Source organism: Heteronotia binoei, chromosome 1 (genome assembly GCF_032191835.1).
Source record: "Heteronotia binoei isolate CCM8104 ecotype False Entrance Well chromosome 1, APGP_CSIRO_Hbin_v1, whole genome shotgun sequence".
In the NCBI taxonomy this organism is placed as follows: domain Eukaryota; kingdom Metazoa; phylum Chordata; class Lepidosauria; order Squamata; family Gekkonidae; genus Heteronotia; species Heteronotia binoei.
In genome coordinates this window covers 222,685,947-222,746,894 of record NC_083223.1, presented here as the reverse complement: position 1 = coordinate 222,746,894, position 60,948 = coordinate 222,685,947, and the positions used below count along the sequence as shown (strand labels likewise).

The 60,948-nt window shown below is 42.9% G+C and overlaps 1 protein-coding gene across 1 annotated transcript; it reads left to right on the top strand.

The window, feature by feature from the left end:
- The first annotated feature begins 3,047 nt into the window (after positions 1-3,047).
- On the top strand, positions 3,048-50,670 carry FBLN7 (fibulin 7). The gene is made up of 8 exons (XM_060248245.1): positions 3,048-3,269; positions 11,321-11,480; positions 20,072-20,242; positions 32,679-32,804; positions 33,339-33,476; positions 37,854-37,991; positions 46,035-46,173; positions 49,924-50,670. Exons 1-8 carry the CDS (start codon positions 3,195-3,197, stop codon positions 50,294-50,296), a joined length of 1,320 nt encoding a protein of 439 aa, XP_060104228.1. The 5' UTR covers positions 3,048-3,194; the 3' UTR covers positions 50,297-50,670.
- The last annotated feature ends 10,278 nt before the right edge of the window (positions 50,671-60,948 follow it).

Sequence of the window (60,948 nt, the reverse complement as noted above, 5' to 3'; positions counted from 1 at the left end):
ACAGTTTAAGTGTTTATGACATGGAGCCTTTTTTAAAAGAAACGGACATTTTTACTCCAAGCAGAACATAAGAAGATCCTGCTGCATCAAACCAGTGGCCCTTAGTCCATCATAAGGGGCATTGTAATATTAGCCATTTTATTTTCAGTCCCTTTCTTAATAACTCATAGCAAGGAGTTTATCTTTTTCACCGCTGCCACAGGCAACTCCAGGTTTTATCCATTGGCTTCTGGGTGAATTCAGGGACTTGAATAGGATTGCCTGCTACAGCTGGGAGGATTTTGAGGGCAGGGAGAACCACACCGATATCACACCAGCACACAATGTCATTGATGGTGAAAACCAGAAGTGACATCATGAAGTTGCAGGTGATGCTCTAAGCACTGCACAAAACTCTATGGTCTTTAGGCTTGGGGTGGCTGTGTGTAATGGATAAAAGACAGACAGTGATATCCAATGGGTTTTAACTGATGTAACTCTGCATCTGACCAGGATAGCCTAGGATAGCCCAATCTCATCAGATCTCAGAAGCTAAGTGTCATGAGCCCTGACAAGGAGGAGCTGGAAGGGTTAGCAGACCTGGAAGAGTTGCCAGCCAGTTCCTCAGCTGGACAAACAGCAGCTGGCCCATCAATCACTCTCCAGGCACCAGTGTCAGCTACTGATGATCAATCTCCTCCAAGCTCTCCTCCTCCCATCTCAAGAGTTCGAAGCAGGTTCCAGAAAGAACTTTCAGAGCAAAGACATGAGGCACGCCGATGCTTCAGATCTCTCAGCCCTGAGTTCTAGCAGAGTCACTGCCACCCAGGGAGCAAGCTGATTGAGACTTCCATATAGCTCCCACCCGGGACCTGGTAACCTTGTGTAAGCAACAAGTCTGTTCTCTGGCTTGCATCCATGCTCCTTCCTGATTCCTGATCCTGACTTGCTTGATTTCCTTGGCACCCTGACCTTTTGGCTTTTGGATATTGACTTCTGATTCCAGTTTGTGATTCTGCATTGGTGACTTGGCTGCTGCTTGACTTTCTGGACTTTGACCTTGGACTGGCTTTGGACTCCTGCCTGCCTGCACCCTGAGAACGTGACACTAAGCAGGGTTGGCTCTGGCCAGTATTTGGATAGGAGACCCCCAAGGAAGCTCACAGTCACTATGCAAGGCAGGCAGGGGCAAACCTTCTCTGAACATCTCTCGACTTTTAAAAACTATGAGGTCACCATATAAGACAGCTGTGACTTGACAGCACTTTCCACCACCAACAACTCTGTGTCGGATTGCACTGTGATCCATGAACGAGAAAGCACCTCTTTCAAATCTTACCTCCAACATAAGGTCTTTAAGAGGCTTTAAGCAAGCTGCTCACACTCTACCATCTGCAAAATGGGGATAACACTTAATTAGCATTTATATACCACTATTATGTGTTCAAGATATGTCATATACATTATCATGGTACTCCCCACAACATCCCTACAGAGATTCATAGTGCCATCCTAAAAATACCTTCCTCAGGATAAACCTCATTGAATAGACATGCTTAGAATTCTGAGTAAGACCTGGTTAGTATTTCTCTCTTAGTAAGGTGAAGATGGCAACCAGCAGGAGACCTATCAAAACAGAGTAGGGCTTGTGGCAACAATGTGACCATTCAGTTTGGGGTGAATGCTAAAGTATCACCACTATATGATGATGTCACTTCTGACATCACCATGTTTCTGGCAATTCCCCCTCCCATTTCCCCCCAGCTGACCCACTGTGTGTTGGCAGGACAAAAGGACTGTCAGCATGATGTCTCCCACCAATCCAGGAGAATTGGGAGCCCTATCTCTTAGGGGCCCCCTAACGCCCCAGGCTACTGGCAGTACAACCCTAAGCAGATTTATTCAGAAGCCTACTGAAGTCTTCTCAATGGGGCTTACTCACAGGAAAGGGTATTTAGGATTGCACACCAAAGAAGAGGTACAAGGACTCCTTGAAGAAATCCCTTGGCACCTGTCGCATCAACCATCACCAGTGGTCTGACCTAGCCTCAGATCGCAAAGCATGGAGGCACACCATCCACCAGGCTGTCTCTTCTTTTGAGAACGCACGCATAGCTGGTCTTGAGGACAAAAGGAGATTGAGGAAGAATCGCACTGCTACAGCACCAACCCTAAATCAGACTTTTCCCTGCAGCCACTGTGGCCGGACCTGCCTGTCCCGCATTGGTCTTGTCAGCCACCAGCGAGCCTGCAGCAGACGTGGACTATTGCACCCTTCTTAAATCTTCGTTCGTGAAGCCAAGCCGAGAGAGAGAGAGAGAGCTAATGAATTAACAAACATTGCTATGCGGGACTCTGTGGTTCAGGAGTTAGTCCTTGCAACCATAACAGTCACTTGTTATGGCCAGCCTTACTAGGTTGTTGTACAGATTATTCAGCTCAAGGCTTTTTTCCTGGGGGAACATGCTATGACAGTTTCAGAACCTCTTTGTGGAAGCAAAATCCTCAAAAATGTTTAAATTTATGAGGGGCATCTGTGTATTTCTCCATTTCCCTCTTGAGAGTTCCAGCACCTCTTTTTCCAGAAAAAACCCCTGACTCATCTAATATATGTGAAGCACTTTGAACCCACTTGAGTGGTATACAAATTGTGTCTTTCACCTTCTGACTTTCCCAAAACAAACAAAAGTAGGAGACTCAAATGTATCATCCATCTTTACATAACAGTTATGATTACTACAAGCTCTTTGGTTGGGACAGGCTATAAATCAAAATTAATTTCCATAATTATTGGCTGCTCTGCACCAGGAAATATTCATATTTTTTTCCACTCGACATGCTGCTTCTTAAAGTGGAAAAAAAATCAACATTGGCAGAAACGACATGTCATTTGCTTACTAGGAGCCAAAAACTGTTAGGTGTTACTGTGTAAAATCTCCAGGGGTGGAAGGGGGAGCTCCTATATGGTAGCAGACTTGCAGCAAAGGCAGTCCACCAATAAGGAGTTGAAGCTGAGTGTTTAGCTCTACAAAAAAAACCCTTCTGGGGGGATGCTGCAGTCACTCCTGAGCTCAGGAAGGAAAAGCTTGGCAACGTCACCCACCCCCCACCCCCCAGTGATTTGCAGTCACTGAAACTTGACTGTTGAAGCAACTACTCCGTGAAGCTCTTCAAAGCCATCCGAGGAGGCATTTCTAGCTGGAAATAACAGAACCATGATTTCTGGATTCCAATGCAGCCTTTTCCTCTCCTTCTGCCTAGCGGTATGTCAGGAATCTCAGGCTTCCCAGGTAAGTTCCCATCTAGCACTGATCTCTCCAAATCAACATGTGGTCTTATTTTATTTGCATAATATTTTTTCCACTTAATAATACACATGAGCATGCATGTTGCAACAACTTGATTTAGGGGAAAACATACATTACAGTAACTGCTGCAAACTGAGAGGAAGGTGTCTCAGATTCCTGCATATTGCTAATAGACTTTCCTCAGTGCATTCAAATTCCTTCATTATTGATACTTTTGTACTGACAGTTTTTACTTTCATTGGGAAATATATATGTATCTCCTGTCAAGATCTGATATTTTTTTGCCCTTCATTTTGCTCTTTTCTGTCTCGTCTTGCAAATGCAGTGGGATAGCACAATGGTTAATGCTGGTGACTTCTGGTTTTTATAGAAATTCTTTGAATTCCCAACAGACAAAATGTCATGCTATGTATAGGGAAATCAAAAAGAACAAACAGTGTAAGCAAGGTATTAAGAAGGCAATAATTTCAGCTGATGGAAGGGATATCAGTCCTTGTAGTGGGACTTCCCTGTCCCTTCCCCACTCAAAATCTCCCATGAAATGCTGCTCCTGAGGTACAGAGGGACCCCTCCCCCAAAAGAGCATGAGAGAGTAGGTAGAGGTCTGCAACACAAAGGGAAATCAGTAAAAATTCCCCTCCCTTTCCACCCACAAAAATCCTCTGGTAGATCCAAGCCATTCATAAATGCAAACTGCTAGACATGGACTAAAACATTATTAATCTTTATATCCATATATAAGCCTTATAAATTCAGCAGGAGCTCACAGGAGCACACTCCTGACCTTTCAGAGGGTTCCCCCTCTTTCTCCCCACCTACCTTGTCCATTGAATAGGAGGTGCAGCTGCATAACAATCCCTGGATTAGGAGAGTGGGCAGCCAGCCAGCCACCAAGAATTTTGCCACACCCCCAGCAGCCCTCATTAACTTCTAGAGAAGCCCACTTCTTATGTGATTTTTTGGCGGGGGGTGGCTTGCTGACCTTTTGGCTGGGGGGGCAGCCAAGGAGAGACGCAGGTGAGCGAGGCCTGCTTGGGCTGGCTGGATCTATAGCCAGCCCAAGCAGGTTTACATAAGAACATAAGAGAAGCCATGCTGGATAAGGCCAATGGCCCATCCAGTCCAACCCTCTGTGTCACACGGTGGCCAAAAAAAAATTATATATATATATACACACACACACACATACACACAAACACTGTGGCTAATAGCCACTGATGCACCTCTGCTCCATATTTTTATCTAACTCCCTCTTGAAGCTATGCTTGTAGCCGCCACCACCTCCTGTGTCAGTGAATTCCACATGTTAATCACCCTTTGGGTGAAGAAGTACTTTCTTTTATCCATTTTAACCTGACTGCTCAGCAATTTCATTGAATGCCCACAAGTTTTCAATTCGCTTCCTAATAATTCCCAGCATGGCGTTGGCCTTTTTTATTGCAATCGCACACTTTCTTGTCATTGCAGTGAGTTATCTACCATGACACCAAGATCTCTCTCTTGGTCAGTCTCTGCCAGTTCACACCCCCATCAACTTGTATTTGTAGCTGGGATTCTTGGCCCCAATGTGCATTACTTTGCACTTGGCCACACTGAACTGCATCTGCCACATTGACACCCACTCACCCAGCCTCAACAGGTCCCTTTGGAGTTCCTCACAATCCTCTCTGGTTCTCACTACCCTGAACAATTTAGTGTCATCTGCAAACTTGGCCACTTCACTGCTCACTCCCAACTCCAAATCATTTATGAACAAGTTAAAGAGCATGGGACCCAGTACCGAGCCCTGCGGCACCCCACTGCTTACCGTCCTCCACTGCGAAGACTGCCCATTTATACTCACTCTCTGCTTCCTATTAATTAGCCAGTTTTTGATCCACAAGAGGATCCACAACTTAAACCCTTCCTCCTTACACCATCGTCTCATCCACACATTGAGACTTCTGATTTGTGCTTGTCTCTCCTGCCCTGCGCGTGGAACAGGTAGCACTTCTGAGAAGGCTACCTTGGAGGTCCTGGCCTTAAGTCTCCCACCTAGCAGCCTAAATTTTTCCTCCAGGACCTCACGACTGCATTTCCCCACAGTCTTGGTGCCAACAGGCACCACGACCACTGTCTCCTCCCCAGCACTGTCTATCAGCCTATCTACTACACACGTAATGTCCACTACCTTCGCACCAGGTAGGCAAGTCACCATATGGTCAGTACGCAGTTTTGCCACCCAGGTGTCTACTTGCCTAAGGATCGAATCACCAACTACCAAGACCCCTCCTCTGTCCCTGCCCAGGGATGGTTCCTTGGCGCGATAGGATTCCCGCTCACCAACTGAAGAAGAGGTCCCTTCTGAGGGTGCATTCCCCTTATCCTCAGCACAGTGCCCTGTTCCCTCTCAACCCTCATGCTCCCTGGCATCAACGGGGCTTCCACGTTCAGAGCGGGGCTCATCTAATACGCCCCCAAGAGTCTTCCCCGAGTGCCTAACTGACTGTCTCTGCTTCTCCAGGTCAGTCACCTCGGCCTCAAGGGTACGAACTCGTTCCTTGAGGACCAGGAGCTCCTTGCATCGAGCACACACCCAAGACCTCTGTCCTATGGGCAGATAGTCATACATGCGACTCTCAGTGCAAAACACTGGAAAGCCTCCACCCCCTGCTGGCATTCTACCTTCATGATAGTTTTTTTTTAATATACAGTCCCCTTTAAATCCTGTTTGTTTATGTGGCTCCCCTTCTGGAGGGTCAACTTACCTTATTGGGAGCACAAAGAAATTCAGGATCTGGGTTCCTGGTCCTTACAGGGCCTCCAGGCTAAGAGCCACAGGCCAAGAGCCCTTTAGCTCTCTGGCAAGGTGCAGCTTAACTATGCAAAGAGGGTGGGGAACACAGCCACTCCTAATCAATCAGCAACAATCACCTTCAGTCACCTTCACCTTCAGCCCACTCAACCAAACAAACAGCAGTTCCCCAGCAACCACAAACTCAGAATTTTCAGCAGTCACACAAATTCTCAGCAACTTTCCCAGCTGCTCACCCTTATATCAGTTATTCTCTGCTCTATCTCAGAGCTTCTCTGCTCTCTCTCAGAACTCTCTGAAATGTGCTCAGCCTGGCAAGGCGTAGCTTAACAATGCAAAGATGGTGGGGAACACAGCCACTCCTAATCAGTCAGCAACAATCACCTTCAATCACCTTCACCTTCAGCCCACTCAACCAAACTTTGAGTTTGCTTGCTTGGGGCTCCCCTTTCTTGCGTCGGGTTGCTTTAGGCAGATGGGGGGGGGGACATATGCTAATGAGTTAAGCTAATGAGCTCCACCACCTATTTTTCTACAAAAGGACCCCTGCTTATAATCAGGATTTCCCCAAACCTCTGATTGCTAGAACACATTTTTTATGAATTAAAAAAGAGAGGTAGAGTTCTTCTATTATAATGCCTGAAAACTCAAATCATCATAAAACCTTGACAATTTTTGTTATCAATCTGAGGTTTGGCACATAGAATCTATATAGAGATGGGTACAGTTCCGCTAAATTTAAGAAAACTGTAAAGCAGCTGAGCTCTAGACATTTTAAAAGAGTCCCTTTATCTTAAAACAGTAGAAAAGAGTAAGAATCCAGTGGCACCTTAATGACTAGCAAAATTTGTGGTAGGGTATGAGCTTTTGTAAGTCATTGCTCACTTTTTCATTTCATGAAAGCTCATACCTACCACAGATTTTTAAAAAATCTTTAATAGGGATGCAATCCTCCAGGTTTCCAGGCTCCTGCCCACTGTCATCCAGCTGTACGAAAGCCCACCCCCAAATGTGACGTGTTAAGAACATAAGAGAAGCCATGTTGGATCAGGCCAATGGCCCATCCAGTCCAACACTGTGTCACACAGTGGCCCAAAAATTTTACATATATATACACACTATGTCTAATAGCCATTGATGGACCTCTGCTCCATATTTTTATCTAACCCCCTCTTGAAGATGGCTATGCTTGTAGCTGCTATCACCTCCTGTGGCAGTGAATTCCACATGTTAATCACCCTTTGGGTGAAGAAGTATCTCCTTTTATCTGTTCTAACCCGACTGCTCAGCAATTTCATCGAATGCCCACAAGTTCTTGTATTGTGAGAAAGGGAGAAAAGTACTTATTTCTCTACCTTCTCCATCCCATGCATAATCTTGTAAACCGCTATCATGTCACCCCGCAGTCGACGTTTCTCCAAACTAAAGAGCCCCAAGTGTTGATGTCACACAGAAATGATGTCATGTCAGAGACATCACACAGTGATACTCTGGGTTTTTTGTCAAAACTCTATGGTTTGAGAGCAATTTTACCATAGAGTTTGCCCAAAAAGCAGAGCATCACCGTACAATGTTGCCAATATGATGACATCACTTCCATGTGATATCAGCACATTGCAGCACTCCACACACACCCCTCCTCCAGAAAATCCCTTCCCCTCTCTTGCTGATGCAAACATTGGCCCTGGCAACCCTAGTCTTTAAGGTGCTCCTAGACTCTTATTGTTTTCTGCTGCCACAGACGGACTAACGCAGCTCTCTATCTTGATCTTAAAACTTCATATGTTTGTGATCAATGTTTGGTACTCCCCTAATATACCTTTAAAAATTCCATTTTTCACTTCAAAATCTGTCAAAGATTCAGAAATATTGTAGTAGCCACATCTTAACTAGTTGGTCAAAATTGTTTTGAGTACCAATGAAGTTAAGAGATGGATATCTTCTAGTTACAACATTTATTGAAGTAAGAGCAATTTATCCATACATGCATGGTTAATGAAGTAAGCATTTCTTTGTAGAATGTTCTCTCAAATACAAAGGCTTGCAGCCAGGAATACAGAGGAGTCAGCTTGGCCTGCAACAGCAACACTGGTTAGGGTTGTCAGCCCCCTTGGGAGGGCTGGGAATTCTCAGAGCAGTAGGAGGAGGACTATATATATAAATGATTGGTGGCCAACAATGTGACATCACTTCCTGGAAAATCCAGAAGTTATGTCATACCAGTCTAGGAGTTGGTTGGAACTCTGGCAAACTAGAGTTTTTGGCAATCCCTAGAGAGACATCACTTCTAGGATAACCTGGAAGCAACATCATACCAATGGCCAACAGCAATCCCTCCACATCTCTACCCCTGGTCTCCCACTGGTTTCTAGGTTGGGCCTGGCAGCCCTACTACTGGGTTAGCTGGTGAAGGGAACTGGGAAGGCAGTTACAAATGATTAGTTGTATACAAGCAAGGAGACCTGCAAGGATTTGCAGTGGACATCTCATTCCCTCCCCCCCACTATTTCCTCTTTCCCTTCTATGACCAATTTTGCACTAGAGCTTTAATCCTGGTTTAACTCTGTCCCCAAACTGACTTTCTACACTAAAACCATAGAATCATAGAGTCATAAAGTTGGTTTCTCTGATTCTCTGATTCTAGTGTAGCCTTCATAGCTTCTCCCCTTTACCTGCTTCTTTCTCTCCTTCCTACCCACCAGCAAACCAACTTTTATTTGCTCACTTCAGCTTTTCTTCCTTCTTTCTCCTGGCCCCCTATTCCCAGTAAAACTATGGTTCAGCTGTGTGTTGCTGACTACTGAGCCAGCTTAGTTGCACAGCACTGGCTGCTGGTCTGAGGATAGTTTCCCTACTCCCGGCTACATCCACGCCATTCCTTGCTTCCAAACTTTCTTCCCAGACAAAAACCAACCTATATTTTATTTTCCCCATCTTCAGTTATATTCATTGTTCCTTTGCTTTATTTATAGCATGTTTTTCTCAACAATAGAGACCCAAAGTAGTTTACATCATTCTCTGTTCCATTTTATTCCCACAACAACCCTGTGAGGTAAATTAGGCTGATTGGGTGTGACTGGCCCAAGATCATGAGCTTCCACTGCTGAGGGGAAATTTGAACGTGAGTCTCACAGATCCTAGTCTGATACTCTTACCACTACACCACACTGGCTTTCATGTGGTGGTTTCTGTTCAGTGGTAACAAGCAGCCAGCCCTGAGTGAGTCATACTAGTCAAGTGTATCAAGTTGCCTGGTAGTTGCTGCCAGGCCTGGACCTGAAAAATCCTCCTTCAAAGGCCAAAAATAGCCCCAGAAATGGACCTGCCCCTCCCCCTGGTTTTTACTGACAGAAACCAAGGCTTGAAGATTGGGAATAGTGTTGTGTTTGCCTAGCAACTGCTACTGAGGGCATTTCTTATGTTATTATTGGGGATGCTGAACCCCCAACTTTTTTGTTTGTTTAAAGATTTCAGATTTTTTTCTGCAAACCTGAGAGTTTTCTTAGGTTTGTGGACAGATCTGTCTTGTCTGTTCATAGCTCCAGTCTCTGAATTTAAGTATCCACAGATTTGTCCATGTTGAGTAGTAGATATATCAACATGCCTTCTCTATAGTTTTGAGGGCTCGGGGTTCCTCTCTGTCTCTTCATTCACACTACAGTGTGATCATGTTCTTTCATAAATAAATTCATAATAGCATGATTGCAAAGCAGCAAGACTAATGATGGATAGCTGGTTTCATTGGTTTAAATGAGAAACATAATTACAGTTGTAGCATTTTCAATTTCATATAATTTGGATGAAATATTCAGGTGCTATGTCCTTCTTCCAAGGAATAAAGCTTGCCAAATATCAGACAGGAGAAAGGGGCCCATTTATAAACAATTAAAGGCAAAACACATACCAGAAATAAAATCTCTCTTTGATGAATGATTGAATGCTTCCGCGATGTCAGTTTCATATCTCTTGATCTCTCCTTATGCTCTCTCCTCCTTCCTTTGACCACACATACAGAATTAAAATATCTGTTACTTTGATGTTTGATTGAAAGCTTTGTGTTTACTTTGATGCCTATTTTTGTGAGAATCCCCTTGGGGGTACAAATGTTCTCTCACATTTCATCATAATTTGATAAGTAGTTTTCTAGATGCTACAGCATCCATTTTTTTCTAGGTTAATGAGTATTTATTCTAATTGTATACAAAACTGGGACCTTGAATGTCTGGTACTTGGTGGGGTTGATCCCTTGCATGAGGTGCACAGTTCCTGAAAATTTCATCCAAATTATATTTAAAAAAATAAGAAATTACAGCTGGAAATTTTTCCCTTGAAATCAAAGAATGTTATTCTGCAATCTTGCTATTTTTATAACAATGCTACTGCGTATTTGTTATATTGTGAAAAAGTGTGAACACCAGTCCGGAATGTCACAATGGCACAAGTCTACAGTAATGAGGCAGAGGAACTCCTCTCCAAATGCGCTTGCTCTTCTGAATAGTGCCCCTTGGGTGAGGATACAATTCCTGCAAATTGCTTCCAAATTGGATGGAAAACAAAGGCAAAAAATGTGCTACAAATTGTGACTCATTGCTATACCTTAATCACATATCATGCCAATGGAACAGATATTATATAGTCTTGTCATTTTGAGGCAACCTTTATATTTCCTCAAAAAGGGCAAATAGCAGCTATAGGGGAGGAGAATGCAAACAGAATAGGGGGAACAGTCAACCCCTTCTTCCCTGTGCCACTGTCCCATCTGAACCAAGGCCCACATAATCCAGAATAAAAATACATTAGCAATGTGTTTGTGGGCCTTCTTGTCTAGGTTGTTGTTGTTGTTTTAAAGGAAGTGCAGGATATAAATCCAGAAAACATTAAGATAGTTGCTTTCTAATTATACTTTACCAACGTCATAGATGTAGACCACTGATGGGTACAGATGTTTAAAAAAACAAATACAGATTCCTAGAAGTCCTTGATTATGATCCAGCCACTTCTCATTGTTGGTTTCTGGGTGAAGAGTCACTTTATGGGGTCATTCTGGAGACTGTCCATTCTTGTCTAGCTAGTGTCCTTTGCTTAGATGAGTTCCAGTTGCCCAGTTGGGGCTGGAGATTTCTGGAACTACTTTGATTCAGTTTGATGCACAACAGGGATGGTAGCAATGGCCTCAGCACCAGCATTAGCATTTAGGGCAACAACGATCTAGTTTCTCTTTTCATCCTTTCCTTCTCAGAACTGCATGAACAAACAACAACTTCTGGCTGCCATCCGCCAAATGCAGCAATTGCTGAAAGGGCAGGAAACACGATTTGCAGAGGGAATCCGCATCATGAAGCACCGACTGACCGCTCTCCAAAACACAGTGACTAAAGCTACCCCAGGCCTACCAACAGGTAAAAAAACCCCTCATTGTGTTAAATCTACAATCAGAAGGGGGCAGGGAGATCAGCTGGTACCTGACTGATACATGACTCACTGTAAACAGCCCAGGAAGAGTCTACCCATGCTTAGGCTAACTTCAGTTGGTGCAAAATATGGTGGCTAGACTGTTGATTGGCATCACTTATAGAGAAAACATTATGCTAGTCTTAAAACAACTGCTCTGCCAGCCTGTAATAACAGAGATTGGAAATCCAGATTTGCAAAATAGTTTTTTAAGTTCACCTTGTGTTCTAAGGCAATAAATAGGTATCACTAAAAAGTATTAAAAATTAAACTGGGGCTCCAGAAGAGATTGCAAGGAGGAGGGGGGACAATGTGGAATCCCATCCTTACTTTTAAGATCCTCTAAGTCTCAGCAGTTTAAGCAGGTTGAATTCTCTCTCCCCTTCCCACCGTTCTCCTTTAACATATTCAGTGACTCTTGATATTCTATCACTTCAGAGGCATTTGTAGTCCTCCTTAGGGTGGTTTTTGAGTTTTCCCTTTTTCAGTTAATTTACAAAGTCATATTTTTCTACATTCCTCAGACCTTGGCATGTGGAGCAATACGGCTGCCAATGCCAGGTTGGAAAACTCCTGGATATTTAATAATAATAATAATTTTTAATTTATACCCAGCCCTCCCTGCCGAAGCAGGCTCAGGCGGCTTGGGGTGGAGCCTGAGAAGAGTGTACTTTGGGCAGGGTTGGAAGCTCAGTACAGCAGGGATGTGATCCATAGAGCCCACTCTCCAAAACAGCCATTTTCTCTAGGGGAACTGATCTCTGTAGTCTTGATGTTGGCAACTTGAAGCTTTACCTTGTGTGCGCTGGCCCTGCTCAATGGCTTTCATTATTTTTATTTATTTATATCCTGCCCTCCCCACCAAAGGCAGGCTCAGGGCGGCTCACATGTTAGGATCACACAATTACATTAGTGTGACTGAATAACATAAGACAACAATAAAAACATAAAACATAAAAACAATTCCTAAAACATTTACATGTGCTAATATCATGGTTTCAGACTGTAATAAAATTCTAATAGTGGTTAGTTGTTCTAAGAGGTCCCAGGATCACCACAGCATGATGAGGTGAACCGTTGGTAGTATTTTTATGGGCCAGTCCCATTGCTGCAGGTGTTACAATCGTGAAAATGAATGGTGGAAGAGTACCGTTTTGCGGCCCTGTGGAACTGTGAAGCTCTCGCAGGGCCCTGACCTCCTCCTGCAACTCATTCCACCAGTTAGGAGCAGCAGTGGAAAAGGCCCTAGCTCTCGTTGATTTGAGCCTCACTTCTCTGATGCTGGGAACTGCTAGCAGGTTTTGAGACCCGGACTGAAGTGCTCGCTGGGGCATGTGCAGGGAAAGGCAGGGTCCCTAAGGTATGCAGGATCCTGGCATATAGGGCTTTAAAGGTAATGACCAGCACCTTGAAGCAAATCCGGTACACTATCGGCAGCCAGTGCAAGGCTTTCAGCACAGGCTGAATGTGTTAAGAACATAAGAAGATAAGAGAAGCCATGTTGGATCAGGCCAATGGCCCATCTAGTCCAACACTCTGTGTCACACAGTGGCCAAAAAATTTTAATATGTATATATGTATACACACACAAACTGTGGCTAATAGCCACTGATGGACCTCTGCTCCATATTTTTATCTAAACCCCTCTTGAAGGTGGCCATGCTTGTGGCCGCCACCACCTCCTGTGGCAGTGAATTCCACATGTTAATCACCCTTTGGGTGAAGAAGTACTTCCTTTTATCCGTTTTAACCTGTCTGCTCAGCAATTTCATTGAATGCCCACGAGTTCTTGTATTGTGAGAAAGGGAGAAAAGTACCTCTTTCTCTACTTTCTCCATCCCATGCATTATCTTGTAAACCTCTATCATGTCACCCCGCAGTCGACGTTTCTCCAAGCTAAAGAGTCCCAAGCGTTTCAACCTTTCTTCATAGGGAAAGTGTTCCAGCCCTTTAATCATTCTAGTTGCCCTTTTCTGGACTTTCTCCAATGCTATAATATCCTTTTTGAGGTGCACGACCAGAACTGCACACAGTACTCCAAATGAGACTGCACCATCGATTTATACAGGGGCATTATGATACTGGCTGATTTGTTTTCAATTCCCTTCCTAATAATTCCCAGCATGGTGTTGGCCTTTTTTATTGCAAACGCACACTGTCTTGACATTTTCAGTGAGTTATCTACCACGACCCCAAGATCTCTCTCTTGGTCAGTCTCTGCCAGTTCACATCCCATCAACTTGTATTTGTAGCTGGGATTCTTGGCCCCAATGTGCATTACTTTGCACTTGGCCACACTGAACTGCATCTGCCACGTTGAAGCCCACTCACCCAGCCTCAACAGATCCCTTTGGAGTTCCTCAAAATCCTCTCTGGTTCTCACCACCCTGAACAATTTAGTGTCATCTGCAAACTTGGCCACTTCACTGCTCACTCCCAACTCTAAATCATTTATGAACAAGTTAAAGAGCATGGGACCCAGTACCGAGCCCTGCGGCACCCCACTGCTTACCATCCTCCACTGCGAAGACTGCCCATTTATACTCACTCTCTGCTTCCTATTACTCAGCCAGTTTTTGATCCACAAGAGGACCTGTCCTTTTACTCCATGACTCTCAAGCTTTCTAAGGAGCCTTTGATGAGGAACTTTATCAAAAGCTTTCTGGAAGTCAAGGTAAACAAGATCTATCGTGTCTCCTTTGTCCACATGTTTGTTCACCCTCTCAAAGAAATGTAACAGGTTAGTGAGGCAAGATCTTTCCTTACAGAACCCATGCTGAGTCTTCCTCAATAACCCGTGTTCATCAATGTGCCTTCTCATTCTGTCCTTGATAATGGTTTCTAGCAACTTTCCCGGTATTGAAGTCAGACTGACTAGCCTGTAATTTCCCGGATCTCCTCTGGAACCCTTTTTAAAGATGGGGGTGACATTTGCTACCTTCCAGTCCTCAGGAACGGAGGCAGATTTCAATGAAAGATTACAGATTTTTGTCAGAAGATCCACAAGTTCAACTTTGAGTTCTTTCAGAACTCTCGGATGTATGCCATCCAGACCCGGTGACTTATTAGTTTTTAATTTGTCTATCAGTTGTAGGACCTCCTCTTTTGTCACCTCAATCTGACTCAGGTCTTTCAACACCCCTTCCAAAATTAGTGGTTCTGGGGCGGGCAAAAAGTTCTCGTCTTCCACAGTGAAGACGGAGGCAAAAAATTCATTTAGCTTCTCAGCCATTTCCCTGTCCTCCTTCAGTAATCCTTTTACCCCATGGTCATCCAAGGGCCCCACTGCCTCCCTGGCTGGTTTTCTACTTCTAATATATTTGAAGAAAGTTTTATTGTTGGTCTTTATGTTTTTGCAATATGCTCCTCATAGTCCCTTTTTGCCTGCCTGATCACAGTCTTGCATTTGATTTGCCACAGCCTGTGTTCCCTTTTACTAATTTATTTATTTATATTTTGACTTATATCCCGCCCTTCCCACCGAAGTGGCTCACTTGGACTGGTTTTCCACCGCTTAAAGGAGTCTTTCTTACCTTTTACAGCTTCCATTACTTTTTTTGTTAACCATGCAGGCCTTTTTTTATGCCTGTTTGTGCCTTTCCTAACTTGTGGTATGTATTTTATCTGAGCTTCTAGGATTATAGTTTTAAATAGTCTCCAAGCTTCCCCAAGGGTTTTGACCGTATTTACCTTTCCTTTCAGTTTCCTCCTCACATGCCTCCTCATCTCAGGGAATTTACCCCTATTAAAGTTAAACGTGGTTGTGGCGGTCTTTTTGGGCAACTCCCTATTTATACAAACGGTGAAATCAATAACATTATGGTCACTGCTCCCAAGCGGCGCAATCACTTTTACATCTCTCACCAAGTCTTGGGCATTACTTAAGACCAAATCCAGGATCGCCCCACCCCTGGTAGGTTCTGAGACCATCTGCTCCATAGCACAGTCATTGAGAGCATCAAGAAACTCAATCTCTTTCTCTCGACCAGAACACATATTGACCCAATCAATCTGTGGGTAGTTAAAATCACCTATTACGACACAGTTTTTATGTTTAGCCGCTATCTTTAAGACTTCCATCATATTATAATCGTCCTCTTTCTTTTGATTTGGTGGGCGATAACAAACTCCCATAGTTAAATTTCCTTTTGGGCCTTCTATTTCAACCCAAAGCATTTCTAAAAGGGAATCTAATTCTCTGACCTCAGTCTTACTGGATTGTATATCCTCTCTGACATACACAGCCACCCCACTTCTAACCCTTCCCTCCCTGTCCTTCCGATATAACTTATATCCAGGAATCACCGTGTCCCACTGATTCTCCTCATTCCACCAAGTTTCTGAAATTCCCACAATGTCTATGTTTTCTCCCAACACTAAGCATTCCAATTCACCAATTTTACTTCGAACACTTCTAGCATTTGCATACAAACATCTATAATTTCCCAGGCAAGCTAGGCCCGCCACCTTCCTCCTGCCGCCTCGAGACTCTGGCAGACAGTCCATACTTCTTGTCACCATCACAGTGGACAACTCTGATCCGTTACCCGGTAGAAAAATAGCAGCCAACCCTTCATCTCTTTGAAACAAGTCCTTCCGAACCGGAGACATTTCATCTCCTGTTGGCTTTCCCCCAAGATTTAGTTTAAAAACTGCTCTGCCACCTTTTTGATTTTAAGCGCCAGCAGCCTGGTTCCATCTGGGGACAAGTGGACACCGTCTCTTTTGTACAGCTCCCGCTTGTTCCAGAAAGCATCCCAGTGCCTAACAAACTTAAACCCTTCCTCCTTACACCATCGTCTCATCCACACATTGAGACTTTTAATTTGTGCCTGTCTCTCCTGCCCTGCGCGTGGAACAGGTAGGACTTCCGAGAAGGCTACCTTGGAGATCCTGGCCTTAAGTCTCCTGCCTAGCAGCCTAAATTTTTCCTCCAGAACCTCACGACTGCATTTCCCCACATCGTTGGTGCCAACATGCACCACGACCACAGGCTCCTCCCCAGCACTGTCTATCAGCCTATCTACTACACGCATAATGTCCACTACCTTCGCACCAGGCAGGCAAGTCACCATACGGTCAGTACGTGGTTTCGCCACCCAGCTGTCTACTTGCCTAAGGATCGAATCACCAACTACCAAAACCTCCCCTCTCCCCCTGCCCAGGGATGGTTCCTTGGTGCGAAAGGATTCCCGCTCACCAACCGAAGAAGAGGTCCCTTCTGAGGGCGCATTCCCCTTATCCTCAGCACAGTGCCCTGTTCCCTCTCGACCCTCACGCTCTCTGGCAGCAACGGGGCTGCTACGTTCAGAGCGGGGCTCATCTAATACGCCCCGAGAGTCTTCCCCAAGTGCCTAACTGACCGTCTCTGCTTCTCCAGGGCAGTCACCTCAGCCTCAAGGGTACGAACTCATTCCCTGAGGACCAGGAGCTTTTTGCATCGAGCACACACCCAAGACCTCTGTCCTTTGGGCAGATAGTCATACATGTGACACTCAATGCAAAACACTGGAAAGCCCCCACCCCCCTGCTGGCATTCTATCTTCATGGGAGAACAGGGAAATCAGGGATCTGGGTTCCTGGTCCTTAGTGAGCCCCTAGGCAAAGAGCCACAGGCCAAGAGCCCTTTAGCTCTCTGGGAAGGCGCAGCTTAAAATGCAAAGAGGGTGGAGCAGAGGCACTCCTAAGCAATCAGCAGCAATCACTCTCAATCTCTTTCACCTTTACCGCACTCAACCAAACAAAGAGCAGTTCCCCAGCTATCACAACTCAGAATTTTAGGCAGTCCCACAAACCTCAGAATGAAGTCTTTCAAAACTCAAGTTCTCAGCAACTTCTCCAGCTGTCTCAGCTATGAGAGCTGCTCTGCTCTGTTCTGCTCCTCTCAGACCTCTGTGAGATGTAACAGGTTTCCATAAAGGAATTCCCATTAGCAGCCTGGCTGCAGCATTCTGCACTAGCTGAAGTTGCCAGATTTGGGACAAGGGCAGCCCCATGTAGAGGGCATTATAGTAATTCAATCTTGAAGTGACCGTTGCATAAATCACTGTTGCCAAGTTGTCGCATTCGAGAAAGGGAACCAACTGCCTTGCCATCCGCAGATGGTAAAAGGCTGACTTGGCAGTGGCCGCTACTTGGGCCTCCATTGTTAGAGAGGGATCCAAGAGCACCCCTAAGCTTTTAACTTTGGGCACCAGCATGAGCTGTGTTCCATCCAAGGTTGGTAAACCGACCTCCTGTCCTGAACCGTGGCGACTCAGATACAGGACCTCAGTCTTCGTTGGATTTAATTTCAGTCTATTCAGCCTGAGCCATTCTGCCAAAGCTTGCAATGCCGTGGACAGATCTTCTGGGGTGGTCGGACTGGCTGCCCATCAACAGATAGACCTAGGTGTCATCTGCATACTGGTGACAAGGTGGGGTGTAAATTCAATTTCCTCCTCCTCCTCCTCTTCTTCTAATATGAATATTTGCAAATATATTACAGAGATATTAAAATGCAAGAAAATTAAACCTTATCAGTAAGTAAACTAAGAGCAGGTTTCAGAATTATCAGTTTTCATAATGGTATTCTAGATTTTCAATAAGTGTGTAATATCTACTTTATTTCTGGAAGAAGGGTTTTCTAAAACAATAACTGTTCTGTTTCTTTTTTCTATATTTTAAAAATGGAAGATGATTTTGCATCCCCTAAAGGGTAGTGCCTCACTAAGCAGCCCCAATTTTATACTCCAGTATGCTTTTTAAAAAATCTCAGAGAGACTTTGTGAGTACACATCAGTCATAACACTGACAGCCTCCATGAAGAAAGGACTATTATCTCTGGGATAGGTAAGACACCTGTATTAGAAGGATTTTCAGCACAGACACAGAATGCCTTCAATACGGAATGTAAATTAATTAGTTCTGTTGAATTCCTTAGATGGCCCATCCAAAAAAAAAGCATATGGCTCTCATTCAATAGCAAAAGATATAGCTGCTTGTGGGATTTGTGAAACAAGCCTCACAGGCAGACACCAAGCAGTTCACAGCCAAAATTAAAATGGAATCTAATTGACAACAATGGGGGTGGGGATCAAAAAAATTCAAAACAAAAACCAGCCACCAAACAGAAAGGCAAAATCACTCATATAAGCAGCAACAGCAAAACAATTAAGACATACAACTATAAAACAGCAATCAGTGAACACACTCATCAGTAACACCAGCAGTATTAAAAACAACCATATAAATCCAAGCAAATTAAAATAGCATTGTCAGGGAGCAAAAATGCCTAGCACCCTCAGGAATAACATGGTTTTAGTGAACCTGTGGAAGGTCAACAGAAAGGTGGTATAACAAACAACTGACATGGTGGGCAGTTCCTGAGTCTGATAGCCACAACTGAAAAAGCCCTGGTTGACATTTGAAAACTTTGGCCAGTCCAGAGAAAGATAGTACTATTTGATCTATCTAGTTTGATCAGACAAGTCAGTGATGACTAGAAATGCAATCCTATGCAGAATTACACCCTTCTAAGCCCATTGACTTCAATGATCGTAGAAGCATGTAACTCTGCTTAGGACTGTATTGTACTGTCAACAAGACTTAAGTATGACTAACATGTTTGGACTGGGGCTCTGTTATACTTGGCACTCATGAGGCACACAGGGTGCAGCTTGTAACAAGCCTTGGCAAGCACAAGTTTTCCAGAACTTGCCAAAATTTGCTGGTAAATGCATAGAACCAGCTGTCCAGTTCATTTCCATGCGCAGGCTTTTCAAAACCAAGAACTAGTGGATTCGAGAAAAAGAATTTTTTTATCTAAAATTTAAGTAACTGTCTCAGGTTCTTGACCCATTTCCTGATGTCTTTGGGAGTCACCAGCATAGAGAAATTATGCACCTCTATAAACTAGAGTTGGGTTTCATATCTCCATAACTGGGTCATTTGTAAAAGTTCCAATGGAGCAGGGAACAATCTGAGGATCAGATATAAAAGAGATACATTTGGAGCAGCTACTACAAAAACATATTTTGTGCATGCTGAAGTAGCCTGCTTTCAGAAGGATTCTTTTGAGTGGGCCTTTGATACCTAATTTTTGTCTTTTTTGGAGGGGTCGCTGTTGTTTCGTAGTATAGGCAAGCAAATGACATCTTCAGCATGAATTCAGTTAGTTCACTATGGAGCCTCCTGGCGCAGAGTGATAAAGCTGACGTACTGCAGCCCTAAGCTCTGCTCACGGCCTGAGTTCAATCCTGGCAGAAGCTGGGTTCAGGTAGCCGGCTCCAGGTTGACTCAGCCTTCCATCCTTCTGAGGTCAGTAAAATGAGTACCCAGCTTGCTGTGGGGGGAGTGTAGATGACTGGGGAAGGCAATGGTAAACCACCCTGTTAAAAGTCTGCTGTGAAAACGTCACCAAAGAGTTGGAAATGACTGGTGCTTGCACAGGGGACTACTTTTTTAATGGACATAGTAATCCATACCACAGCACACCAGAGTATTATGTGAAGTTTTGTCTGGTAGCTGCTAACCTCTATGAATCCAACTGTATTTGTAGTGTTCTGCCCTGCACAAGAAGCCCCTCCAAATGGCAAAAGATTTGGCAGCAAGAACATGGTAGACCATGAAGTTCATTTCACCTGTGATCCTGGATTTCAGCTTGTTGGTTCCAGCTCTCGAGTGTGTCAGCTAAATGGTAGCTGGACTGGAGAGCTTCCTCAATGCAAAGGTAATTTGTCCTTTTGTTTCTTTGTCCTAGATGCCCTCTATCAGGTTAGCAAACACGCCTGTGCATGGTATGGTTAGAAAAATGCCAGCAAGGTAATGATGCCTATGTAAAATGTTATTCCTGTTTAGTGTGTAGGATTACTCTGCAAGAATAACTAATCAAAAGTGCACCCCCCCCCCTCTTTGGTTTATTAAATCAGTTAATAGCACAAAAATAACAGCCTTCTTCAAAGGATACATGAAGAGTTCTTGAACCTTTGTGAGTTCATACATAGTAAATGCAAGGTCAGCTCAGTCCAACTGGCAATATAGACAGTACAGTGTATGGGGCATCAAATTTCAGGGGCAAGGGGAACAGGCTATTAATGAAAATTCTCAGAGGAGAACACAGTTGCCCCACTTGCTCCAATATTTTTGAATGACTGAGGGTAGGTAGCCTATTTTCCATAATTTCCCAGCTACAGCTCTTTGCCATCACTGTGTTCATTCTGTAAACTCTAATGGTCCCGAGCAAGCAACACTTCATCCCCCTTTTCCCCTTCTCATTCATAGCTAGAGGCTCTGGTGGAGCAGACAGGAGGAGTTTTTCTTGGATAGAGTCAAGGGATGGTGTTGCAGTTATGGTGGGTGAGAGAGGGTGGAGGATTCTGAGGCCACTACCTACTGGACTGAAAAAGTTCAATCCCCCACTCTGATGTCTCCTATGAATTCTTTATACCCAACTACCCACAATCTGATAACACAAACTTTGAGTAAAGAGTTGGTAGTTTGTAAGCTATGTGCTCCCTAAAGGGTTTCTTATCTGGTAAACTGCTAGACTGAAGGTTGTAATTAAAAACATAAGAATACAAAAAAAAAAACCCAGGCTAGATAAGACCAGTGGCCCATCTAGTCCAGCATCCTGTCTCACACAGTGGCCAACCAGTTCCTTAGGAAGGCCAGCTATAGGGCATAGAGTCTGAGACCTTCCCCTGCTCTTGCCTCCTGACTCTGGGATTCAGAAAATCAGTGACTCTGAAAGTGGAGGTTTCTCTCAGTCACCATAGCTAGTAGCCATTGATAGACTTATCCTCCATGAATCTATCTACTTTTAAAACTGTTTATTCCTGTGGCCATCACTGGCAGCAAATCCCACATTTTAATCACAGTCTGTATGAAGGAGTATTTCCTTACCCCTCCTGAACCTGCTGCCCATCAGTTTCATTGGATGCCCTCAAGTTCTAGTATTTTGGGAGAGGGAGAAAAATTCCCCTTTTTCAGCTCTCTCCGTGCCATGCATCATTTTATAAACCCCTATCATGCCCCACCAGTCATCTCTTTTCTAAACTGAAAAATCCCAGACTCTTCAGCCTTTCCTCATAGGGAAGGTGGTCCAGTCCCCTAATCATCTTGGTTACCCTCCTCTGCAATTTTTCCAGCTCTGCAATATTCTTTTGGAGATATGGTGACCAGAACCAGGGCTTTTTTTCTTCTTCCTTTTTTTCAAACAGGAACATACAAGAATGCATTTCCGGCTGGCTTGGCACCAGGGTGTGTGACTTAATATGCAAATGAGTTCCTGCTGGGCTTTTTTCTACAAAAGAAACCCTGAACAGAATTGTACACAGTAGCCCAAAAGAGGTCACAGCATAGATCTATACAATATTGGCTTTTATTCTCAATCCTATTCTTAGTAATCTCTAACATAGAGTTTGCCTTTTTCACCACTGAAGCACACTGGGTTAACACTTTCATTGAGCTACTCACTACAACCCCAAGATCTTTTTCTCTCTAAAGATGCAATTACATGAGCGATTTGACCAGCCATGGGCATCTATTCCCCATGCCACTCCCACCCCTACCACATCTTACAACACCTCCTGCACATGCAGGAGCGTTCTGAAAGCTCCTCTAAGTGCATGTGCAACCAGGGCCTGTGTCAGGCGCAGTTCATTGCTGCAGCATATCTCTTTCTGGGGCAACTTTTTTAAAGCCAAGAGACCACTGTAGCAAATTCCTAGTGTGATCCTACCCTAAGTCTCAGCAACTTTTATCACTATTTGACTATATTTTATATTTGAGGGCTTTCCCCCATTGACAGAGGGTTGGTTCTGGCCCCATACTGTCTTGTTTTATCTCCCTCATTTCACATACATTTTCCTGCCTTCTGTTTTTGCTTCTTTTTGGTTTTCCTCTGTTTTTTTCTGGTTCTTTCAAGACCAGTTTTACCGCAATCTTTTTCTGGATGCCAATTTCTGATTAATCTTTTCCCTTGTGTGTAATGTTTTTGTCAGTTTTCTTTGTCCTTTCCACTCCCACCCACCTCCATTCCACTTTTCAATTATTAGACTGTCATAATTGTCAAACCTCTTCTTCTCCTTCTCCCACCCCACCCTGAACCTGACGATTTTTTTTTAAATAAAGAGTTAAAATATTAATATATCAACATGTTATTGTAATGGTAGGTTTAGCTGGTTCTTTGAATTCCAGTTTTTGTGTTTTTAAAACAAGTGTCTAATTTCTTCCTTTGCAGAGATATGCCTTTTCCCATATATTTCTGCTAAGGAGGGGATTGAAACCTTACTAAAAAAAACAACTCACTTTTAAAAAATGGAATTTAGAAAATAAGAAAGTCTGCTGAACTTGTAATTACAACAGTATATTGATATATCAGTATTTTAGTCCTGTTTTTTAAAAACGCAGTCATGATATTGATAGAAACATCCAGACAAAATAAAAAGGGTGGTGCTGTGACACCACCAATGACAATACCAATGATGACAGCACCTCTGCTACCTTTTTAAAAAAAAAATTGTTATGCCAATAAAGGTTTTTGGAATTGGATGACAGCACCCTCCCTTTAAAATCCAGATTATTAAAGACACATGTGGAAGAAAATAAACTGGCTCCACAACTGTGAAAATGCAGTGGGAGGGCAGACGTGTGGCAAACCCACATCCAAACCAATTCCACTGCTTCTGAATCAACTGCCAAGAAATTCACAAGTAAGTCTAGTGTGTGGGAAAGCCCTTTGACTAGACAGACAAGAAACAAATGGAGATGAACAACAAATATTTAACAGAAAATAAAGTATTTGACATGGTAAGGATCTTGTGTGAAAATGCTTCAGTATATAAATTAAACTGCTTCTCCACTTCACCCCCATAAGCTAAAAGTTTTCCCCAATCAGAATAACCATGTTGTAGCTGAGCCTCAGTTAATATAAATTCTGAGGGGTGATTTGATTCCCCTTTTTCCAAACATGTTATCTCAGCTGACTAGGTTTCCCAGGAACCAAACAGACCAGATCCTCTCCAGATTCAAGGCTGCTCTTCTAACACACAAAGCTCCTGTTCACAGAACCTGTACATGTAATTAGGAATATCAAGTCTTTAACAGGATGCTTATTTGTCTCACTAAAACAAATTTTCTTGCCTAAGCCAACTCTAAACTCTAACTAAAAGCAGCAACAACAACAACCCTAAACCCTGACTGAAGTGATGCTGTTATACATAGTCACAAATTTCTCTGAGGAAAAAATTTTCCTCTCACTTCTTAAATGGAGGTTGACTCACCCCCATCCATCCAGTGGAGTTCCATGGGCTCTGATGGCTGACAATCAGTTGGATTTTCTAGAAGCCAAAATCACAAGGATTTGGAGATAATTGCCATAGTGGGAATAGTTTATCAGTGTGAGTTGCATTAGCCTAAATAATTTTGATATGTACATAATGGCAAGTAATCAACATCCTCTCGCAATATAATTTTACCCCTGAAGGGGATTCTATCATTCTTCTACCATCCATTTAAAATAGTAAAATAATGCTTATTGGTGCAAATATGATATTAATCAGAGCAATTGATTTTGAACCAGTGTGGCAGTCATTCTAAACAAATTAATCCAGATTTCACGGAATGATGTTATAGATGCACAAGTGTTATGTGTCCAAATGCTGCTGATTATTTCAAATCCATGCAACTGTTATTTGTTGTGGTTAAGGCTAAAGAACCAAGTATAAATCACATCCTGCAGCTGTTTATTTCTAATAACAGATGCCAGCATCGGAAAATGATACTGGTATGGCACAAACATAGTAATTACTCTAACATGCTTATTTGGAATTATGCCCTTTTGTCAATGTGTAATTGATCCAGATTTGGCAAACAAGGAAATTATACATAATTACCCTGTTAAAAATTATTTACTGGGCAAAATGTTCCATGGTGATGAACAGGCATTTGGATTTGTGTATATATTTTAACTTATGAAACAGCTATTCTGTTAGTCTGCAGTCAGCACACATTACAAGATGTCCCCACATTTACAAGAGTTTTGTGAGTTTGCTATTGTATTATCATAGAATGGGTTGATCATGAGTGTTAGGGTTCAAAAGACATCTTATGGGAGTCGGGATCTTTGACAAAGGAATATTAATATTTCTTTATGACTGTGGATATTTAACAAGGGTTAATCATTTGGAGCTTGTATCTGAAAAGTTCCAGTTAAGTATTCGGAAAATCTTATAGAAGGTAACCCTTCCCAGCCAAGTTCCTCTGTGTGTGTATGTGTGTGTGTGTGAGAGAGAGAGTTTATCTTGAAGAAGGCAGAGAAGCAGATAAAGAACACATTGTGAGCTAGAAGAAGGTGAAACCCACTGGTATGCAGAGTCTCCTGAGGGGGGGTGGGGATGTCTGCTGAAGAGCAGCAGATCTACTGTGTTTTAGGGATGCTGCTTTGCTTCCACCTCTGTTCTAGTTGCATATTTATAAATAAAACAAATATTACAAAGACATCATAAGACTCCAATTTCTAATTCCTCAGGGACATGGAGCCAGTGTAACACCAATAAGCATTCTAAATCAAATCAAGTCTGAACTCTTGCTAGGAGCTAATATGACCAAACTGAGGCTATTGAATTTTGGTCACATTATGAGAAGACAAGAGTCACTGGAAAAGTCAATAATGCTAGGAAAATTTGAAGGCAGCAGGAAAAGAGAAAGATCCAACATGTGATTGATTGACTTAATAAAGAAAGCCATGGCCCTTAGTTGCAAGACCTGAGCAAGGCTGTTAAAAATAGGATATTTTGGAGGTAATTAATTCAGAGAGTCACCATAAGTCAGAAATCACTTGACAGTACTTAACACACACTCACCATAAGCATTTATTTTAGAGTGTTCAGAAAGTGGTACATAGCTTACTGCAACAATTCAGTACTTTGGGGGTTGATTACTGGATGCAGTCAGAGAGACTAGACTGCAAAGGTCTTCCAGTCCATGTACACAAGATGTGTTAATGAATGAATTAATTATCATATGGCGTTGTGTGAAGAACAACCAGGAGATCTGGAGATTGTCTGGCAGCCAGCCACAGGCAGGTTCTAGTTCTTGGGAAGAAATTTCCCTGCAGTGGCTCAATAAGTATGGATGGCATTCCACTGTTCTCTCTCCCAGAAGTATTTGGCAGAATACTTGACAGCTAAGTGTAAAATCCTTGAAGCTTACATGAAACTTTCTCCAACAGTTGAAATGGATTTTTTGGTTAGCTAAAGTTAGCCCTATCTTGGCAGATTTTTGAAGCTAAGCAGGGTCAGTCCTGGTTAGTACTTGGACTGGAGACCACAAAGGAAGTCCAGGGTTGCTTTGCAGTGGCAGTCAGTGGCAAAACTCTTGACCTTTAAAACATATGAATGTCTCTTGACCTTTAAAACATATGGGGCCATTGTAAGTCTCCTGCAACTTGAGGACACTTTCTGTCATCAAAAGCCTCACAAATTGGCCTTTCTTATGCCTAACCAGCAACAGGATATCCATTCATTACAATACCTATGACAATGATACTAAAGTGTATTTTTGCATTCTTTAACATGTATTTTCCATTGGGCAGAATGTATGCTTTTTAAATAGCTTACTATTATTCGTTAATAACAGTCATATGACTTTGTGAGAGAATGCCTGAGTACCTAGAAGCCCCCAGATTCAGCCTTTGGCATGTCCAATTCAAATTACCTCAGCGCTGAAATCACTCATTACTCTTCAAAATAAATGAGTGATAGGTGAACCAATAATCTGACAGGAACCAATAATCCCTATAAATCATGCATATGAAACAAAGAACAGGAGAAAATCTTAGCCTGTCAGGTAAACCTTTTATGGACTGCAGCACTGAAAAGTTATTTTATACCAGTAATACCAGTAGAGGTGTGTTTATTTCTCTTCTTTCCTATATCTTGTTACCCCATTAATTATAAACCCTTTGCGGGATAGGGCGGGGTATAAATTGCAAATTAAAATTTAAAATTAAAAGATTAAAGAGTTCCATCACTGACTTCACATACTATAGGTCAGTGAGGAACTAAGCAAGTTAACTCTGGAGCATCCCACATTCTGTGAAATGATTGCTGCTATTTCTTCTTGTATACCTTGAAGAGTTCTGGGTTTGGGGCAGGCAGTTCTGAGGAAGGCCAGACTGGCAGACACCTGGAGGGAGCTAGCACTCCAATAAGGTTGGGATCTGACATCCAGGATGAGGCAAATGGAAGTTTGTTTATTCTATATGTGGAAGTAGTAGAGCTCACCTAGAGTAGAAGGGTCATACAACAGGAGCTATGCAGGGAGGCAAATTGTGCTGCATAGTGGATGCAAATGGCCTTCATTCCTGAACTGCTTCTGACATGCTACAAGCTTTGCAAATACCATCAAATTTATTGTGTATATGCACACTGCAACTCTAAAAGGTACAAGGAGACTAGACCTTCTGTAATTGATGTTCCTGTGGTGCTATTAGACTTGACGTTCAACCAGGTAATAAAAATGTGTGATTTCCCCCCCAAAAAAGTTGCAGGGTACATCAATTACAGGTGGTGACATTTTTTTGGATTACTCATTAGCAGCATTTTCCACAAAACATGCTCAAAGTCACATATAAAAAGCAGCATAAAAGATATTGTCATACCATATACTATATAATCAATTAATAGTACAACTAAAAGATCAGGACTGGCCCAGAGTTTTTTGATGTCCTGGGCAAACTATGAATTTGACACTCCCATTCAATTGAGAGAAAAGGGGGGAGTCTAGAATGAACATTTGACTTACCTGGCATTCACAATGAACAATGCAAAAATAAAAGTAGAAACTCTTTAAAAGCCCTTCATGTTCTCTCATGGCAGCTACAAAAGACCAGAGTGAATAGATATAGAGATTCTAGAAGCCAGTTAATACCAAGCTTCCCTTTAGGCCACTAGAGGATATTCCTCTCACCTTTTTGACTCCCTTCAAAATCTGGTGTCCTAGACTATCACCTAGGTCTGCCTAGTGGTGGTATGAAAAAGTGTATAAAATGCTGGAAGTGAAGAACCTTGTGCTGAGCCTCAGACTTCAGAGGGGGTCTATAAGAGAATGATAGAAAGGTCAGGACATTGATCAACCTTCCCTTCTACTGCTCTGATGCTAATCCTGTTATGTGTAGATCGCTACTCTTGGGCCGTGGTCAGACATTTAACCTGTCAGCAAAGTGCTCCTGTTTTTGTCCATCCTTACTTGAAATACAGTTGCCCAATCAGACATTCTGACTGTAATCCACCTTGCCAAGTGCCTGTCCCATCACTGACTGATCAGACAGCCTGGCCTTTGTGCATGCACATAAACAATACCAGTGATTGGCTTGCCCACATAGGGACTATTTTCTAGGAGCATGGACTAAACAATGGTTATGTTACTCACATATCTCAGCCTAAAAAAACTTGAAAAAAGTGTTTGCAGTTGCTCAGAATGTGTATTTTGAGGTGTTTAAGGCACCCACAGGCTCCTTCCATCTTTCACCAATTATGCGGTTAAGGTCATATCACTGAGCTTTTAAAAACTGGCGCCGAACCAAGATTGATGGAGACAGAAGTTGCAATGGCTTGATGACACTGGAGCAATCAGACAGGGAAATCCATTCATGGCCTATCATCAAACGTTTAGGACTCAACTTTACGTGCTGTCAAATAAGTCCAGAACTGAGTCAGGGCAGAACAGTTTGCCCTTGACTCACAGACCATTCCCAGATGTTGCTGTCTGGACATGGACTTTAAATCCAACAGGCATCCATGGCTATGTTGGATATAAATGCATGTTTGACCATGGCCTCAGGGAATCTTCCTTCCTGCCAGCCTGACACCTTCTCTCCATACTATGTTACTCTTCTCCATCTTGGCACCATGAGGACAGGACATGCATCTCTATCCATCCTAGCTAGCTAGACTAGATTAGAATCCTATCTCTACTCTGTCCTGTCTATAATTTATTTGTTATATTCAGTTTATTGCTATTTATTGCAATAGAGCTCTAAGTGATGTACAATACAATAGACCATTAAAATTACAGAATAGAGATAAAATAATAGTAAAATAACAATCTAAAGGACATCAAGTGATGTAAATTACAGCTTTCTCCCCATTCTGGACTGTGATTACCTTGCAGGTGGGTGGGTGGAGAGACAGGTAATCTAATAGAACGAGGAGGAGGATGCCTTACAATACAATACAAAACAATACAGGAGGAGGGTGCCTTACAATAAAGTTCCTTACAATAAATAACTCATATTAGTTTTGCAAAAATAAAGAGGCTCCATGTGTAAATTTGTTTCTAGTCAGCACACACAAACCCAGATAGACTCTGCTGCATCATGTGCCTTAAGCACTCTTCTAGCCCAAACAATCCTTTATAAAATACTGACATATCCAATGCAGATTCATCCTGTTTGGTACTAGCAGGAGTGATGGTTTGTTTAGGATAAGCTATTCTAGCTAGGAATGGGATGTGTTCATTATCTGAATCATGTACTACTATTTGAAAAGAACAGGAAAGAATATGTAGTATAGAAATAAAATTATTTCCATTTAATATTTGTTCTTTCTCAAGCATTGCCATTTTATGGCAGAATTCTTAAGCACTGACATTCAAGTGTGTATTTCAGAGGAATGGTGTGTAAGACAATCTCTTCTCCCATTTGCATTCACATTGTCAACTAAAAAACCTGTTAGTATAAAGAATCTTGCTACAGTCTGTGTGGTCAAACTGTCGCATGCCCCTCCTTGGGGCATTTGCACTGTCCAGTCCCCTCTGCACAATGAGTGCACTGCTCATTTAAAAGAAGATTCCCACCTCATGGTGAAAAATGCTAATGAGTTATCTGAGCCATGTAGTTACATCTCTCAGCATTGATGCCAAGGCAAAGGGCTACCACTCTTCAGGGGATGGATGATTCTAAAGAGGTTAGGCTACATCATCCTAGCCGAACAGACATTGTTGATTCTAGTGAGCAGCAGCCAGCCATCTAATCTACCAGGGGTCTTTTTTCACAGTGTCTCCATTAAGCTGAAAAGGTTTTGGCAACTGTCCTCTGGTCAGGAAAAATGGCACTTGTTCCTCTTAGAACACCTGGGCAGTGATTGTTGCTGCAGCTTGCATTCCAGCTTCTGCACATGTTTACCTCCTCCCGTTGCCTAGCCCAGGTGTTGGTAAGGCCCAATGCACATTGCTCACCACAGCCACCCAGATGAGAATCTCCACTCAATCGAAAGTTGTGGTGGGGGGGGGGAATGAAAGCTCCTTGGCTGCTTGTTCAGTCTTTTCATGGTCTGGTGACATCCAATTATTTAGAATATTCTATTGATGAGCAGGAGAGCTTGGCTGCTGCCAGATGCCATTGTAACCCACAAGGTATTCACCGCCTGCTTCTTCAAGGACATTCCACTGAACTAATTATCTTGGCACATAATACACCAGTGAGAAGTGGAAGTCTGGACTGCCTTGGGATGGACCACTGCTGCTATTCTCTGTTGTGTTCTGCTCCAACTGTTGTGGTTTTAGATTTATTTTGATTCATGGACATTTTATAAAGACTGATCTTAATCAAAAGGCAGGATTGTCAGTGCTTTAATAATAAAATTAGGTGAAAAGAAACTGAGGTTCAATCTAGCCTTTCCTTTGTAACAAAGGAATTCAATGGGCTTCTTTTTCTTCTATTCAGTTTCCTTTCATACTTCGACATTTCCAAAGTCTGAGGAAACTGCCTGACTGTGTGGGAAGTTCCCATGTAGTAAATAGATTCCTGAGAGTGAAGGTACAGCCTGATCTTGTCTGATCTCAGAAACTAAGCAGAGTCAGTTTTTGGATAGGAGACTGCCAAGGAAGACTCTGCAGAGGGCAATCACCTCTGCTTCTCACTTACCTTGAAAACCACTTGCTAGGGTCACCATGTCTGAGTCCAGACCAGCAACCTGGAATGCATGGGAAGCATCCCAAATGGGGCCAGCAAAAAATGGAGTGGCAGAAGCCCATCCACACGCTCCCCCACAAAGCACCCATATCCCACACCAGATGCATTTCAGCATAGTCAGATGGCTGTCACGCACCATCCTCGTAGCTTGGTTTGGGTTTCTTTTTTCACCATTCATTTATTGGTCAAGTGCATTAGCACCCATGTGCCTATGTGCTTGGAAGCAATGTATTTTTTTTTTTTAAGCCAGAAGTGGCTTGGGGAAGCCTGGTGGGTTCACACGGCCAATGCACCTCACATATATGCTCCAGCATTCAGACACCTGGGGAGGCAGATGCTGTGTGGCACAAAAAATTGCTACCACTTTGGAAGTGGTAGCTTTTTGAGCCACGGCAGAGATGCCTAAGGACCGGGTGAGTACAGGAGCAGGACGAGAGGCAGATGTGCATGTTTGAATTTGATTTTTTTATCGGTCTGTGAGCTGTCCCTGGTCTGGACCCAGCCCATGTGACTTGATGGCACTTACTAGATAAATATATTCCTGGTGGCTAATACAGCAAATGCTACTTGGTTCAGTGCTGAAGAGTACAGCTCTGTAAAACAGGGCATTGTACATTGCTCTGAACTTCCTCAAAGAACGGCAGGTTAAAAAGTTAAATATTATTCCAGTGATACCTTAGAGAGTGATGGCGCACCTTTTAGAGACTGAGTGGCCAAACTGCAACCCAAAACCCACTTATTTATCGCAAAGTGCCAACACGGCAATTTAACCTGAATACTGAGGTTTTAGGTTTAGAAAAAACAACTCATAGTAGAATTAACAAACTGAAAGAACATTTGGTCTGGATAGCATTTTTTTAGGAAACCAACAAAATAGTAACATGTCAGAATAGGAGAATGATGGCGAGAGTGTCATAAGGCAATATATGGAGGCTGTTCGTTGTTCTGTTGCTTGCAGGTCTGGGTTAAACTGAGAACATGCCTTTCCCAGAGGTGTTCCTGTCCAGCTAATTTACTTTTGAACATATACACTATAAACATTCTTTAACAGTAAGAGTTGTTCAACAGTCCAATTAACCCCCTCACTGGCAGTCTTTAAGCAGCGGCTGGACAAACACTTGTCAGGGATGCTCTGGAGAACCAGAACAGCAGTGCAGCAGTTCAAAAACAGCTTATCAACAATTTGCCTTACGGTCCCTGTAGCTTGAAAGAGCTCTGCTCAGATACTGCTATCAGAAGCATCGTATTTGAAAGCAAGGAAGCCTGCAGTTAATCCCTTTCCACTCCTAAACCAGAGGAGATCCCGGCTGCTGTTTCTGCCAGATTAGTGGGATCCAACATTGTCTGTAATAAACCCACATCCCTTTAAAAAACCGTGCTTGATTCAAGGTCCTGGTCTCTCCTCCCCCCCATCCCCACACACCCATGCTCTCTTCTTCCCTTCGGCTTGGACCATGCCACAACAGTTTTGAAATATGAAACGCAACCAGGTCTTGGCCACATGAAAATGTGAAGCTGCCTTATACCCATCTCTCTAGTGCAGGGGTGGCCAAACTGTGGCTTGGGAGCCACATGTGGCTCTTTCACACGCATCGTGTGGGTTTTGAAGCCCCCACCAAAGAAGGCATTTCTCTCTTTAAACCACTTCTTCAAGCCAAGCCAGCCAATGACTTAGAGAATGCATTTAAAGTTCAATTGCTTTTTTTCCACCTCTCGCTCTCTCCTTCCGCACCTATTTTCCTTCCTTCCTTCCTTCCTGTGCCATAGGTTTGCCACCACTCTCTTAGAGTATCAAATGTATTCCAGTTTAAGCTTTCCTGAATCACAGCCCACTTCATCAGATACACTAACATAAGTATTCCAGCATAAATTTTCATGAATCAAAGCACACTTCATCAAATGCATCTGATGAAGTGCCCTCTGATTCATGAACATTTAAGCTGGAATACTTTTGTTGGTGCATCTGATGAAGTGGACTCTGACTCAGGGCCCTTCAATTCATGTGTAGTTTTCTGCAAGTGGCTAATGCAGCTATCTCTAGAATAAAACTGTAATAGCTCCACATTTTACAGTCCCAAAGTTTTCTGGCCAAATGCTAATGAATTTTCATGAAGAACTTCAAAAGCCACTCAAGGATTTTTTAAAAACAACAATGAAGTTCATAACCCTTTGTGTTTTAATTGCTTCTTAGGTATCAGTGAATGTGTAAGTCATCTATGCCAGAATGGTGGGACATGTGTAGATGGAGCTGACCAGTACAAATGCATTTGTCCACAGGAGTGGACTGGTACCAACTGCCAATATCAAACACAGACAGGTATGTTATTTGCTTAGGTAGGCATTAGAGGCAGAACAAAAACATTTAAGCCCCACAACCCTTTCAAACAAATAAAATAAGTTAGACATGTACCTGCTCTGTGGATATAATTATGATTTGTTATTTGTGCCACATCATGGCCTTGTTTAAATAAGTTGCAAAGGAGATCCCTGTACTATTTGGTTCCCCTGCCCCTCATTTTGCCATCAGTTGCAGTGATCCTGAAAGGTCCAAGAGGTTATTTCTTCTTCTTGTCTGTCCAGCCTTTGGTCTTCTTCCATTTCATCTCAGTTAGTTTGCTGCTCTTGTGTATTATTTCTATCCTCCTTTTCTTGCAAATGGGAATTTGTACACAAGTGGATTGTGAAATCTTCTAGGGCTGCCTTAGCTCAAAAGCAGCATTACACACCTAAGCACCTAACTGGTATTGCCACATTTTGGTTGGCTCTTCCTTCCAGAAAGACACAAGCTTAGAGTAGGAGACAATCTCTGTTGTTGTTTTTAATGGTTTCCGTTTTCTCCCTTATCTGTTAGTGCCACCAGCATGGAGTGTAACAAATGATCCAGCATTTAGTCGCAAGCCACGTTGTGCCAAATTTGACCGGATGCAACATTGCAGCTGTGAACCAGGATTCCATATGAGTGGCACTGCAGAAAACAGCATCTGCCAGGGTAAGCAATTGATAGAACGATACCTCTCAAGAATCAGCACTGGACACCAGAGCTGCCAGATCAGAAACTGAAAGCTGCAGGAGACCATTTTCTGGAGCTGCAGGTGCTGCTCCTTATGAGTCACCCTTGTTCAACATTCTTCTGCCATTACAATGCCTGAAAATTCTATTCCTCATAAAATCTAGACTATCCCATCAGTCTAAAATCTGGCACAGAGAATCAGCTCGGTTGGGGGTATACTTTCAGTCAGTTTTCAAAGAAATCCAGGGTAAAAAGGTCAAACTGCAACAGTTTAAAAACACATTACATTTATCTTGCAGGAATTCATGTATGCAACTGATATTTTCCACAAGGATTGTTGTAGTTTTTTATTCATACAACATCATCATTATTATGTATAATGCTTTAAAGAGAAGGACAGCCCCGTGGCGCAGAGTGGTAAAGCTGCAGTACTGTGGTCTGAACTCTCTGCTCACAACCTGAGTTTGATTCTTACAGAAGCTGGATTCAGGTAGCCGGCCCAAGGTTGACTCAGCCTTCCATCCTTCCGAGGTTGGTAAAATGAGTACCCAGCTTGCTGGGGGGGGGGGAAGTGTAAAAGAATGGGGAAGGCAATGGCAAACCACCCCATAAAAAGGTCTGCCGTGAAAACGTTATGAAAGCAACATCACCCCAGAGTCGGAAATGACTGGTGCTTGCACAGGGGACCTTTCCTTTCCTTAAAGAGAAGGAAGAGCAAAAAGATGGATCAAATATATATAAATTTAAATCATCTGCCCCTATTAACTGAAGCAAGGTGAATCTTCTCAATTGTGGTGTCCTCATGGCATGTAGGAGTAGGCGAGGTACGCAGCTGCCTGGGGCACCTACAGGGTTCCTTTGGGTGCTCCCTCCCCCCTGCTCTCAGCATCCTGGGTTGCAGACCCAGGAAGCTGAGAGCAGCAGGATGGCATGCCAGTGTGTGCTCTCCTCCAAGCCCAGCTTCCCAGCTGAGCTTGGAGGAGAGCGACCTCGCTCCAAGGCTGCCTCCTCTTGCAGGGGCGGCAGCCTCAGAGCCAGATAGAGCTGCCCTGCCATCCCTTTCATCCTCCTGGGACCTGGGTGGGTGAAAGAGGTGGCATAGCCTCGCTCCCAGCTGCCTCCCCTGCAAAAGCAGGCAGCCTTGGGGTGAAGTAGAGCAGCCCCACTGCTCCTTTCATCCACTCAGGATCCAGATAGGTGAAAGAAGTGGTGCAGACTTGCTCCCAACTGCCTCCTCTTGCAGGGGAGGCAGCCTTGGAGTGAGGCAGAGCAGCCCTGCCACTCCTTTTGCCTGCCTGGGATCCTGGTGAAAGAGGCGGTGTGACCTCTCTCCGACCCCCATGGCAAAAGTCCTGGAGTATCCTGACTTTGGTGCACCCTCCTGGTATCCATTCATCTGGTGCTCTCTGTTGAACCTTTGGTGCCAGGTTAAAACACCTTGTCCCTAGGCATTTGGTTCATTAGGGTTTTTTACCCAATCCTCTCTACTGTGGATCTTTAATTGATACTGCACATTAAAGATACATGTCTATTGCTCTTTGCTGGGGTTTTGGTATTGATCAATTCAGTTGGCTTTAGCAATATTATATTCCTGCCCTTAGATTATCTGCTAAAACTATAATTGACAACACATAAATAGTTAGAAAACCACCAGCAACATAATCTTTAAAACACCAGACTACAACAAAACTAAGAAAGGTGTGTTAGTTTATAATTTATTATTGTTTTATACTTCATTTATATCTGTGGTTTTCAGTTGCCTTATTCTTTTTATTGCAAGCTGCCTGGTGAATCAAGTTTGGTTAAGAGTGGAGGGTAAAGATGCATAAAATAAATAGCAGAGACATGACAGATGAGAGGGAAGGAAGAAGAAAACTAGGGATAGATGTGAGACAATGCCTTAGGCTTATGCATGCTTAGGGTTACAATTCTGCGTATACTTGGAACTTGGAAGGAAGTATCCAGGCCTCAGGTTCAGCAGGAGCTCACAGGAGCACAGCTCCTAAACCTTTCTGAGGGTTCCCCCTCCTCCTTCTGACCTACCTACCTTGTCCATTGAATAGTAGGTGTAGCTGCATAACAATCCCTGGATTAGGAGAGCAGGCAGCCAGCCAGCCACCAGGAGCTTTGCCATGCCCCCACCAGCCTTCATTAACCCCTGGAGAAGCCCAAGTCACCCTTTCTCCACTTCTTATGTGATTTTGGGCAGTAGGTGGCTTGCTGGTCTTTTGACTGGGGGGGCAGCCCAGGAGAACCCCAGGTGCGCGAGCCCTGCTTGGGCTTACCTCGCTCACCTGGGGCTCTCCTTTCTTGCATTAAGGTTTTTTTCTGGGATGGTGGTGGCATATGCTAATGAGTTATGCTAACAAGTTCCATCACCTGTTTTTCTACAAAATGACCCCTGGAAGTATCAAAATGTTCAATTAGTTTTTCTCCCAAAGTGCATGAACATACAATTGCACCTTTTGTTTTCAGAGGACTGGGTGGTGGGACTAATGAGTTAAGCCATAGGTTCCACATAAAGTTAGGTTTTGAAGATAGTAACTGCTGATGGTAGAAGCCACATTCCATGTTTGTTGTCCCAGAGCTGCTATGATATGTGGAGAAAACCATGTTAGACTAACAAAGAATTCCAGGGTGTTTCAATGCCATCTTGGGTCATTCTCAGATGAATGTGTTTTATGGAACTCCAGCCACCAGAGGTAACAACTCTCCTGTTATTTACAGAATTACCCACAGATGAAAGAAAGCAAAGATTCATTTGTCTTGCCAGGAAAATTAAACAGAAGTCCAGTGACACCTCAGCAATTAACAATGTTTATAGCAACATGACCTTTTGTGAGTCACTTTATCCGAGGCACAGAGCATGCATCCACAGGAGATATGTTTATGCTCAAAGTTACATTGACAGAAAGAAGTTCTTGTCAGGAGCAGCTAGTTTTGTGTCAGCCTGCTGCAGCATCTTATTGATTCCTTGATTCTATAAACCAATATGAGTCTGAATTTAGGAACTGTTATTCCAAAGAGACTGATCATTGAAATGTGTTTAGAACTTTTTTAGTTGAGCAAATGTCATTTTTAAATGGGCACATTTGCACTGTAGAACAATGAATTCCCCTCAGGTTTGAACAGGAATAAATGTAGTTCAGTTGAGTATATTGGCAGCTAGAGATCAGCCTTGAGTTAGCTTGAAACACACTGGAATCAGGTAGCGACTAAAGCTTTCTTGTCAAGCCCTACCTGGCAGACTGTTGTAGATTATTAGCTCAAAAAGGTAACAAAGCCTGGTCCTTTGAAGCTTCACAGATGCCAGTGCCATCCCAGAAGACACATACAGCAGTGTAATAAGGGGGCTGAGAAGGAAAGCATCTATGAATGTGTTTATGCATCACATACAATCTATATGTCCTTGATAAATGTTAATATTTCATATAATTTCATTAATTTTTCCCATTTTCCTCTTTTCTTTCTGTATCCTTGTTATTTTTTTAAAAAAAATATTTTACAAAGATACATGTAGCAGCTTGCTGGACATGGTACTTCAGCATGGACCGCTGATGTCAGTGCACCATAGAGCTTTCTGGACATGTGCCAATCTATTTGTAGAGTCTAGAATAAGAACAGCCTATGTCCAAAGTGAATCAGATAGACTCATATATCAGTGTCCAGCAATCTTTTCTTATCCTTCTTCTCTACATCCGAAATTGGTGCTTTAGCCTCTGCCCCCTTCTGCTTTATTGAGCATTCAAGATGGTGCCTATACCTAGAGCAGTCACTTTCTCTCCTCTAGGGCAGCACCCTCATTTTCCAGATGGCATTACCCTAGGGGCAGGCACACAAGGTAGTTTCATTTCCAAAGTCAAGGGATGTCAACTGGGGCACAGTGGCCTTAGTTTACAGGAAAATGTCCCAGAGGGCCACAGCTCTAGAGGGCTGCTGGTTGTGAGGAACCAGCATAGCAAAGCTCTAATAAGTAATAACTGTGTCAGATCTTCAGGAGTTTCTTGGCTCAGACCATTCATTGGCAATAATAGTTGGTGCTAGTTGACCAACTGTCTTTTCCCACAGGAGGAGGAAGCAACTGGTGAGTTAGCATTCATTGACCTGAGTGAGCCCTACAGCACTTGCTTGTAGCACCACAGGGATCACTCAGCTAGGCTTGTTTCAGGGGCTCTGTGAGCAGAGGTAACCATTTATGGCTGGAGAACAGAAAGAGTCTAGCATCTGGGCAACTTAGCTCACATCTTACAGAGGAATGAGGCTATCCCAGTTATTTCTTTCTTTCAATCCATGGAATGAGCTATTTGTCCAGAGTCTACAGCATAATGGGACTGTATCACTTTCCCCCCCTTGCAGATGTGAATGAATGTGAAGTTTACAAGCTGGAGGGAGCCCCTCTTCTCTGTATGCACACCTGCATCAACATTCCAGGCTCATACCACTGTTCCTGCCCCAGTGGATACAGGGTCTTCAGTGATGGGAAAAGCTGTGAAGGTAACACATCACTTTACAATTGCTAAGTGTATAGCAGATGGTGCTTTGCAGGAATGAAAGAAGCATGACAGTGTTGTTAGTTTCATGTTTCTTTCAAATACAACCAAGTACAACCAAAGAGTTAAAAAGGTATTGCAAAGAAAATTAAGTAGAGGCAACATGGTAAAGGCAATTAACATGTGGGCAGTCCCAGTTCTAAGATATGCAGCTGGCATTATCAATTGGAAACAAGCAGAATTAGAAGCAAGAGATCACAAAACTCACAAGATAATGATGCATCACTCATTGCACTCTAGAAGTGATGTTAATTGTCTTTACTTAACCAAGAAAATCAGGTGGAAGAGTGCTCCTGAAAGTTAAGCAAGCAGTTGAAGAAGAAAAATGAACACTGAATGAGTACATCAAGAAAAGCAAATAAAAGCTTCTAGTTGAAGTATATAAGGCAAACTTATTTAAGGCTTTTGAGAATTCTTGGAGAACAGGAGAGGTGCCGGAAGATTGGAGGTGGGCAAATGTTGCCCCCATCTTCAAGAAGGGGAACAATGAGGATCTGGGTAACTACCAACCCGTCAGCTTGACATCTATACCCAGAAAAGTTTTAAAACAAATCATCAAACAGTCGGTCCTGGAACATTTAGAAAGAATGGATGTGATTACTAAGAGCCAGCATGGGTTTCTCAAGAACAAGTCATGTCAAACTAACCTGATCTCTTTTTTTGAGAAAGTGACTACCTTGCTAAATCAGGGGAATGCTGTAGACATCGTTTATCTTGATTTCAGTAAGGCTTTTGATAAGGTTCCACATACTATCCTTGTTGACGAGTTGGTAAAATGTGGTTTGGATTTTGTTACCGTTAGGTAGATCTGTAACTGGTTGACAGATCGCACCCAAAGAGTGCTTGTGAATGGTTCCTCATCCTCTTGGAGAGGAGTGACAAGTGGAGTGCCTCAACGATCTGTCCTGGGACCTGTTTTGTTCAACATCTTTATAATGATTTGGAAGAAGGAATAGAGGAAGTGCTTATTAAATTTGCCAATGATACAAAATTGGGAGGGGTTGCAAACACAGAAGAAGACAAAAACAGAATACAGGATGATCTTGACAAACTGGAAAACTGGGCTAAAATCAATAAAATGAATTTTAACAGGGATAAGTGTAAAGTTCTGCATTTAGGTAGGAAAAATCCAATGCATGGTTATAGGATGGGGGAGACTTGTCTTAGCAGTAGTATGTGCAAAAAGGATCTAGGGGTCTTAGTGGATCATACGCTGAACATGAATCAATAGTGTGATGTGGTGGCTAAAAAGGCAAATGCAATTTTGGGCTGTATCAACAGTAGTGTCCAGATCACGTGATGTGATGGTATCGCTTTACTCTGCTCTGGTAAGACCTCACTTGGAGTATTGTGTTCAGTTTTGGGCACCACATTTTAAGAAGGAATGGGTGCAGAGGAGGGCGATGAAGATGGTGAGGGGTCTGGAGACCAAGCCTTATGAGGAAAGGTTGAAGGAGCTGGGGATGTTTAGCCTGGAGAAGAGGCGGCTGAGAGGTGATATGATTACCATCTTCAAGTACTTGAAGGGCTGTCATATAGAGGATGGTGTGGAATTGTTTTCTGTGGCCCCAGAAGGTAGGACCAGAACCAATGGGTTGAAATTAAATCAAAAGAATTTCCGGCTCAACATTAGGAAGAACTTCCTAACCGTTAGAACGATTCCTCAGTGAAACAGGCTTCCTCAGGAGGTGGTGGGCTCTCCTTCCTTGTTTTTAAACAGAGGCTAGATGGCCATCTGACAGCAATGAAGATCCTGTGAATTTAGGGGGAGGTATTTGTGAGTTTCCTGCATTGTGCAGGGGGTTGGACTAGATGACCGTAGAGGTCCCTTCCGACTCTATGGGCGTTTTCGCACTCACCTTCAGCTGGCGCGACCCCCCTCTTCACCGCGCAGGATCTGCGCGGATTTCGCACTAAACGCCGCGGAGCAGCCGGAAGAGCCAGAAACTCCCGGCGCAAAAGCCGCTCAAACGGAAACCGCCAAAAAGCAGTTTCCGTTTGAGCGGCTTTTGCGCCGGGAGTTTCCGGCTCTTCCGGCTGCTCCGCGGTGTTTAGTGCGAAATCCGCGCAGATCCTGCGCGGTGAAGAGGGGGGTCGCGCCGGCTGAAGGTAAGTGCGAAAACGCCCTATGATTCTAACAAAATTGATAATGAAAACACCTGGAAGTGGTTTCAAAATGGACACCTGAAGAAAGAAACAGAAGGACTCATTCTAGCTTTACAACAGCAGGCACTCGAAACAAAGACCTATGAATAGGTTAATACAGTGACAATTGTCACTGGAATTCTTGGAGCTGTACCTAGAAGTCTCAAGAAACACCTGGATATTTTGGGCACTGAACAAATAATACCAGCTCAGCTCCAGAATATAGTATTACTTAGAACAGCAGGAATCCTGTGATGATATATCTGCAATTGCCAAGAACTTGGCTAGATCTCAAATTGCAGAATACCACCTATCAGTCAAATATCTAACAGTGACAATTGATGATGGTGGTGATGGTGATGGAGATGACAGTTAACACACACACACACCCCGAAAAAAATAATAATAACGTGAACACTCACTGCTTTAAGAAACTGGTGCCCTCAGTGGCTATTGCTAGGCAACTACAACAATATTCAGTCTTTTCTCTCTCTCAGAAAAAGACAGGGGGACAGGGAGAGGCTCTTTGCAGGACTGTTTTGATCTTTGAGGGAGGTCTCATTGGGGCCAGTCCCATCAGCAGCCACCTGGTGACTTGCTATCACAACTTGCATATCCCATCCAGGCCCAGCTACTTGCTACTGTTCAACAGGAGCTTCCCCATAAAAACCAGCTTGATGTAGTGTTAGAATGTCAGACTAGAATCTGGGAGACCAAGCCTTGAATCCCCACTCTGAAGCTCACTGAGTAACTCTGGGCCAGTCACACACTCGCAGCCTAGCCTACATAGAGTTGTTGTGAGGGTCCCATTGTGGAGAAAAGTGGGATACAGGTGAAGTAAATAATATAACTGAATGTGGGGGGGCAGAAAGAAGATAGGTGGTTACTGGGTGGGAAAGAGAGAAGGAAGCAAGGAAAAGATTGAGGATATGGGGACTGCCAGGTCAGCTGGTGCTGTTCAACTTCTCTAGAGCTTTTCCAGGCAAAGGCTGCCAGAAGAAGGGAAGGAGAGAAAACTGAAACAGGGGGGCAGATAAAGATAGGTCAATTTGTGCGGGGGGGGGGGGGTAGAGAATGAAGCAGGAGAAGGGGAGACACCATGAGGACTTTCAGGGAAAAGAAAGAAGAAATGGTGGGGGAGGGAAAATGAGATGCCCCCCCAAGTCCATGTAGGTCCCCTGCTTGTATCCTATAAAATAACACTTTGTTGCAAAGCTCATGCTGTACCCCCCCCCCCAAACTTTATTAGGAATTGGAAGGACTCCCATGCTGACACCCAAGTTGGTCCACTGTAATATCTAGTTTGCCTCGAGAGCATGCAGACTGCTGGTTCCTCCTTTCTCAGTAGCCACACACAACATTCACAACATGACAGTTAACTCCTGCCTGTTATATCGAATACCTCTTATGCTAATTAATGCAGTAAAAAATATGACAGTAAGAACTGGGCTTCCAAAATACCATGCAGAGTTTCATGGCAGCGTGTAATGCACTATGAAAAATAGTAGCTGTGAATACTCAAGTCAGCAAGAATCTCAGACAAGGTATACATTGTAATATAGTTGAAGTATGTGAGGAGGTCTGAAGGTGAAGTGCCAAGAACTGCTGGGAATTGAATAGTGACATTGTATCCACGAAGCATGCACTCTTTGCTCTTGGACTCCTTTAGAAAATTCCTTCAGATTTTCATGAAACAGCTAGTTGCCAGGTCTTAGGAAAGTGAACTCATTATATGGCTTAAAAATTGTACTGCCCGCTTCATATGCCAGTTAATCTATAGCAGGGGTGTCAAACATGTGGCCTGTGGGCCAAATCAGGCCCCTGGAGGCCTTATTAAAATTATTATTATTATTATTATTATTATTATTATTATTATTATTATTATTATTATTATTATTATTATTATTATTATTATTATTATTATTATTATTATTATTATTCTATTAGGCCCCCGAGCAACTGTCTGTCATCTGCTTCCTTCACTCTCTCTCTCTTGCTTCCTTCTGCATCACAGCTTGATCAACTGCACAGGAACTACAGAGCAAAGTCTCTGTTTTCTTCATTGGCTAAGGCTCCTCCTTTGGGGAGGAAGCAGGTGGGGAGATGCAGAGCTTGCTTTGCCAGGCTTTCTCAGGTGGGGAGATGCAGAGCTTGCTTTGCCAGGCTTTCTCAATTGCACAGCAGAGCTACTGAACCAAGCCTCTCTTCCTTCTATTGGCTGAGGCTTCTCCCCCACCTAGCCCCCTGGGGAAGGATGGAAAGAGCCAGAGCTTCCTTTGTCCAGTTCCCTGCACCCCGTGGGAGAGATACAAAGAAAGCACCTTTAAGACCAACAAGTGCTAATGTTTAAAGCATGCTTTAAGTCCCCCCCCTAAAAATCTTTAATTGTGTTTGTCTGTGCCCTTTATAAAGTTTATATCTCTGCTACCTAATCTTAAATAGGTACACACATGGCCCAGCCCAATATGGCCTGGCCCCAACAAGGTTTCATTTATGTGAGATTCAGCCCTCATAACAAATGAGTTCAATACCCCTGATCTATAGTATTGCTTATATATCCCATCATTTCTCCAAGTAGCTCAGAAAACCAACAAGAGTAGCTATCCCATTTTAACGTGACTACAGCACTGGGAGGTAGTGTAGGCTCAACTGCCTTGCCCAAAGAAGGGGATATTTGTCACCAGCTGGTAGTTAACAATGGAATCTTATGCAGAGTTACTCCATCTAAATCCATTTTAAATCTAAATGGGGTAACTCTGCATAGGACTGCATTGTAATGGTGCAATCCCACAAACACTTTGCTGGGTGTAAATCCCGCTAAAATAGGACTGACTTCTGAGTGGACCTGCTTAGGCTGCTCAAGCTTGAGGAGGGGTCTTATAACTGCTTACCTTAGGACAGTTGGAACCATCCTCTTCCTTAAGGATGGCTTGTCTGCTCCTTGTACCCTCTGACCAGATGAAATTAACCAAGACTGGCAAGAACTGAGTAGTGATATGGAGAATTGGCTCAGTGGCAGAGCACATACAGTGGATACAGAAGGTCCCCCATATTCAGTCCTTGGCATCTCCAATGGGGGGCACTCAAGCAAATGGAAAGCCCCTTCTCTAGGCAGCCTCTGCCAGCCACAATAGACAATACTGAGCTAGATGGACCAGCGGTCTGTTTCAGTACAAGGCAGCTTCATCTGTAGTAGGATGCACTTCTATAGAATGAGCTTCTCCAAATCCTCTTGCCATGGGAGCTGAAACTGCCATCTGGAATGTTAACATCCTGATAATGACTGGCTGCAATAGTGAGGCCCTGGAACAGGTAAAATCATCCATTCTATGAAGAGAGAGAACAAGAAGAGAGAACAGATTGGGTTTATACCTTGCCTTTCACTCAGAGTGGCTCACAATCTCCTTTCTCTTCCCCTCCCCACAGCAGACACCCTGTGAGGTAGGTGGGAACTGAGAGAGCTCTAACAGAAACTGCTCTTGAGAGGAACAGCTCTGTGAGAACTTGTGACTGTCTCAAGGTCACATTAGCAGATGCATGTGGAAAAGTGGGGAATCAAACCCAATCCTCCCAGATTAGAGCTAATGCTCCTAACCACAACACCAAATTGACTCTGCAATGCCTAGAAAGTATGTCACAGTGGAGTTATCTGAGTCTGCATAGTCAGGAGCCTGCTGTAAGAGTCTCCTCACAATTTGAGACAATTCTGCATAGACACAATGCTGGTGGAGACACATTCACACATGGTGAGTTCTACACATGCTCAAGTCTTTTGCAAACCCACTGGGACAAAGACTGGGCTCTGCCTGCAAGAAGAGAATGTCTAGGAGTGACTGTGTCAAGTGCCCAAATTCATCTGCTAATTCCAAAAGTCAATCAGGACTTTGACAGGAGTGCCAGCAATGTCAGCAAGAAACTCCCTGAAGGCAATTTGTAAATCATACAGATCTGGGACTGGATAACATTAACTAACGCACACTGGAGAGAGATAATTCTGATTCAAAATGTACAAGTTCATTGGTAATAGCAATATATAAGTTAATTACAGCAATAAATCAAGACTTTCAGCCTTACTTCAGCTACAGCTCTCACATGTGAAAGCATCAGATGAAACAGCTTTTTTAAAATGCTGTAGATATGATGGATTGGTTTTAATTAGATTTTCTGTACACCATGTTTCTTTTACAAAGATACTTTTTTGTAAAAGTGATTGGCTAGATCTAATGATAGATAACAAACTAGAAAAAACAGAGACCTTTTCTCTTGACATGAGAATGAATGCTGTGTACTCAGGACTGACTTACACCACAGTGTGAAATCTATGCAGACCATGACTATGAAAAATAACCCAGACCACCGTGTTGACCTGCTCCATAAGTTCAAAGTCTCAAAGGAGCTCGGGGCTAAAGCATTCACTCTGCTATAGCATGACTTTGCAGAGTGAATTTAACATTTATGACACCTATAGCTCATCTTCCATTTATTCCTTTATCCCTGGGTTTCTCCCCAATAGGCAGCCATAGTCATTTGTAACATCATTTCCCCAGCCTCTCTTTCATCCTCACTATAACCATTCTGTGGGTTACATTAGGCTGAGAGAGACTGATGGTCCTAAGGTCACCCAGCAAGTTTCCGTGGCAGGTTGGGGATCTGAAGCTTGGTTAGTGTGACACTGCTAACCCTGCTAACCACAACACCATGATGGCAGGGCAGCACAACATACATAGTGCTCCAGGGAAGTCTTCCCTCTAGGTTGTTGTATCACATGCCTTCAGATTGTTTCCTGTTAGATCTTGTCTTGAGGGTGCATTTGAGGGAAATGTGTTCTGGCAAGGCTTCAGGCTTGCACAACTTGTGACATGATGAACTGAGCAAAGCTTCTTTCCTGGGAAATTAGCTTAGCTATGTTTTTAAAAATAGATGAGGAGCCTTGGTTTTGTAATACGCAAAATACATCTTTATATCATATTCAGTAAAAGTATTGTCTTGCCCAAAGAGTTTGGAAAATGGTTTCCAAAGTACTGTCACCAGAGTTAGGTATAGACCTTTCTTGCCTTCCAGAAAGATGATTGCTTAATTATGTTGTATTGGTTCCAAAGGGAATACAGATGTTTGTTTGGAATATGACAACGGCTATACAGTCTTTGCTAGAGTTTAAGTTTAGATTTATTGGATTTATATCCCGCCCTCCCCGCTGGAGCAGGCTCCGTTTGGAAGCAAAGTCATTCCATGGTGGTGGTGGGCCTTAGAGAAGGCATTTAAAGATACTTTCATTTACCAAGATACCTTTCATTTACCAAGTTGTGGCACCACTGTAGTGACACAGCTTGGAGAAGGTATTTAAAAAGAGCCTCTTGAAAGCTATGGCACCACTGTAGTGGCAACTTGGTGAGTGAACAGTCTCTTTAAATGCCTTTTCCCTCCTCCATTAAAAGTAATGGAGGATGGGGACACTTTCTTTGGGGGCCCATAGAATTGGACCCCCAGTCCAATCTTTTTAAAACTTGGGAGGGGGGGGGGTTGAGGAAAGACATCAGCAGCTATGCTGCAAATTTGGTCAGATGCATGAGGTTATGTTGAGTATAATGTACCTACAGCAGGGGAGAGTAATGTGAGGCACCCTAAGCTTCTGAGATGAATGGGCAGAACAGCAAATAGGAAGAGAGGAAAGAATTTATGTGGAAGCTTTCTCAGGTAATTTCTGTGTAGCAATGGTGATGTGCCCTAACGGAATGGATGGAGATCATATTCTGCATTCCTATTTCATTGATATTCTGCTGTGTATGAATCCTAGCCCATAAAAACAGGTGCCCTCATCTTTACATTCCCCTTTGTTCTGCAGACATAGATGAATGCAGTCTCTCATTGCACAACTGCACAAGAGGAACAATGTGCATTAACACAGGAGGAGGCTTTCAGTGTGTTAGCCCAGAATGTCCGAAGTCTAGTGGAAATGTCAGCTATGTGAAAACATCACCATTGTAAGTAAAACAGGAAATCCTTCCAAACTCCCAGTATTCTAAAAACAGGCTAGAAACTTTTATTTCAAAATATTTGTTCCCAGGAGCATCAACAATATGAAAAGTTTCCACTTTACCAGGCCAGCTGAATGAATTAACACTTTGAAAGCATAAAATTCTATACTGCCTGATCCTTCTCCCAGCTGCCTGGTTGCGGCAGAGGTTCTGTGTGAGATGATGTGGCTTAAAGACACAGAGGGAGAAGTGACTACAGCAAAGAACCGTAATAACTCCTTGGGTGCGTTCACACACATTTAACATGGTTTGCAACCAGATTTTTATGTGTAAGAATAGCAAAATCTACTTGCAGACAGTAGCCATTTGAAAGCACCCCTTGTCTCAGCAGCATTCTGCATCAAAGAATATACAAAACGACTATACAGTTAATAAAGAATTAATTAATTCCTGAAGAAGAACCAAGGCTAGACGTTAAGATGGCTAATGGAGTGACTGCAGTTAGAGCCTCTATGCCTACATTTTATGGTATGTAAAATAAACAATTTGTTTTCCTTCATAAATGGTTGGGTATCAGTACCTTGTGAAATCTGGAAGATCTTTCTAAACCTCATTATGATAGCTTGGACTTTTTTAATGGCAGAAAGTGGCTAGTAAAAGATAAAAGGTAGTCTCCTGTGCAAGCACCAGTCATTTTCAACTCTGGAGTGACGTCGCATCATGACGTTTTCACAGCAGACTTTTTTTTTTTTACGGGGTGGTTTGCCATTGCCTTCCCCAGTCATCTACACTTTCCCCCCAGCAAGCTGGGTACTCATTTTACCAACCTCGGAAGGATGGAAGGCTGAGTCAACCTTGAGCCGGCTACCTGAACCCAGCTTCTGCTGGCATCGAACTCAGGTTGTGAGCAGAGCTTTGGACCACCAGACCCTAACAAAGAATGGATTCACAAAGTTGACAATCTCAGCATCATCCTTAGATGACTACCCCCATAGAGTTTTCAAGGCAAGAGATGGTTTGCTGTTGTCTGCCTCTGCAGTGCAATACTGGACTTCTTGGTGGTCGCCCATCCAAACACTAAGCAGGGCCAACCCTGCTTAGCTTCTGAGATTTCATGAGACCAAGCTAGCCTGGGTCATACAGGCCACAGCATTTCAATCTTACATGAATTAATTTTTAGAATTACTTGTGGTGAAATATGGCAATAGTCCCAGGTTCCCCCCTCAGCATCCCCGTTGAAAAGGGCAAGGCAATAGGTGATGTGAGAGACATCTGCATGAGACTCAAGAGAACTGCTGCCAGTCTGAGTAGACAATACTGACTCTGAGGGACTGATGGATGATTCAGTATCAGGCAGCTTAATGTATTTTTATTTTCTTGCTTTGGGTTTATATCCCGCCCTCTCTGCAAGCAGACTCAAGATTGCTAACAATCATTTTAAATATCAATATTGAGTTATGGTATTAAAAACAATAAAATTAAACAATTAAAATAAATTAAAACTACATTATGGTGCTACTCAGAAAAAATTAAATAGGTGGGATCACAACTTTCTTGTTATTATGTTATTAGACATATGCTGTAGCCACAAATAACTGCATGCTGTAGTAAAACACCTGGGGGAAGAACTAGGAACTTCTGGCCAGCTGTTTTTGGAAGCAAAACACCAGACTAAATGGATCTTTAGACTGATTTACAGCACTTGTGTACACTCTCTCCTGCTCATGAGCATAATATAGGAATGCATGTGGGTTTAGGGAAGAGAAGCAATCCAACCATAGAGGACTGCTTAAATAACATTTATACAAATACCTGAACCTATGGACTGTGTCAGATCAGGAACAATGGCCCCTTTGCACTGCCACATCCCCCTCTCAAAGGATTACACTGCCTGCCAGTGATAGAACTTTTAAAACCATGGGCTATAAAACATAGTCCAGGTACAAATTTGGATTAAGCATTTTGTTTGTGTTTATGAATAGCATATTTTCAGTCAGCTCTGCAGTACTGCTGTGAATAGGAGTTTGGTGAATAGACATTAGCAGATTAATGGCTTATTCCCTGGTAGTGTGAAACTTCACTGGCTGATTTCTGCATATCAAGTTAATTTTTTAGCAAAACAAAAGCAGCTGTCATGCTGGTATATTTCCAAGAGGAAAATTGTAGTTGAGCAGCATTGAAAACAAAGCATAAGACATGAAAACCCTGCAGGATCAGATCAGTAATCCATCTAGTCCAGCCTCCTGTATCACACAGTGACCAACCAGTTGCCCTGGAAAGCCAACAAACTGGTCATGGAGGCTAAGGCATTCCCCAGATGTTGCCTGGTATTCAGAGGTTTTCTGTCTCTGGTTGTGGAAGTTCCTATGAGTAGTCATCATGGCATGATAATCTGGGATTGCTGACCAGTTATCTAGCTGAGCTCATTAGATATGTTTTGGATGATTGCAAAGCTGGACTTTTATTTGGAGTTAAAATCTGAATGCTGTTTCAAGAAACCCAAAGCCCAATATATATTTTTTTCTTGAATGTCTCCTGACATATTGGTAAAAACAAACCCTGAAAAAACATCTGAGGTCAAGTAGAACAATTCATGAAGACTTTAGTGATATTTAGAAAAAATGAATGCCCTAAGGGTGTTTCAGTAAATCTCTTCTTAGTGTTTTCCCCCCACTCTAGGCAAATTAAGCTGTTGTCTTATTGTATGATGAGCAGCATCACATTGATCAAAAGCTGGTCAGGATAATATTTTCTCATTTTAATGTCTGTCACTTCTTTTTTTCCTATGCCTTAGCAGCTGATAGCAAAACCACAAAGTTATTGATCATATCCTCCAGAATGCAGGGGAGAAGATCACCCCTCTGACCATCTATCTCTGTATGTCTTCCCATATGGCAAAGCAGTGGTTCTTTACTTCCAAGACATGTACACAGCAGAAGCAAACGCCCTACAAGTCTGTAACTGCTTAACATTAGCCATATATGTGTGGGAATTAGCCCAGAACAGATACTACAAGTTGAGCCAAAAAATAATGAGAAAGAGTTACAGGTTTTCTTCACTTCTGCAACATGCATGGACTTTTGAGATTCTGAGCATAAAGGGAGAATTAATTGCTGGTCTGAAAATCCACAGTATAGATCTCAGAATTGCCCTTCAAAGCTGAGACAAAATGAATAGCTTAATGATTAAGCTGCTGGTGTTTGTTGGATCATAGACTACAGAACAGTATCTCAGAATTTTCAACATGAACATTTACCCTGCAGTCTGAATGATTATGTTATACTTTGACAGGAAGTCAGCAGTGTTCCCTCTAAGCTGAGTTAGTGTGAGCTAACTCACAATCTTTTAGACTCCAGCTCACACATTTTTATCTCAGCTCAGGAAAAATGGCCCTAGAGCAAACTTATTTATTCAGTAGCTCACAACTTTAATGCCAGTAGCTCACAATGTAGAATTTTTGCTCACAAGACTCCACAGCTTAGAGGGAACATTGGAAGCCAGTAGCCTGTGCCTTGATTATTCATCATAGCAATGTGATGGGAATGCAGCTTTGTTTTCATTTAGGACAATTCTTTGAGCCAGTCCCGTAGAGTTCAGTGGGAAAATGAACTGTGGGCTGAAATTTCTCTCTTTGAAATCAATGAGACTTAAGAGTACCTAATGCTAGTTGGATGCTTTTTCCTTTGCTTTTTAATATCTTGCACTTCCTTCCTGAGATCTAAATCTTCTTGTGTTTCCCCTCCTTTTTCTTCCTAGCCAATGTGAACGGAATCCATGTCCAATGGACAGCAGATCATGCCATCATGCCCCAAAGACCATTTCATTCCATTACCTCCCACTGCCATCTAATCTCATCACTCCCACTGCTCTCTTCCGCATGGCAACTGCTTCAGCTCCTGGACGACCTGGTCCAGACAGCTTGCGATTTGGCATCGTGGGAGGAAACAGCCAAGGTCATTTTGTGATGCAGCGTTCAGACAGGCAGACTGGAGAACTCATTCTGGTTCAGAGCCTTCAGGGTCCTCAGACCATGGAAGTGGAGGTGGACATGTCAGAGTACCTCGACCGCACCTTCCAAGCTAAGCATGTCTCAAAGATAACCATCTTTGTCTCACCTTATGCATTTTAAAGGAACCTTTTACACCAGTGAGGAAATAAATTGTTCACAGACTGTTCTTTCTGATTGTGGAGTGCATCATAAAAGCCAAAGCTCATGTTGAGATTCTGGCTGTCTGGGTACTTGTTCATCTTGCCAGCTGCTAATTCCCGGCACTGTGGTAATAATAGAAGCCCTTGTATTTCTACTTTCATACTGCTTTAGATCCATCCTAGTTATAGGTTTATAGCAAAATGCTGGCAGTTCATGAATTAAACCCAGCCCATGGGCACCCTCTACTTGGCATCCCTCTCCCACATGTCAGACCATCTGTGATAATTCCTCAGAAGAATCCATATCTCTTGTTTTTTATGAATTATAAAGAAGCACAGTGAATGCTCCTTAAATACCTTGTTGTTGTTTTCAATTTAATCTTTAATATTGCCATGATGCCAGCTCCAAGTGATACCATCACGAAGGAAAAAGAGTCACAGAGTTTGGAACAGGAAGTAGCACTTGCTTCTACAGTGCCTTGTATTGGCTCCACTGTATAACCAGCCACGAACCCGTGAAGCTATAGAACCCTGAATCAGGACCCCCTGAAATGGTACCCCTTAGCCAGACCTTTCTCACGTAATCAAAGATGACATGATTTTTAGATGCTTCTTGCAGACAAAGACAACATACATAGAATGAGCTGACGGAAAGATGACAATGCGTGAGACTCTAAGCCCAAGGCTTAATTTGAGACTCACATTCGTAGGAAAAGAGATGAAGCCAGAGAAAAGTGGGGACTCAATTCAGGATGATTAAAAGACAGCAGTGTAAAACTCTTACACTAACATGAGCTAGAATGGCTACGGGCTGTACCATAGGTTGTACACCTCTTGTCCAAAACAGTGTTGGGTTGTCTGTTCCCCTGTGACCTATCCAGGGTGCTGAAGTCCCCATTGCTAACTGATCCTTCTTGTCTTAGGATTCTGGATCCAGGCCTTGTTATCGCTTGGAGCTTGGATCCAGGCAATATTAAACAAGGCCTGGATCCAGAATCCTAAGACAAGAAGGATCAGTTAGCAATGGGGCCTTGTTGTTGAACAACTTGTGCTGGTGACCCTGACCTCCTGCAGGACCCAGCCCTGCTCCTGCCAATCCATGGGACTTTTGCTATATCAGAACTGGACAAAGATGTCTAACGGCAGGCTCTTGAACCTTTCTGTGCACCTTACCCCCACACACCAACACTAAAATCAGTTTGCCCCATATAAAAAACTTAAGTAGCATTCCTGTTAATTGGCTCATCTTTAGTGGTAAAAGAGTTTTTTAGTTCTCAACACTTTGCCCAGATTAGAAGGGACATCATGAAGAATATTTCATTGCTCTTTAGCCACAAGCTTTATAATACCTTTATTAGCACTAACTGATTTTTTTTAAAGTCTGCACGCTTTCCTTTTCTCCAGAACTCTTCATCTGGCAGGATGTTTTTTAAAGGGGCAGAAGCATTCAGATGAAAAGTTCTGGAGAATTTGAGAGCTTATACATTGTTTTGTCTTATTTTGATTGGTGATGTAGTTCCTAATAAAAGGCATTCCATAGCTTTCATTTTTAGATCAGTGCAGCTACCTGCAACTCATGTTCTTCCTTGCCAATGGTTTCCTGGGATATCCCACTTCATCCTAAAGTATAGGCCACCTCCAACAGCTATGAATACACTTTTGGAGGTGAAGTAGTAAAAGAAAGAGGGGAAGGACTGGGGACTTCTGCCTTCTCTTATGTTGGCTTTTAACCTTATTTGGTATCAGCTACTGTTCTAGCCCCAACCATTGTACAACCTCCCTGATTCTCATCTTCCCCTTCCTAGCATGTCACATATGCAGATACCCTGTCCTTAACACAGGTACATTGCCCACACCTGCATTCTAGCACTGGAGACTGTGTGGTTTCACTCTCTCTGGGCAGTATATATGCAACAAAACCATGACTCTGTTGTGGGGGGGGGGAGACAGCCTAATTCTGCTTTTTAATAGGTGTACATTGCTAAGTACTGATCTGATACAGGTTAACATGGAGCATGAGTAGGCTTCCCAATTCCCAGGTCCCAGTGGGGGGTCCCCCAGTTTTACAGGCTTCCCCCTGCCCCCAGGCAGTTGGCTGGTGGAGGGAAGTCCTGCTCCCACAGACCCCATGTACATCTAGAGCTCAGGCAGGTTTAGAAACCTACAAGAAAAGGTTCCCTGTGCAAGCACCAGTCATTTCCAACTCTGGGGTGATGTTGCATCACGACATTTTCACAGCAGACTTTTTACGGGGTGGTTTGCCATTGCCTTCCCCAGTCATCTACACTTCCCCCCAGCAAGCTGGGTACTCATTTTACCAACCTCGGAAAGATGGAAGGCTGAGTCAACCTTGAGTCGGCTACCTGAATCCAGCTTTCGCCAGAATCGAACTCAGGTCATGAGCAGAGAGTTCAGACCACAGTACTGCAGCTTTACCACTCTGCGCCATGGGGAGAAACCTGCAAACAGGTCCATTTTTAAATCGTGTGCCTTTAAAGTTGAGCAGGAAGCAGGAAACAGGAAGTGCTTCATGAGGAAAGGTCAGCAGCGGTTTCGTCAGAGCATAGACCCTCCGTTTGTTTTGCTTTCATTTTCAGAGCAAGTAAAGTTGTGGAGGAACCAGACCAAGTAAGTGTGTGTGTGAGAAAGAGAGGGAGGGAGCAGGAGATTCCCTGGTTTGGAGGCCCTCCCCCCACTTTAGAAAGCTTTAGAAAGTGGGGGGGAGGAAATGTCTACTAGGCACTCTATTATTCCCTATGGTGAATGATTCCCAAAGGGAGTAATGGGGAATTGATCCGCGGGTATCTGGGGCTCTGGGGGAGATGTTCTTTGAGGTAGAGGCACCAAATTTGCAGCATAGCATCTGATGCTTTCCTCAAAACACCCTCCAAGTTTCAAAAGGATTGGACCAGGGAGGCCAATTCTATGAGCCCCCAAAGAAGGTACCCCTATCCTTCATTATTTCTAATGGAGGAAAGGCACTGAAAAAGTGTACAGTCCCTTTCAATGTGATGGCCAGAACTGCCTTTGGAGTTCAATTGTACTTGTTCCAACCTTACTCATGACTCCACCCCCCAATGTGTCCTGGCCCCACCCCCCAAATCTCCTGGCTCCACTCTCAAAGTCCCCAGATATTTCTTGAATTGGACTTGGCAACCCTAGGCATGAGTCATCCAAAATTAACCTTTTAAAGTTGCATTTGTTTAAAAGATAGATACAAACATATGCTTAAATTCTCCCACTGAAACCCAGGGAGTTTAAAGTGCTTCACTTGGCTGGATCAGGCTCATGGTGCTTAGTAGAGCAGAAACTAGATTCTGACACTGCTCTAAAATTTCAGTCATATTTCTCAACCTGATGGTTGAATGTTAACATTTTTTTCATGTTTTGCCTTTGAAATGTGATTTTGACAGATACTTTTAAAGAAACTAACTTTCTGGATTATCAGTTTTTCAAAGTATTGAGCATTAATTCACCAGATTAAATGAAAGCTGATAATTCAGGGAATCTTATACATATATTGGTGTAAGGGTAAATCAATATAACAGCATTCATTCACCATTTTTTTAAAAGAAAAGTTTTGGTGATAGTGAGAGGAAAGATCTGTTGTGGGGCAAATGGCTGCTGTGTGGGTGAGACTGGGGAAATCCAAACTTGCCCATCAACTTGGCAACCATCCAGGCTTTGCAGAGATCTTTCCCAAAACTTTTCCCAAAGCAACTTTGAGGAAGACTGAAGAAAAGCTGGGGGACTCCATGAGGTTTACAAGTGTATCATGATGCTGTAGGGAAATTGCAGGGGGGCACTCACTTCTCAAGAGCATTGAGCATGAGGTAAATAACCCATGTAGAAACACCCTGTTGCTCAGACTTTTATCACTCAAGTAGCTGGCTCATAGCCTTCAAACTTCTCCCACTGCCTGTGACTGACTATAGCCAGGGGTGCAAGGTAGGCAGGAATAGGAAAGTGGCACTTGTGGCACTTCTGGTGTTCAAGGAGAATATTTCATCCTTATCTGGTCACCACACCTCAAAAATGATATTATAGCACTGGAAAAAGTGCAGAAAAGGGCAACTGGAATGATTAAAGGGTTGGAACACTTTCCCTATGAAGAAAGGTTGAAACGCTTGGGACTCTTTAGCTTGGAGAAACGTCGACTGTGGGGTGACATGATAAAGGTTTACAAGATTATGCATGGGATGGAGAAAGTAGAGAAAGAAGTACTTTTCTCCCTTTCTCACAATACAAGAACTCATGGGCATTCAATGAAATTGCTGAGCAGTCGGATTAGAATGGATAAAAGGAGGTACTTCTTCACCCAAAGAGTGATTAACATGTGGAATTCACTGCCACAGGAGATGGTGGCGGCTACAAGCATAGCCAGCTTCAAGAGGGGGTTAGATAAAAATATGGAGCAGAGGTCCATCAGTGGCTATTAGCCACAGTGTGTGTGTGTAAAATATATAATTTTTTTGGCCAGTGTGTGACACACAGTGTTGGACTGGATGGGCCATTAGCCTGATCCAACATGGCTTCTTTTATGTTCTTATCTAAAGCTCAGGGTTCTAGCACAACATGTGGCTACTGTGAAAGATTTCTTTTTGCACTTCCCAGAGCAGTAAGAAGTTCCAAACTTTCACACACTCAGCTCCACCGAGAAGAGAGAATGTTAGAAGTGTATCTTCTGCTTTGCAAATACACAGGTTGAACATAGTGGAATAGCAGCAACAGACAGTGCTTGTCTGTAAAAGAACATCAGTTCCTAAAAAGCAAACAATTTGTTCTTCTGGCTAGAGAGCTGCAAAACTCAGACTTCAGTATGTTTGGGAGCCTGCATTCCAGCTCCCAAAACTGTCTCTCTCCAACCTTTACTTACACAGAGGTAATATATCCAACAGCTAGCAGCCACTGGCTATCAAAAATGGGTCAGTAAGAAAACTCTTCTAGCCAGTAAGTGCCCTTTGAACTAGAAACTATGCAAATAGCTAGAGGAAAGATGGTTTCCTTACTTGACTGTGAGAACAACACACAGTCTGTTTTCAGGCTGTAGGTGACAAAACAGGCTTAGCTCATTAACAACAATGATAGCAGGAAGAACTCAGCAGTTCCTGCTACCTTCTTACTTGGGGTTGGACTTGATGCTCTTCCAGTTTCCAAGGAAATCCAGGTTAATGATCCTTACAGGGAGATCTCTGAATAAGCAGCTGTTGATTATTTTTCTTTTATCTTGATCCAATCCTTTTACATAAAGCTATCACAGACCATTTATGTCAATAAAGTGACTAAGCCACTGTCTGAAAAGCTTGAACTCAGCTGAAGTCATTTGCACACAGGAACAAATAAAGCTGATGGTTCCCACACAGCATTGGTTCCCACCAGCATATCAACTTGTAAGCAGGCAACCATGTGTTTCAAGAGAGTTCAGCTTGCCTTGTTTAGCATTGGATGCTTGCTAACTCTCCAATGAAGGTATTTGATATAACTTAGGCGTGTCAATCAGCCAGATGAATGCTGGCATTCATATTTCCTGCGAGTACCACAAGGTTTCTCTCGACGAAAATAAGCCCTTCTTTTAATGTTAATTTTGCTTTCACTCATCTATTCATGTTTCCTGTGATGGAGATGGGGCAAAGCAATTTATAGTTACATGGATTAATCCACTGGGATGCATGCTTGGAGGACTATGTCCTGTAACAAGACTTGATGATTAACTTGCAATATATTGCTATTTTGTAACTATGCAAATTATGGCTAGTTCAAGACTACATTGTATTAGTGGATTAGCCATGAGATGTCTTCCCTTGTCTCAAATATCTTTTATGTACAACTTTTTATGGACACAGATTCTGAAATATGAATTTAAAAATCATGAATAAGCTGAATGCATTTTGAAACCATTTACTGATTTTCTTAGGGTCTGGTCTTATAAACCTCTAAGCACATGGTAGTTATGGGTAGTTTTAGCATCACTGTGCATCACTTAGAAAAAGCTAGCCATACATTTCAAATGTGCTTAAGCATGATTAAATCTATGAACACTTTAAGTGCTAATTGCTATGCCATAAGAGTCATGAGTCAGCTCTGTAGGTTCACAGTGGGCTGAGAAACTCTCAGTCATTTTAATAAATATATCATCTGTCTTCAAGATACAAAGACATTTTCAGTTCTGATGTAACCAGTGAGGACTAGTACATTCTACTTTCATTTAAAATTCCAAAGAAGAGAGAGAAAGGGCGTTTTCGCACTGGCCTTACTCGGGAGCGACGTCCCTCTTCACCGCGCAGCGTCTGCACGGATTTTGCACTAATTGCTCCGCAGAACCCAGAAGAGCCGCAAAGTCCCGCGGCTTTTGCGTCGCAAATGTAAACTGGCCAAAAACCAGTTTACATTTGCGATGCAAAAGCCGCAAGACTTTGCGGCTCTTCCGGGTTCTGCGGAGCAATTAGTGCAAAATCCGCGCAGACGCTGCGCGGTGAAGAGGGACGTCGCTCCCGAGTAAGGTCAGTGCAAAAATGCTCGAAGAGAAAGAACACAATCTGTATCTAACAAGAGCTAGCAAACAACAGGCCACTTTTCTGTTTTCAATTCAAATGGATGCCACCTTATATTGCTGCAGTATGCATGATCAAAATGTGACATCACAAGTGGAAATCAGTGAATAGGCCAATTGAAGCCCTCTTTAGACAAAAAAAACAGGAATATGAGTTAAATTCAAGGTGAAATCACATATGTGCACATTTAAGCTGTACATCTAAGTTTTTTTAAGTACACAGCTAAAAGCATAAAAGGTATATGCTCTTGGCAACTGGCCTACTGTTCTGCTGATTGTTTAAATTTGTTGGTTTTAACATTTTAATGTTTATGGTTTCATCAAAAAATGATGTTGAGTGCTTGTAAGAAAAGTAGTATATACAATTTTAAATAAATTAATTAAAATAAGGTGTTTGAAAGCATGTGTATCACATTTGCCAGCAAGGCAGGATTAGTTGTAGCTCTGTGTTGAGTGAACACATCATGGGAAACCCGGGTGTTGTTGGGGATTTTTTGCTTTGTTTTGTTTATGTCTTTCTGATCTGTGATATCATCCTGAAAACTATTGTCACAAGAATAAGTTCTGACTGCACTCAGCTCACATTATCAGTACACCAGTTAAGACTTGTAAATTATTTCAAATAATTTGTACTTCTGAACCTCCTAAGTATGTCTCATTATGAATTATGTAAGTAGCTTTTCTCCTGCAAGAAACATCCCAGAGTAAAACACTTGTCATTCTTGAACACCCATTTCATGAATTAATAAGTGAGAGAGAACACTGTGTCCCTGAAATACCAGTCCTTGGGAGCTTGGATTTCGTTATATCAGTGGATGTCTGCCAGTTTGCACCTTGGAAATTAAAATGCATTTTTGATGTGGGTTTCAAAAATCAAAATACTTGTCAACTCATATAGGGCACATAATAACATTTGCCAAATAATATCCCTTGGCTATAAGCGTGTACAATCATGTTAGAATGGAATGCAACCAGTGCAGAGGGATCTAAAGAAGTACAAACATCTTTCACTTTAAAGCTCCATCTCCCTTTCAGAAGAGATTTCAGATGGAGACTCTGACCTACACAAACTCCTTGTATGGTGTCTAAAGGGCACTACAGAAGACCTGTGGAGAACTTCCAGGAGTTAGGGCTTGGACTTTTAACACCTTTTACAGTTTCCTGTGACTTATTTACTGCTACTACTATTACTGCTCTGTTAAATAAACACACAGCTCTGTCTTTGTGAGGAACAATATTACTTAGAGCAAGGGTGTCAAACATGCAGTTTGGGGGCCGAAGGCCTCTGGAGGGCTCCTATCATGCCCCTGAGCAACTGGCTGTTGCCTCTTCATTCTCCCTCTCTCTTGCTTCCTTCTGCATCACAGCTTGCTTTGCCAGGCTTGCTCAATAACACAGGAGTTACAGAGCAAAACTTGTAAATTTTCTCCATTGACTGAAGCTCCTCCCTTGGGGAGGAGGGATAGCTTGCTTTGCAAGGCTCTCTCAATCAGACAGCACAGCTACTGAGTCAAGCCTCTCTTCCTTCTATTGGCTGAGTCTCCTCCCCCTCCTTATTCACTGGGGCAGGAAGGAAAGAGCCAGAACTTCCTTTGCTCAGTTCCCTTGATTCCAAGGGAGAAATACAAAGAAAGCACCTTTAAGACCAACAAATACTAATGTTTTCAGCATGTTAAGGGTTTTTTTTAATCTATAATTATGTTTGTGTCCTTTATAAAGTTTATATCTCTGCCACCTAATCTTAAATAGGCACACACGTGGCCCGGCCCAACATGGCGTGGCCCAACAAGGTCTAATTTATGTGAGATTTGGCCCTCATAACAAATGAGTTTGACACCCCTGATTTAGAGAGTCCATCAAGTTTTGCCTCTTACATTTTTAAAGATCTCAACTGGGCAATAAAGTATTATGCCTCGTAAACACTTCTGCCTCAATTTGGTAAGGATTTGATTACGGATTTGGTAAGGATAAGCTCTCTTGGCAGAAATAAGATTCCAGGGACAGATTCTGCATATGCCTCTAAATATGCTACATGGGGGGGGGGAAATACATCCCTCCCACAAAGGTGCCCTGTGGGACTTCTGAGAGACAAGAGTACTGAATCCTCTTTAATGGTTCTGATCCCCCTACTGATTCCAGGTACTCCTATTTCCCCTTCTCCCTCTTCCCTTGTGTGTGATTGACATCAATCATGTTAGCTGGGAAAGATGAAGATCCTTCCACTGAGCGCCATACTCACAATCCATGCCTGTGCCCAAGGAATAGCAAGGAAACAGAACAAAAAGGCAAGAGGGAGAAAAACAATGTTCCCTTGGGTTTGAGGATTGAGGATAGTGCCATTGTGCTCTGAGCGCTGAAACTTGGGCTCAGTCTCTATTATCCCAGTGAAAACTCTAGGAGTGCAACAGCATTTTGGAACTCCATATCACTGTTATCATAGCAACATCTGAGCAGCCTAAGTGCTGTCCTTGGTCCTGCTGAATCTGATAACACATACCTTATTACCAGTTGCTGACTCCTGTAAACACTTTTGAGCCCAGCAGCTGTTCTGACATTCAGTTGGCTTTGCCCTTTTATAAACTGCTTCCGATTTCTTCTTTTGATGAGATTTCTTCCCCTAATGAGAAAGTGTTTCCAAGATGATTCTCATACATCACATGCAGACTTCTATAACTTTTGCTATAAGGATGTCTCCACCATAAAAGTTTAATAAAATAAATAAATGAATAATGAAATAAAATATGTAAAATAGTTCTGCTCTAGAAATTCAATGTATTTGCCTTGCACCATTTTGAACAAATTTTCCTTCTCTTCCTGCATTACAACTGCCACAAGATGCTGCGTATTAGGTGGAGTAAACTTCAGATAAAGTTTGTCCCAATGCACTGCCCTCACTTTGCACCTAACATTTGCTGTCCATGGTTGCAAATTTCAGACAATTTCCTGATCATTCTGATGATGCCTGAGCATTCTGTATCTCTCCTTCTAATTAAGTTTAGAGACTCTGGAAGCAAAATTAGAATTTCCACACTGAAGGCCTTATCTTGCTCTGTCTTCTAAAAATTCTGTGTGCGCAGTAAAGCAGCTAAAAGTAGAGAGAACAATACCAGGCTGTTGCTTACCACATATATGTGACTTCAAATGCATGTCCCACCAGAACAAAATTTGAAGGGAATCCTAGGGCAGATCCATAGCAGGATCAATAGAGAGGTCAAGTCAATTACAAGATATGGCCTGGAACTGGGTTCACAATCCAATTTTTGCCCAAGGAAAAATTGCTGGGTCCCACCAAAGATCTCATGCTTGATTTTTCTTGCAGGGGATGAATCAGAACCTAATTCCCAGCTGATGAGGGAACATCTGAGAGTGGGTTCCTAACCCATTGTACTCCCAGTATCACTGTTCCATCGTATGGTTACCAGGCTCTAGTTTCTGCCCATTTCCTGCACAATCACAAGCTGTTTAGACAGTTGTTCATCTAACAAAGTTGTCCCTCTCATGAGTTTGCAGTGATTGGGACAGATCTACTTTCACTATCCAAAATGCTGGGCATCTGAGGCAGCCAATCAGCATGATTAACGCATCCACTGTGATGATACTTGACAGGGCATACATGACAAAGCAAAAGGTCATCTGTGCATAGGATTTCATCTCTACTACTTCAAAATTCTCCCCATATGAGAATCAAACCAGGGGGCTTGGGTATTCTAATGCTGTGCCATGCCTGTCTCTGCAGTCTTCCTTGCCCTGCTCTATATGGCTGATGTGGTTGTGGATGATGTGGATGAGTATTTAATTTAGTGAGCTCCACAGGGAGCTATTCTCTCACCAATGATGTTTAGCATCTATATGCACCCCCTTGCCCAGATTAACAGAGGTTTTGGGCTGGGCTGTCACCAATATGCAGATGACACCCAGCTCTATCAGTTGATGGACGGCCTTTCAGACTCCACCCCAGACCACCTAACCAGGGCATTGGAAGCAGTGGCTGGCTGCTTGAAGTTGAGCCAACTGAAACTTAACCCAACTAAGATGGAGGTCCTGTATATGAGTCACAGGGGGCTGGGATCAGGCATCTGGCT

Excerpts from the sequence above, each read along its gene's own strand:
- FBLN7 (XM_060248245.1), top strand. The coding sequence starts at position 3,195 with ATGATTTCTGGATTCCAATGCAGCCTTTTCCTCTCCTTCTGCCTAGCG. Across the intron at positions 20,243-32,678 it reads AGAGCTTCCTCAATGCAAAG|GTATCAGTGAATGTGTAAGT; the intron begins GTAATTTGTCCT and ends ATTGCTTCTTAG. Across the intron at positions 32,805-33,338 it reads CCAATATCAAACACAGACAG|TGCCACCAGCATGGAGTGTA; the intron begins GTATGTTATTTG and ends CTTATCTGTTAG.